The 68,649-nt window shown below is 43.7% G+C and overlaps 2 protein-coding genes across 13 annotated transcripts; both read left to right on the top strand.

Moving 5' to 3' along the window:
* The first annotated feature begins 13,595 nt into the window (after window positions 1–13,595).
* On the top strand, window positions 13,596–33,834 carry ZNF229 (zinc finger protein 229). 9 transcript variants are annotated; one of them, XM_064580430.1, is made up of 6 exons: window positions 13,596–13,742; window positions 21,105–21,349; window positions 21,528–21,586; window positions 22,249–22,304; window positions 27,818–27,944; window positions 29,530–33,824. In XM_064580430.1, exons 5-6 carry the CDS (start codon window positions 27,911–27,913, stop codon window positions 31,761–31,763), a joined length of 2,268 nt encoding a protein of 755 aa, XP_064436500.1. In that variant the 5' UTR covers window positions 13,596–13,742; window positions 21,105–21,349; window positions 21,528–21,586; window positions 22,249–22,304; window positions 27,818–27,910; the 3' UTR covers window positions 31,764–33,824. The 9 variants fall into 9 exon arrangements, with proteins under 9 accessions (XP_064436500.1, XP_045747663.2, XP_045747662.2 ...); XM_045891706.3 differs by lacking the exon at window positions 22,249–22,304 and having other exon boundaries at window positions 13,597–13,742; window positions 29,530–33,823; XM_054511453.2 differs by lacking the exons at window positions 13,596–13,742; window positions 22,249–22,304 and adding an exon at window positions 13,929–15,994 and having other exon boundaries at window positions 29,530–33,823.
* A 154-nt stretch (window positions 33,835–33,988) lies between these two features.
* ZNF285 (zinc finger protein 285) lies at window positions 33,989–57,492 on the top strand. 4 transcript variants are annotated; one of them, XM_064580452.1, is made up of 5 exons: window positions 33,989–35,234; window positions 43,145–43,202; window positions 49,540–49,666; window positions 52,200–53,348; window positions 53,902–57,492. In XM_064580452.1, exons 1-5 carry the CDS (start codon window positions 35,230–35,232, stop codon window positions 54,093–54,095), a joined length of 1,533 nt encoding a protein of 510 aa, XP_064436522.1. In that variant the 5' UTR covers window positions 33,989–35,229; the 3' UTR covers window positions 54,096–57,492. The 4 variants fall into 4 exon arrangements, with proteins under 4 accessions (XP_064436522.1, XP_064436518.1, XP_064436519.1 ...); XM_064580448.1 differs by having other exon boundaries at window positions 33,993–35,234; window positions 52,200–54,045; XM_064580449.1 differs by lacking the exon at window positions 33,989–35,234 and adding an exon at window positions 37,317–37,353 and having other exon boundaries at window positions 52,200–54,045.
* The last annotated feature ends 11,157 nt before the right edge of the window (window positions 57,493–68,649 follow it).

Raw genomic sequence — 68,649 nt, 5'->3', positions numbered from 1 at the left:
GACCCTGAATGAGCCCACAAGCAAATGAGGGTGGAAAATAAGATTTACATTCTGATGTGAACCTTTACATAAAATCACTTAGCTGTCACAGGGTACCTGGGTGGCTTAGCTGGTTATGCAGCAGACTCTTGATTTTGGCTCAGGTCATGATTTCACGGTCCTGGAATCAGCCCCCCTGCGCTCTCTCTCTCTCAAATAAATAAATAAATAAATAAATAAATAAATCTTTTTTAAAAAAATCACTTATCTGGCACACTTGAGCATTGCAATTCTCAGTAATTAGCATAACTTAAACAATTTAAACAATTTCATATAATTTAAACAATGAATTAGAGGATCTGATTATCTGGAACCACTGATTCAAATTCCTAACCTAATCACCAAATGCAATCAATCCCTACCCACCTAGCTCCTATTTCCCCAGATAAGAATTTTATTTTTACAAATGTATCTTAACTTTAAAAAACAAAATTTATTTTCCCTCACACAGGTGGTTCTCAAACTTTGCCATGCATCAATATCAGGAGGGTGGGTTTCTTATAACACAGATTTCTGAGTTCCCAGAAACCCGACCCCAGGGTTTCTGATTCAGCAGATCTTGGCTGGGGTTTGAGGGTTTGCAACAATGCCTTTGGTCCAGGCTCACAATCAGAATCACAGCGCTAGAATGGTTTTAAATGTTTAAATGGAGTTAATTTATATTTGGCTCACAAAAGTTCTAAGTTCTTACCTTAAATTTTTCCAAACTGGGCGCCTGGGTGGCTCAGTCGGTTAAGCGACTGCCTTCGGCTCAGGTCATGATCCCGGGTCCTGGGATCGAGCCCCGCATCGGGCTCCCTAATTGGCGGGAAGCCTGTTTCTTCCTCTCCCACTCCCCCTCTTGTGTTCCCTCTCTCGCTGTGTCTCTCTCTGTCAAATAAATAAATAAAAAAAAATCTTAAAAAAAAAATTGTTTCAAACTGTAAACATGAAATCAAATCAAATCAAAGTTTGTCTCAAACTTTAAACATGCCTGGGCGCCTGGGTGGCTCAGTCGGTTAAGCGACCGCCTTCGGCTCAGGTCATGATCCCGGAGTCCTGGGGATCGAGTCCCACGTCGGGCTCCCTGCTCGGCAGAGAGTCTGCTTCTCCCTCTGACCCTCCTCCCTCTCATGCTCTCTGTCTCTCATTGTCTCTCTCGCAAATAAATAAATAAATAAAATCTTTTAAAAAAAAACAACAAAACTTTAAACATGACATCAAGTTTCTGCTGGGCAGAGCCTGGTCGCTGGAAGTGATGTGCGGGCGCAGGTGTAAAGCCCCGCCCAGGCCCCGCCCAGGCCCCGCCCACTGGTATTAAAGCTCGCCCCGGTCTTTCTCCGCTCAGATCTTCCCCAGGAGAGCGGTGTTCAGAGCGGTCTGCCCGAGCTCCCTGCGCTCGTTTCTTCCAGAGTTCTACCTGCGTGGAATCCAATTCAGAGGACAGGACCGAACACTTCATAAGTAAGTCTGTCTGTGTGTTTCCTTCGTTTATTCTCGCGTTTGTTCAGAGGGCACCCCCACCACCCCCCGCAACACGCACACACACCGCTACTCTCCATTTCTGGGGTCAGAGAAGGAGCAGGATGGGAGCTGCAGTCGTGATTGCATCTGAGGAGAGTGGATCTGGCTCCTCTGAAGGGTCCCTCAGCCCAGACACTGCAAACTACATGCCAACCTCAGGCAGCTTCTCATTCCCCTCTACCAGGAACACATCCATAATGTGAAACTCCTCCCTGGGGTCGCTGGTCTATGTACCATCCTCCCCCAGAAGTTCACCAAATTCACCCCCATCATTACCCACATTCCACTTCACATTGCCCTCTCCAAAGATGCCAGACAATTACCAAAGCCACTGGGGTCTGCTCTGTCTTCTGGGGCTTCTTCGGAGTCATCATATCTACCAACAATATACTGTATCTTCTTACTTTCATCACCAAGCACTTCACCCACGTCACTTAGAGAATCTCCCAAGTCACTAGCTACTCTCCAACCATCTCCAGATTTCTGTGAGAGTCAGCCTGTTACCCACAGGAAACACTTTACTAACTCATGGACCTCACTGGGTTCCTCCCCCATGTCCCTTATCACTTCACCTCCAGTGCTCAGAGAATCTCCTGTGTTATCTACTCTCCCAAGTCACCTAGCTACTCTCCCATCATCCCCAGATTTATGGGACAGTCAGCCCATCACCCACAGGAACCACTTCCTAACTCACAGACCTCACTAGGTCTCTCCAAATGTCTCCCCTCTTCACAGCAATGACTCTCAGATATCCCCCTGGGTTCCCACACTGAAATCATGTCTCACTTGGACATAGGCATGGCCTTCCAGCCACTCTGCATTATTGTCCTTTTATTCAAAGATGTGGCCAAATCACTGACCAGCATGATGTACTTACTGGCCATATCTACCAAGTCAGAGGGGAAGAGAGGAAAAAATAAAACAAGATGAAACCAGTGAGGGAGACAAACCTTAAGAGACTCTTAACTATAGGAAACAAACTGAGGGTTGCTGGAGGGGAGGGGGTTGGGGGGTTGGGGTAAGTGGGTGACGGGCATTAAGGAGGGCATGTGATGTAATGAGCACTGGTGATGAATCACTGAACTCTACCTCTGAAACTAATGATACACTATATGTTAATTAATTAAATTTAAATAAAATAAGATAAAAAGTGCACAATTTGGTTGTTTTGTGTGTATTCACATAGTTGTGCACCATCACAACAATCAAGTTTAGAACATTTTTATCACTCCCAAAAGAAACCCTGTAAACATTAGCAGTCACTTCTCACCTTGTGTCCAACATTTACCCCCACCCTCAGCCCTAGGTAACCAATAATCTCTCTGTCTCTAAGGCTCTGCCTATTCTGGACATTTCATATAAATGTAATCATATAATATGTGATTTTTTCATTTAGCATAATGTTTTCAAGGCTTATCCATATTATAGAGTGTACCACAACTCCATTCCTTTTTATTATTGAATAATAATCCACTGTATGAATATATCACATTTTCTCTATCCATTCATCAGTTAATGGACATTGGCTTATTTGTACTTTTTGGCTATTATAAATAATGTTTCTGTGAACATTCATGTACAAGATTTTGTGTGAACATGTTTTCTCTCTGGTACCTACCTATAAAGTAGGATTTCCAAGTGTATGGAAACTTTATGTTTAAAAATCTGAGGAGCAACCAGCCTGTTTTCCAGAGTGACTGAAGCATTTTACACCTCCAGCAGTGTGCAAGGGTTACAATTTTTCTACATCCTTGACGACATTTGTTATTATCTGTGTTTTTTGTTCTAGCCATCCTAGTGAATGTGAGGTGGTGTCTCTTTGTGGCTTTGATTTGCATTTCCCTGCAGGCTAAAGACACTGAGCATCCTTTAATGAGTTCATTGTCCATTTGTATTTCTTCTTTGAAGAAATGTGTATTCATTTGCCTGTCTTAAAATTCGGTTGTCTTTATTATTGAGTTGTAAGCACTATTTTTGTATTCAAGATATAAGCTCCTTATCAGATGCATGATTTACACATGACATTTTTATTCGCTAGTCTTTTGTTGAGAATGTTCGCATCGATATTCATGAAAGACATTGGCATATAGTTTTCTTGAGATGTATCATTCCCTGATTTTGGTGTCATGGCAATAGGGGCCTTATAAATGCATTGGGATGTGTTTCCTTGTCTTATATTTTTTGGAAGAGTTTGTGAAGAATTGCCACTAATTCTGGAGTTTTCTTTGTGCTTTTAAATAAATTATTAATTCTCTTCTCATAAGTCTATTCTGATTTTCTATTTATTCTTGAGTCAATTCTGATTATTTGTGTCTTTCTAGGGATTTGTTAATTATCTAATTTGTTGGCATATAGTTGTTCATAGTATTCCCGTATAATCCTTTTTGCATCAGAAAGGTCAGTAGTAATATTCCCTCTTTAACTTTTGATTTCAGTAATTTGAGTCTTTTTTTTCTTAGTCACTCTAGCTAAATATTTGTACATTTTGTTGATCTTTTCAAAGAACCTACTTTTGGTGTCATTGATTTTTCTCTGATGGTATTCTATTCTATATTTCATTATTTGCTCTAATCTCATTTCCTCCTGATTGCTTTAATTTGTTCTTATTCCAGTGTCTTAAAGGAAAAGGTTAGATTATTAATTTGAGATTCTTTTTGTTTTAATATAGGTATTTACAGCTGTAAATTTCCCTATAAGTACAGCTTTAGCTACATCCCATAAGTTTGGTATGTTGTGTTTTCATTTTCTTTTCTTTTTTTTTTTTTTTTGTTTCAAGGTTTTTTGTTTTTTTTTTAATTCTAGTTAACATATAGTATAATATTAGTTTCAGGAGAATTTAATGATTCTTCACTTACATGTAACACTCAGTGCTCATCACAAGTGCCCACCTTAATATCCATCACCCATTTAACCCATCCCACTGCCCACCTTCCCTCCAGCAACCCTCAGTATGTCCTCAAGAGTCTGTTTTATGGTTTGCCTCTCTCTTCCCACCGCCCCCCTCATGATCCTGTTTCATTTCTCAAAGTCCACACATGAGTGAAATCATATGGTATTGGTCTTTCTCTGATTTATTTTTCTTAGCATAATACACTTCTAGTTCCATCCACATCATTGCAAATGGCAAGATTTCATTCTTTTTTATGACTGAGCAATATTCCATTGTGTGTGTGTGTGTATATATATACACATCTTCTTTATCCATCCATCAATCAATGGACACTTGGACTTCTTCCATAATTTGGCTATTGTTGATAATGCTGCTATAAATATTAGGATGCATGTGTCTCTTGGAATCAGCATTTTTTATCCTTTGGGTAAATTAGTATATGGTAGTTCTATTTTTAACTTTTTGGGGAACCTCCATACTGTTTTCCAGAGTGGCTGCACCAGTTTGCATTCCCACCAACAGTGTAAGAAGGTTCCCTTTTCTCTACATCCTTGCCAACATCTGTTGTTTCCTATGTTGTTGATTTTAGCCATTCTGACAGGTGGTATCTCATTGCAGTTTGATTTGTATTTCCCTGATGATGAGTGATGTTGAGCATCTTTTGTGTCTGTTAGTCAGCTATATGTCTTCTTTGGAAAAATGTCTATTCGTGTCTTCTGCCCATTTTTTAGCTGGATTATTTGTTTTTGGGGTGTTGGGTTTAAGAGTCCAGAATTCAGTAAGGACTGCAAACTGAGACTGTCAGAGAGAAAAACAGCTAGACAGGCCCCCCCCGTTCTCTTCAGAGATGCAGGCAGGGACATTACATCAGACTCTGTGGGCCAAGCCTGGGATATGGGGACAAATGTGAAACTGACATTGATGGAAACCCAGGTTAGAGATGTAAGTTCTCAGTGGGATGGAGCTGTGCACGTGCCCACATGTGAAGGAATTTGGGAGGGAATGGTATGGAAAAGCACCATTCTTGACAGGCGGGTGGGTCCAGGGGCTAACTGAGGTTGTCCAGGGGAAATGGCCTCAATGCAATGTACCTTGTGTAGTGGGAGAGTCCACAGAATGTTCAGATGGGTGGAAGGAAGGGGTGGAGGGAGTGGTGGTTTGTGGGCACAAAAATATGTTCCTGGCATGAATCTGTGATGGCTTTTTCTAGTAAGTGGTCTGCAGACCCAGACTGGTGGAGGCACCAGCTATTGGGTGTAGCTTTCGTATGTTGGGGATGGAATCCTGTACACAGGTGGAGTCTGGTGGTGATGAGGTGGGGTGGGGGAGGCAGGGGTGACCTATGAGGTGTGGCTGTAGGTTAGAACAAGATTGAAGATAGTCAAGGCGTCCTCCTGAGTCTAATCCTGGTATACTTATGTGTTTATTAGGCGTGATGATTTGGGCTTGCTGGGTTCAGGAACCTGGTAGGGGTGGAGGGGTGCTACTTGGGTGTTTAGACAAGGAGGAGTCCCCAAATCCACTGTGAGGCTGCGTGGTGCTTGAGCTGAAGACCCCAGGTCGGTGAAGGTAGCGATTTGTTGCTGCAGATTCTGCTACTCAATGGGAGTGTGCTCTGAGTTCAGGCCTGGATGCCTTTCATGTGTATTGTCATTGGGATGAAATCAGGAGCGCGGAAAGGTGTTTCCATGGTGGCTTTGTGAACACGGATAGTTGCAAACGTCCCTGGGAGACGCGACTGTAGCAGGAAGGTGGAGGGATGCACAGGAATGGTGACACTGGGAGCACGGATTTGCGGATGGGCAGGGGCGTCTGGCCTGTGTTAGGAGATAAAGCAGGTTACAGTTACCATTTAGTGTATGACCACAACTTTTCCTTTGAGCATGTCTATATGTTGTATGCATAGGAAAACGTTGGCAAGAACCTACAATGTATATGTGTCTTTACATCATGCTATTACGGATTTTATGTTTCCATTTTTTAAACATTGTGGTAAGATATACACATATCACAAAATTTACCATTTTAACATTTTTTAAAAGTGTGCAGGTCAGTGGCATGAAGTACATTCATATTGTGCAACCATCACCATGTTTCAGCTCTTTATCTGTATTTCTTTTTTTATAGTGCATTTCCTAAGATAAAGACTGAAAAAAAACTTAGTTTCCTACATCAATTATGCTTTTCCTTTAATCCATCAAATGAAATAGACTATGCTTTTCATAACAATTTTAGTGAATAGTTCGGGTGTGTATCTGTCATGTGATTATTCTTAGTGCATAAAGTTTTTGCCCAGCTGACTTTTGGAAAGATTTGGTCCAAAAGATTTCTTCTTAAGTCTTGGCTGATGCTTTTTTAAAAAACAGAACAAAACTTTATCTTGAGATACCTGTAGCTTCACATGTAGCTGTTAAGAAATAATTGAGAAATCTCCTGTACCCTTTACCCAGATTTTCTCAGTAAACATCTCGCAGAACTATAATACAGAATCACAACCAGGGTAGAGACATTGATAGGATCCAGTGATCATGGGCAGAATCCCCAGTTTCCCTTGTATTCATTTTTGCTTGGCTGTGTGTATTCAGTTCTGTACAATTTTACCACCTGTGTAGGCTCATGTTTCTACCACCACATTCAAGATACAGAACAGTGTTGTCACTGCAAGAATGCTTCTTTGTAGGCACACCCTCTCCCCCAACTTAGCACCTTGGCAACCACTGAACTGTTCTCTATTTCTATAATTTTGTCATTTCAAGAATGTTTATAAATGGAATAATGCAAAAGATAGGTAACCTTTTGGGACTGGCTTTTTTTCAACCTCAGAATAATTCTCTGGAGATTCATCCAACTTGTCTCATGTATCAGTAGTTCATTTATTTTTTATTGCTGAGAGGTATCCTATGATTTGGATGCACCACAGTTTGTTGAACTATTCACCCATTGAAGGACATCTGGATTGTTTTAAGATTTGGACTATTTCAGAATAAACCTGCTGTGAACAGTTGTATACAGGTGTTTGTGTGAACATAAATTTCCATTTTTCTGGGATAAGTCCCAGGAGTGCAGTTGTGTAAAGTGATTTCATATTTAGTTTTTTTAAAAGATGTATTTATTTTAGAGAGAGAGAGTGTTCACAAGCTGTGGGGGGGGGGGCAGAGGAAGAGGGAGAAAGAGAATCTCAAGCAGACTCCCTGCCGACCTTTGAGCCAGAGGTGGGGCTCAATCTCACAACCCATAAGATCACGACCTGAACTGAGACCAAGACTTGGAGGCACAACTGACTGAGCCACCCAGTCACCCCAATTTCATATTTAATTTTAAAGTAACTTCCAGTACCATCGTGAGTGATGTGAATGATCAACGTTGAGTGATCCCTTTTCTCTGCATCCTTGTCAGCAACTGGTGGTGTCACTATTTTTTACTTTGTCAATTCTAATAGATGTTGAGGGATGATATCTCATTGTGCTTTTAATGTGCATTCCCCTAATGATTAATGAAGTTGAATGTGCTTATATGTGCTTATTTGCCATCTGTGTATATTCTTTGGAGAAATGTCTGTTCATCTCTTGCCATTTCTAATTTCTAATTATATTGTTTAGTTTTGTGCTATTGAGTTTCTTTACATATTCTATATACTAGCCCTTTGTTGGATATGTGGTTTTGGGGGCATGTCATCAAAAAGACATGACTGCTGATTGACCAGCATGTCCATAGCCTGGACACAGGCACTTGGAGGCTCCTCACCCCTCCCCTGTCCTTGGGATGTGGGCTCTGCTTGCCTTTCCCCCCTTCCAGAGCCTGCTTCTAGGACATCATCTTGAAATGATGATGTGGTGTTGAAAACACCTGCACCGTATACGTGACTGAGCACAGTTGGGTCTTTACAAAATTTGAAGATTTGGAGGGCGAGTGTGGGGATCCACTTGTCTTTCAGCCACCCAAGACAAGCCTCATTTATAAGTTCCCTTTGCTTATTAAAATTTCCACCGACTAAACTGGTGTGCCTGCTGGAGTAATTGTGCATTGTGCTCTGTGGCTAGGAAAGGAAGCATGTGGTGGTCACGGTGGGCGGGCCTCTATTAGTGGGCAGTTCAACTGGCCACTGATGCCCGACTGGAGGCTGAAGCTCATGTCGGAAAGTTAGAAGAGAAGCTAAAATTAGAAAAGCACATGAGAATGTCCATGAGTCTGGTGGCTTTGAGCTGATAGATATGATGGGAGCCCAGGGTAATAAGTTAGAGACCTTCACATGCCCTTTTGCAAAGCTAAGAGGGTGCAAGCTGCCTTGGACTAAGGCCTGGGTGCTTGTGACTAAGCCTGATTGGGGTGCTCTGACATGGAATCCCTGGGAGAATAATGAGAACGAACAGGACATTGTGGTGATTGACAGTGAAGTGGATGGAATGCCCCATGCCATCCAACCCCTAATACAACAGAAAACAAAAGCAAAGCAATAGCAATCCCAAGGCACAGAATAGCCTTCAGTTCAGGAAACACTTATGTTGGGAGAATACACTCCCACTGAGCTTACTGATAGCTGCCAAGTTTCAGCAAAAGGCCAGGGAAAATATCCTGGCATCGTTGGTCTGGTTATAGGATACCAGGGGTGCTGGTGTTTCTCTGACCCAGCAGGAGGCAGAGAAAATGAGTATGATCACGACACCCCCTGCTCTCTGGCAGCACCTGTGTGGTGTCCAGGGGATTCAGGGTACTCACTTCCTTATAGGTTGGATTATTTTATCCTGCTGGGAGGCTTGACCCAATGAAGGAATATCTCCCTGGGCATGTGGGACCTTGGAAATCTATAGAGGAGGTATAACAAATTCTCAGAGATCTGGGAATGAGACAGGTGATCTGTGCTCCTGTCTTTGAAGGTCCTGATCAGAACACATTCACTGCAGAGATAAAAGCCAAGATTCTCCAGTTTGCCCCCCAACACTGGTATTCATGCTGAGCCCGGTTATGAGATAAGATATTTACCATGTTGGGCAATCCATTGCTGAACTGCGGGAAACTGACAGGTCCTGGGAATGGACACGGGTGACTGGGAAGGCTAGAGATAGAGAGGAAGCCCAGAAATCCAAAAGGCTATCCCAACTCCCTACACAGGGTCCAGTCAGAATAACCTGGAAGCAAATATGGTATGATCTCATTGCTGCAGGGACCCTGCCTAAACAGATAGATTGGGTTGGCCCATAGAAAGCCTTAAAACCTGAGTAACACTTTAGACCTGTCTCATCTGCTCCTATCATCGCTGATGCCCCACCTGCTCCAGCAGAAGCCTCAGGGATACAGACCTATTTAGGATGGGTGCCCCCCTCATCCTGGGCATAAGATGCAGGCCAAGACTGCCTCTAGGGAAGGGCCATTGGAGGTGATCAGAGGTCCCTTGTTGAGCTCACTATTCATTGGTCCTCCAGACATACATAAAATGCTGACAGCTCTGGTGGGTACTGAGGCTAAATGTACTTTAATATATGGTAACCCTCAGAGGTTTCCTGCCCCCTTCAGTGCCATTGATAGTTATGCAGGACAGACAGTTATAGTCAGAAAGGTCCTCTTGGGCATTCCCCACCCACCCTGAGGTTATGAGGTTTTTATCTTTCCAATACCAGAGAACATATTGGACATTGATAGCCTACACGATGAAACTGCAAATCTCTGATACCTCCAGGTTAGAGTAATCAAACCCACGCTGAAGGGAAGTGCCAGTTGGGAGCCAATAAGCCTGCCATTCCCATGTAGAATGGTAAATATCAAACAATATAAACTGCTTGGGTGCATTGGGAAACCATCCAAGAACTACACTGGGTAGGTAGTTGACACCCTGCCCATAGTAGTTTCAACAGCCCAGGATGGCCAGTAAAAAAGCCAGATAGCTCATGGCAGATAACGATGGACTACTGGACACTAAATAAGGTAGTGTTCCCCATCCCCATCCATGTGTTTGTGCCCAACACTGATGCCATCTTAGACACCTTAGCCACAGTCCTAGGAATGTATCATGCTCTGCTGGACTTAGCAAATGCCTTTTTCAGTGTATCTCTGGCCACTGAGTCACAAGATCAGTGCCTTCACCTGGAAGGGGCAACAACGGACTTTTCAAGTGTTCCCCCAAGGTTACCTGCATAGCCCCACTGTATGTCATGGGATGGTAGCCCAAGACCTGTCCCTGTTCTCTTTCCCCACATCAATGAGATGGCAAGAACATACAGTATGTATGTGTGTGTGGGTGTGTATTTACACACATCAGTAGTTTTTATGTCATGGTATTACAGGGGATTTTATGTTTCCATTTTTAAAACATTGTGGTAAAATATACATAACACAACATTTACCACTGTTGTTGTAATGTTAACATATGAAGATTTGCCTTTGTTGCAGGACATCTTGCAGGCTCTGCTGGATCATCTGCGAGGGAGAGGTAAGGCAATGAACCCACAGAAAATTCAAGGCCCAGGCACCACTGTAAAGTTTCTGGGAGTTGTCTTGTTGGGTCAGACCAGTGTTGGCCCTGAAGCTGTGATTGATAAGATGCAAGCCTAGTATGAAAGAGGTGCACACCTTTGTAAGGATATTGGGGTTTATGGAGGACTTTTAGTCCCCACCTGGTGCAGTGCCTCCATGTCTTATATCACCTGATAAAGAGATGGAGACACTGCATCCCCACGTGTAGGCCTGGGGATCAGAGCAGTAAGCTACCTTTGAGAAGGCGGAAATACTAGTGAAGCAGACTAAAGTTCTGGGCATCTGACAAGTAGGGCTCCCATTTGAGTTAAATGTGTCCATGGCTCCAGAAGGTATGGATTGGGCACTATGGCAGAAACAAGAGATGGAGACAATACCCCCAAGATTTTGGTCTAAGCTCTGGAAATGGGCAGAAAGCTGATACAGCCCCATAGAGCAACAGCTCCCAGCAGAGCACACAGCACTCCTCCAGGTGGAGCCTCTCACCGAGGAGCAACCCATTGCGATGAGAACTTCCCTAGCAAGAGGTGGGTTAAATATATGTTCCTTCAACCCACCTTCACCATGGCTCAAACCCCCACTTGACTAAGTGGTGTGTCTATTTGCATCAGAGGAGTGCTCTGTCCACAAGACCACTGTCTCTAGAAATGGGGTGCTCCTAGGCCCTATGGAGGATATTTATCCTCTAGATGCCCCACCACTATTTCTATGGCAGACCCACAGCCTGTAAGGAAGAGGCAGGGGAGATTCCTGCTGATGCTTGGTATACAGATGGGCCTAGTCAAGGGAACCCACCCACACAGACTGCAGTCCTTTTCAGCCCAACACCAACACCATCTGGATGGAAACAGAAACAAACCATAGCAGTCAGTGGCCTGAGCTCAGAGCAGTCTGGCTAGTGATTGATTACTCATGAGCCCTGGCCGTTAACCCTCCTACACTGACAACTGGGCTGCTCTACAGGGATTAATCCTATGACTTGGACAATGGGAAGCTGAGGGGTGGATGGTTATGAATAATAATCTCTTGCTGGGTCAAGATACATGGAAAGACTTCGGGTCCATCCACAAGAGCCTAAGACAGCCCTCACTGTTTTCCATGTCCTGGCTCACAAGGTGCTGATACACCCTTACAATCAGGAAGCTGATGCCCTCACTCAGGTACAAGCTTTAGCTACTGAGGCTTCAATAGATACAGCATATTGAGCACATAGAAAGAGTGGCCATTGCAATGCCCAGGTGGAATGGCATATTGCCAGGGATGTTAGATTGCCCTTGGTTAATGCATCAAGAGCCTGTCCTGTATGTTCTAAACAACACCCAAGGCAACTGCCAAAAGTATATCTGGGACCATTCACTGGAGTTCCCAACTGGTGAGGGATTGGCAAATTGATTATATCCCTCCTTCCCCCACGAGTGAGGGTTCTAAATATGACTGGTTTATATGGACACTGCATCTGGCTTAACCCAAGCTTTTTCCTGCCACCATATAAACCAGGCTGCCACCATTAGAGGATTAGAGAAACTGAGTACTGTGTATAGATACCCTCATTAAATAGATAGTAATTGGGCGTTACATCTCAAAGGTCATAATATGCCAGACTAGGCAAAAAACATACCATTAAGTGGAAGTTTCATCTCTCCTATAACACACAAGTAGCAGGGTTAATAGAAAAAAATGGATTGGGGCCCCTGGGTGGCTCAGTCGTTAAGCGTCTGTCTGCCTTTGGCTCAGGTCATGATCCCAGGGTCCTGCTCAGAAGGAAGCCTTCTTCCCCTTCTCCCACTCCGTCTGCTTGTGTTCCCTTTCTCGCTGTGTCTCTCTCTGTCAAATACATAAGTAAAATCTTTAAAAAGAAAAGAAAAAAATGGATTATTAAAGCAACAGATTGAACTGTTAACAGGTAAAACCACCTTGGCCAGATGTACCACTGTTTTATTCAGGCATGGTAAGACACACAGATACAGAAATGATAGTCATAAAGAAAGAAGTTTATACTCACAGATCCCTAGAAACAGAAGGTATGGCACACCACTCAGGGCCTTACGGAGAAGGACCAGGATTGATCAGGAGACAGAAGAGGAGGAGAGAACATGGTCCAGAGCCTTTATTGGGTCTTCATGGGAAGGAATGGGTGAATCGGGGTAAATATAATGAATAAGTTTAGGATTGGATAATTTAAATAATTTTGGTGGGCTACGGGCTATAGGCGTGGTTCCTGGGTGTCCAGTACCTGGTCCTGGATTGATTTAGGGCAAAGGAATATTGCCTTGGTGTGTGAGTTTGATAAACGACATGGTTGGGGGTGTGGGCTCTGGATTGGTTTGTTTGTATATCAAAGACACTCTCATAAAGTAGATTGCAATCTTTTTTCTTAGCGTTGATCATGCAGTGCTTTTGGAATTAAAATATATATAATTAAAAGGTATATTGCATACATATAAAATTAACACCAAAACATCAATGCTTTATATCCCCTGGTGATGGGATTATGGATTTGTTTGTTGGAGAGTAGGGTCAGATTTTCTACAACGTGAACATGTTAGCAGCGACTAATAACTTTTTTTTTAAGGAAAGAGAAAAAAGGTGTAGTGGGGTGCTCCAAAGCTGAGAGCCAGAACCTCGTGTGTCCTTCCGCAGACCAGGGTACACCTGCTGGGCACTCCGCCTTGCACCTGGCCTTGGGCGGGGCTCCAGGTGTACGCTTTTTACGTCGCCGGCTGGACTTCTAAATCAGAGACCGCGCGCCGCAGAGGATTCTGGGAAGTGTAGTCCGGGCCCTCCCGAGTCGCCCATTTCCGCTTCCGGCCACCGCAGCGCTGCCATAATTTCTTCTGCGATGGTGAGTAGGTTATGGGACGTGGGGCTTCTTGGAAGTCTTCGTTCCGGCCGCAGGGACAGGGGCCGGGTGTTTAGGATCTGGGGGAAGGGGACGTGTGGCGGAGGTCAGAGCCAGGGGACTTCGTCAGCTCCGCCTGGCGAAGGAGAGGTTTGAGGAGGCGGATGCCCTGGGCATCCCGGGTTGGGATGGGGGGCGGGGCTCGGGCAGCAGCGCTGGGCACCCCCTCCCCCAGACTTGGAAGGAGCAGTTCCAGGTCAGCAGTTGTGGCTTTGAGACCGGCATCGCTCGGTTTGGGAGACTCCAGTGCAGGCAGTCTCCGATTGACGATATCTGGACTTCTTTCATGGTAGCCGCACACCCACTTCTGTATGAATTTCAGACTTTTCTGTGAAGTCATTTCCATAAGGAGCTGCAGAAGTTGAATTTTCATGTTCTGTATGTGTTCCCTTGAGAGTTATTAAGCGCCGTACAAGTTCTAAGCGGTTATTTTGCTGATGTGGTGGTGCTAGGTCTGTTTTTTTTTACAGCGTCCGAGGCACACGGGTTGAATTCCACTGTGTCACACAGCCTAGGAGAGTCACAGCTCTTAATTCAGATTTTTTTTTTAAATAGTAGATTTTTAACCCATATTGCATGAATCTTTGTGTATGACTTAAAGGAGGGGTGCATAAGACTTTTTCCAATTGTTCCAACTCCATAGGCTGAAAAGACTCTTCGCATTGATCTATTTCTCCACTGTTGTCAATATCACTATTTCTTGGAATGCCTGGGTGGCCCAGTTAAGCGTCTGCCTTCAACTCCGGTCATGATCTCAGGGTCCTGGGATCGAGCCCCTGCATCCGGCTCCTTGCTCAGTGGGGAGCCTGCTTTTCCCTTTGTCGCTCCCCCTGCTTGTGCGCTCTCTCTGTCTGACAAATAAATAAAATCTTTTTAAAAATACCACTATTTCTTGATTACTGTAGCTTTAGAATAAATCTTGAAGTCAGAAAGAATGAGTCCAAATTTTGTCCAGAGTTTTCCTTCTTTGAGTAGGATTGACTATTCTAGTTTTTTTTTTTTATTTCAATATATATTTTAGTATCAGCATGTCAAATTTTGCAAAAAGATGGAGATTTTGTTGAGATTTTGCTTGAGATTGCATCGGAGAGAACAGATAACAACCTGGAGTCTTTAACTGCATGAACATGGTATATCTTTAGGTATATATTTAGGCGTTTAAAAATAGTTCTAAACATACACAGCTATGTTAGTTTCAGGCGTATAATGATTCAACAGTTCTGTACATTGTTCAGTGCTCATCAAGATAGGTGTCCTCTCATTCCACCCACCTCTCCATGGCAACCACCAGCTTGTTTTTTTCTTTGTTCTTTTGTGTTTTTTCTTAAATTCCATATTTAAGGGAAATAATATGGTATTTGTCTTTCTCTAGCTGATTCATTTCTCTTAGCATTATACCCTCGAGGTCCATCCATGTTGTTGGGAATGGCAAGATTTCACCCTTTTGTATGGCTGAGTAATATTTCATTGTATATACAAATACCACATCTTTAGCCATCTGTGGCTGGACACTTGGGTTGCTGCCATAATTTGGCTATTGTAAATAATGCTGCAGTAAACACAGGGGTGCATATATCTGCTCAAATTAGTGTTTTTGTTTCTTAGGTAAAAACCACTAATAGAATTAGTGGATCATATGGTAGTTCTATTTTTAATTCTTTGAGGAACCTCCATACTGCTTTCTTTCCACAGTGGCTGCACCAATCTGTATTACCAGGATTCCTTTTTCTCCACATCTTCACTGACACTTGTTACTTTGTCTTTTTGCTTCTAGCCATTCTGACAGATGTAAGGTGATAGCTCATTGTGGTTTTGATTTTTATTTTCCTGATGAGTGATGTTGAGCATCTTTTCATGTGTCTGTGGGCCCATCTGACTGTCTCCTGAGAGCTACAGTGAATGCAGGCTTGTAGACAAGGCCCACGGCAGGAATGGCGTGGGTCCTCTGTTTGAGCCCTGGAGGGAGGGAGGGAGGGAGGTCCCCTTCCTGGTGGTAGGAGTAGATTACAGGAAGACTAGATTACATTCAGCTTGCACTCGGAGATTTCTCCCTCTTGTGTGTTGGGAAGGGTGATAAAATCATGTTACCTCCTGGCTCATTTTTATTTCATGGCCTTGCCTTCTTGGGACTGTTCCTTTCTCAGAGAGAATTGCATGGAAGAGAAAGGAATAACCCCCGGTCTCTTCAGCTCCAAGTGAGTAGAATTTTGGTTTCTTGTTATTTTATGGCAATGCCAGCTCTCTTCCCAAACAAGGGCCTGCTCTCCTGACCTTACTCTTCATACCGTGGTCTTGACAAATGCCCATTCAGGCCCCTCAGCCATGGCTGCCTTCCCCCCAGAAATGTTTTTTTTTTCCCTAAAGTTGGGGGAACTTCCTGGTGTCTTGATTTAGCCTGGCTTCTGTTATTGTCATTTAGTCAGTAAATCACTCAGGCTTACACTGCTTCAGGGCTGTGCTAGGTACAGGGAAGAAATAATTATAGTAACTGTAATGGTATGCATTAACTAAGTGCTTGTTATATACCAGTTATGCTGAGGTGTTATAACCGGAAGTCAGGGCCTTTGCACCTGCCCCTGCCTCTGTTCTCTTCCCATCCCAAACCTTTGCACGGCTGATTTATTTTCATGCAGGCCTTGGAGACTGTCCTCGACAACCCGATTAAGGCTGCCCCTCCCACACCTGCCACCTGTGTTCGGTCCCAGAGAACTTATGTTCTGGTTCGTAAATAGTTGGTCTTATTTTCTTCATGGCCCTTTTTGTACTCAGAAAGCACCTTATTTGTAGATTTGTTTACCCACCAGAAGGCAAGCCCTGTAAGAACAAGTACCTTGTCCATCTTATTTGCTTCAGTGTCCGCAGTGTTTATTATAACATCTGAAATAAAAACAAATGGGTGCCTGTCTTCCTAGGTTAGTGCTAGGATGAATGAATACCAGCAATGATAGCAGTTGGCTGAGGATTTTCAGTGTGCCCCGTACTAGGCATGAGCTTTATTCAAATAGGTATCCATGTGTATGTTTGTGAGAGAGAAAGACTGAATTCTTCCAACTCTGCGAGTAAGAAGTACTGTCTTCACAGCAGAAAGAACAGACTTCTTCAGAGATTTGTCTCTCTTCTAGTGTTCGCACAGCTACAAAGTGGCTGAGCCAGAACGTACCCCCAGGCCGTTTGACCACTCCAGTATTAAGAGTCAAGACCTGAACCTCCCCACCCTGCCTCTCGTCTGGCTGTCTGGATTGAAACACCATAATTTACCTGTTTTCCTTAAACTTCAACTCCAGACTCCTGTTTGATTTCTCCTTTTCATCCGCACATGTAATCATTCATCTAGTCCTGTTATTTCTACCTTGCCAGTGTCTCTTACTCCCATTACCGGTGATATTAGTCATCTTCTTTCCCTCCACATTGTGAGCTCCATATGGTAAAAGAGTATCTTTCTTTAAACCTAAGCGCCTGACACATAGTAGAATATCAGTGAATGTGTGCTGTCTTCCCAGCTAGGATGTCAGCTCCTCGAGCGCAGTCCTTGCCTGCCCTGATCACCACTATGTCCCAACAGGCCCAGCGTGGTCCTTAGCCTGTAACTGACTAAGCTAACACATGGCAAAACAAAACCCTTCTGCTCTGGAGCTGGTATCAAAGAACCCAGGATCCCAGGATCAGCAGGCTGAGTTCACTTTATTCCCAGTTTCCGTTTAAGTATGTATTGGGTACCTACATTGTGCCCAGAGCAGACTAAAATCCCAGCCCTCATAGAGCTCCTATTCTCGTGGGTACAGAACGGTAGTAAACAAGACACACAGATGGTAGGTTAGGTGATAAGTGGAAAAATGAAGCAGGGAAGATGCTTTGGGAGGACTGGCAGAGAGACTTGCAATCATAAGTAGGATAATCAGGGATGATTTCAGTAAAAAGGTGGTGATTTCACTGGAAAGGTGGTGAGCAGGGACCCAAAGGAAGTGAGAGGCCCGTGGCACTGGGGAAAGGGAACGGCAGTGAAGGCCCCAAGGTGGGGGCATGACTGACTGGTCTATGTGAAGAACAGAAAGGAGGCCAGAGAGGCTGAGCAGAATGAGAAAGAGGAAGGATAAATGGGAAACTGGGTATTGGGAGGTCAGATAGTGTAGGGTCTTTTGGACATTGAAAGGACTTTAGTGAAGGTTTTGAGTGAGGTGAAGTTCTTGGCCAGAGGAGTGACATACCTTTACTTGTATATTTAAAAGATCATTCTGGCTGGGGCGCCTGGGTGGTGTAGTCAATTAAGCATCCGACTCTTGATTTTAGCTCAGGTCATGATCTCAGGGTCATGTGGGCCCTGCATCAGGTTCTGCACTCAGCGGGGAGCCTGCTTGAGATTCTCTCTCCCCCTCTGCCCCTCCTCCTGTGCGCCTGCACTCCGTTGCGCGCGTGCTCTCTTTCTCTCTCAAATAAATAAATAAATCTTCAAAAAAAAAAAAAAAGATCATCTCGGCTGCCGTGTAGGAAGTAGATTGTAGGGGGACAGGAATAGAAGCAGAGGGACCAGTTAGGAGTCAATCACAGTAGTTAAGGCAAGAGATGACGGTGGTTTGGACTGTAATAGAGAATTGGTCAGATGCTGGCGATCATTTGAAGGTTTTTGCTGATGGTTGGATGTGGTGTATGAAAAAGAGAAGAAAAAAATCAAAGATCATTTCAAAATATGTGGCCGGCTTATTTGAAAAGACAAATCTGGTGTTTGGTTTTGGGCGAGGTAAGTCTGAGACATCTTTTAGACAGCCAAGTGGACATGTCAAGTTGGCCTTGAGTCATCGGCATATGGACACTTTCTGATGTCCCGAGGCTGGATGTGTTCACTGAGGAAGTGAATGAGTAGAGATAGAGAAGAACTTCATGCACTAAAGCTTGAGGCAGTTCTGATTTTTGGAGGTCGGGGATATGAGGAGGAACCACAGGAAATTCTGTATAAACTAGAAACCCCTGGAAGCTCCGAAAGCCAGCCAGTCAGAGGAAGCTCGAGGGTGTTAGTACCTGTAAACCGTGGGCCTGGAGAAGCCGTATCAGCATCACCTGGGAATTTGTTAGAAACAGAATCTTGCGCTCCACTGCGGAGCTTCTAAATCAGAATCTTTGGAGGTGGGCTCCAGCAGTCTGTTTCAACAATCTCTCGTGGTGATTTTTGAGCAGGCTAAGGTTTCTGGAGCACAATCCTGGAAGGTCCTGAGGAGTTGAATTTCAATGGCATTGGTCTGGAGGACCCTGTTACAGACTTTTGTCCTCCCCGTAGGAGGTTAGTAGGTGGCCCAGTCTTGCACACTTGCTTCAGAGGGCAGTCCCTCATGCAGGGCAGTGCACAAATCGTGGGAGACAGGGAGGCACTTGCCGGAGCGGGCTAGGCAAGTGGTCTGGGACCGACGGTTATGGGGCAAAGTGGAGACCTGAGCTCCTGAAGCCGTCCACTGTGGGAGTATCTTGGAGTGGGCCCCCCAAGGGTGCGTATCTGCTTGTCTGAAACTGCCCTGTGGCTTGGGTCTCAGGAGAAAGCAGATCAGGCAAAGAGGGGAAAGGAGGGAACTCACGGTCCGTGTGTTTGCGTTACCTACTGACTGGTTCCGAGAGTTCCGGTCGTCTCTGGGCTTCGCATCCCATTGATGGAATTTGTTAAACGTGTCCAATGTGCCAGGCCTGTGAAAAATGGAGAACACGAATAAAGGAAGAAGGCCCCATTCCATTGATGATTTGGAGATCTCTCTCTCTCTTTTTTAAAGATTTATTTCAGAAGGGGGGGAGAGAGAGAGAGCACAAGAGAGGGGAGGGGCAGAGGGAGAGACTCCTGAAGCAGACTCCCCACTTAGTGCAACACAGGGCTTGATCCCAGGACCCTGAGATCATGACCTGAGCCAAAATCAAGAGTCAGCTGCTTAACCAACTGAGCCCCCTTGGCGCCCTGATGATGTAGAGATCTTTTTTTTTTTTTTTAAAGATTTTTATTTATTTATTTGACAGAGACAGAGACAGCGAGAGCAGGAACACAGCAGGGGGAGTGGGAGGGGGAGAAGCAGGCTTCCCGCCGAGCAGGGAGCCCGATGCGGGGCTCGATCCCAGGACCCTGGGATCATGACCTGAGCCGAAGGCAGTCACTTAACCAACTGAGCCACCCAGGCGCCCTTTGATGATGTAGAGATCTTAACAGGGCCCTGTGTTAAAGGTGGCAAGCCAGCAACTTAAAGTGGTTCTGGGTCCCAGAGTGACTAATTCAATCTGGTGGCAGCAGGAGAAGGTCTCACTTAGAAAAGGAGCTCTTGAACTCCAGACGATGGGCATAATGCAGGGGGTTCATGAGCTTGAGTGGGGAAAAAATATGTACTAGTTGAACTGAAAATTAGCATTTCCTGTAATTATGAATGCAGGCGACAAACCACAATAGTATCAGAACCCATGAATCTGTTATCCATGTAAATCATAGATATTTTTATATTATAGTTGGTGCAGGTGTTTCAAAATATTACTTATGCTCATTACTATTTTGAAAATACAGTAGTTAATTAATTCTTGATATTTAATGTGTAAAAAGAAGCACATCCCTGGCGTTTTATTATTTTTGAATGTTGTATTCTAGTATAATTAGGCTTTAAAGTCATCCTGTGTGTTTTATTTTATTCATTTACAACATTATTCTAAGTAAGAGTCCGTAAGTATCAACAGACTGCCAAATCAGGCCATAGAACAGAAAAGATCACAAACTCTGGTTTAGAAGACCTTTGCTAGCCTGAATCTTGATTTATAGAATCCTTGAGGACAGGGATTTTTTTTTTAAGTTTATTATTTTTATTTTTATTATTATTTTTTGGTTATCTCTACACCCAACGTGGGGCTCAAAGTCATGACCCTGAGGTCGAGAGTAGCACGCTCTTCCCACTGAGCCAGCCAGGCGCCCCGAAGACAGGTATTTTTCATCGTTTTTATTTCTGCAGTGCTCACAGTATCGCATGAGTAAAGCGTTCACACTCCAGATTCTCCTTCACAAAACACATGTCTTGCGTCTGTGGCGTCTGCACCCTTCTGTAGGGCCCTGTGTCTCACTGGAACACTTCTGCTGATAGGCCCTCCCGCGAAACTTCTCGGACTGTCTTCAGCCATCTGCAGTGTCCTTGACCCTGTGGACCATGAGTCTCTCCAGAGCAGGGACTATGCATATGGTGACTCAGTAAGCGTCCACCAAACGAATGGTATTCAGAGGGTGTGCACCATACTGGAGACCCAGAGCTGTGGGGGCCAGAAGAAAGGACTGGATAAATTCGAGTTCCCCTCTTGAGCCCACAGGTCCCTGGAACATGGGAACCAACCAGGCTGTGGAGCGTGAAGGTGGAGGCAGGTCCTTCCTTCTGAGCCCAGGAAGCCATGTGATGCTCCTTGTCAGAACTTGGGGAGCCTCAAGAATGAAGAAGGCCCGGATCTTCTGCTTCTCCGGATTAGGAAGATCAGAGGAGAAATAAAAGTGCTTCCACTCTGGGAAAACTTAGGAGAGGCGATCATGGAGACTTGGACCTCAAGGCCTGGGGAGAGAGGTGAGAGTTCAGGAAGGGTGTGTGGCGGGGGAGGATCGGAGCCGAGTGTGGAGAGAGGACAAGTGAGGTGGAGGAGAAGAATCCAGTGTGTGAAGCAGCAGACCTTGCTGGGGTCTCAGGTGATGGTCCGTGAGCCCAGGCGGGAGCCCCCTCGTCTCATGGCTTCCTTCTCCTGCAGCTGTCCGCTCTCAAGCCTCAGCCCTTTCTCAGGATGGGGAGGACAAGACCGAGTTTCAGGTGGGTTGAAATCTCTTTTCTCTCCAGAAATAACACGCCAGGCATCAGAGTGTAAAAATATCCCCCTCCCTTGGTAAAAGGGAACAGAGAAAACAATGTATTGGGCGAGTAATGACATTGCTCATTGCATTTATCCACAAAGTAGCCATGTGAGAGAGATGATAGGATCCGGGGTTAGAAAGGAAGAAATGAGCAGGGAATCCTGGATTTGAACCTGGGTCGGTATGGCTGTAATTTGCCATTCTTCTCTACATGCTCCTCCCAATAAATAATCATTTCATCTCAGGGCCTGAGCCTAAATTATGCAGAGAGGTGACTCTCCAGATAATGAATTCTTCTTCTCTTAGTTTTTCTCCTCTGTGGACCTTTCTGTGATTCATTTACAGATGTTATAGTCTCCAGATTATACACCCTACCAAAAAGTACCCCATGAACAAGGTTAAAAGAGAGCATAATCGGGGAAAAGACATTTCATCTATGACAAAATTATAAATTATAGTATCTTTATTTTTGAAAGAGAGTTTCAAATGCCCAAGCCTTCTTGTTCAGAAAGGAAGAAAAGAAGAAACACAAATGGCCAATAATTATATGAAAAGATGATCAACCTCTATTAGTCAAAGCAGTACAGATTCAAACAAGGTAGGATTCTTTTTTTTTTTTAGCAGATGACCAAAGATTTGAAAGATCAGCATTCACTGTGAACCCAGTGGAGAAACAGGTACTTGCACACATTTGCAACTTTCTGGAAGTTCCGCATGCGTCTCCTCCAGTATTCCCCACTCTACAAGTTCATTCTAAATCAGAGCAAGTGTCTGCAGAATGATCATTGCAGTGTTGTTCATAACAGCAAAGAAAGAAAAAAAATGTCATGGAGTGGAGTCCATGTCCATCCATTGGATTGGTGGATTATTATGGTTTCACTTGTTCTCTTGTCTAGATTTTGTGCTGCTCTCCGATGAGATAAAGTGGATGAAACTATTAGGATGTAGAAAGATGTGCACATGCTCATGCTTTCTCTCTCTCTCTCTCACACACACACACACAAATACACACACACACGGTAGATACATGCCTACGTGTTAACTTTTCCTTTAAGTCGAAAGAAAAAGAAATCAAAGCAATTGTAAAATTTTAAGTACATATTTTTTCAGCACATATGAGATTATTTTATAAAGCTTTCTTTTTTTTATGGAAAGACATAGAAAAAATTGGAAACTTTGAGTCATTTTTATATTATGCTTTAATTTTAAATGTTACTGATGAACTTCCTACTCTGAGGGCTGAAGAAATGAACACTTCTTTACTTCCCACTGTCTCCCGATATGATGCTGTTTTTACTGTCATTACCTTCTGATTTGTCACCACCGATTCCCACAGTGGACTTGTCTCAGTTCTGTGTCTAGAGGTCATTGTCCACCACGTGTCCTTTTTACTCGTTTCTTCATTCCTGCCTTCATTTTGATTTATCTGTTGGTTGCCTTAATGTGACTCCACAATTTGCTTTTCCCAGAGAAGACTTGTGGAGGCTGTACGCACTGAGCATTCCCATGCTGAAGAATGTCTGTTCGCTTTATGGCCAAATGGCAAATTGCCTAAGCTGAAAATTCTTCATTCATACCTTGAGAACTGGCATTCAGTCTTGGGCTGGTCTTTTTCTCATGGCTTCTCCATTCATCTTCTGGTGAACAGAGTTTATTCTGACTTACTAGTTACTTTAGCATTTTTTTCCCCCCGGAAAGGTCTGTTGTGTTTATATTGACAGCAGCTTGGCTGAGTGTCATTTGCAAGGGTCACCCCTTTCTGCCCTTGCTCTGCGATCTTCTGACATTAATTCTTTTCCTGCCTGGATGTCTACTGTTACTATTATTTTATTCATTTGGACCTCCTGGAACTCCTGTTATTAAAGGTGTAACTTCTGGATCTATCTTCCCTATCCTTTACCTTTTATTCTCTTTGGAATTTTCCATCATATTCCAGGAGGCTGCTCTGCTTCATTCACTGACTTCTGCTTCAGTGATGTTCCTTCTTCTGGTTAGCGCATCTCTTGAGGTTGTATTTTCCCGTAATCATAGCAGTGATTTTTTTTTTTTTACACACTTCTGAGAATTCCTTTTTTTTTTTTAAGATTTTTATTTCTTTATTTGACACAGAGAGAGAGCACAAGTAGGCAGAGCAGCAGGCAGAAGGAGAGGGAGAAACAGGCTCTCTGCTGAGCAGAGAGCCCGATGCGGGGCTTGATCCCAGGACCCTGAGATCATGACCTGAGCCGAAGGCAGATCCTTAACCGACTGCGCCACCCAGGTGCCCATACACTTCTGAGAATTCTGATTAAATTTTTTTTGGCAAGATTTTCCCCCAAGGCTTTCTCAGTACTAAACATTTTTGCTAATCTGATGGAGCTGGGTGCGTGGCTAAGACCTCTCATGTATTTCGCAGTTCGTCCCACAGTGGGTGCATGATGACCATCTTCCATATGTTTGCTGCAGTTGTGTTTTCTCATCTGAGGATTGCTTATGAAAGGCTTTCGCCCATTTGCTTTAATTAATGAAAGGAGCTCTTTCAAGAGTTGGGTTGTTAACTCACCCATCAAAAGTGTTAACAGTTAACTTTCAATCTTGACTTTGTGAATGGTGAGTTGACCATAAAGAAGTGTAACATTTTCGCCTAGTTAAATGATTTGTTAGTTCCCTTTTGAAAATCTGGTTCCATATCTAGCCTTACCCGTTCTAAGCTTAATCACAAAAAGGCACGTAAATGGGTTTTTATTTAGATTTTAAAAACGTTTTAATCTCTAATATGGCTGTAACTTGTTTTTGTAAGAGGTGTAAGGTTGACAATTTCATTTTCTTCAAGATGGATAGCCAATCATGACGGTGCCATTTATTATATTTATCATTCATTTGCAGGTCAACTAAAGTACTACTCTTATCATTTATGTATTTTGTATATATTTATACATGTACATGTATATGTATTTAATAGGTATATATATATATATATATATATACCTATAGGTATATACACATATATACATATATATATACACATACACATATATATATACCTATATATTGACTTAGCTTTCCTCTAATGGGACTGTTCCTGCATTCTGTACTCTGGTCCACTGAGTTACTTGTATGTCTCTGTATTGTTTTACTATTTATATTGAATATGTACTTTTTTTTTTTAATATTTTATTTATTTCACAGAGAGAGACACAGCGAGAGAGGGAACACAAGCAGGGGGAGTGGGAGAGGGAGAAGCAGGCTTCCCGCTGAGCAGGGAGCCCGATGCGGGGCTCGATCCCAGGACCCCGGGATCATGACCTGAGCCGAAGGCAGACGCTTAACAACTGAGCCACCCAAGGTGCCCCTTGAATATGTACTTTTGAAGTTCAGAAGTTATTATTCCTCCTTTCCCTATTCATCCAGCAAATATTTGTTGGACACCTACTATGGGCCAAACATTATTCTAAGCCCTGGTGATATATCAGAGAGCAAAACAGATAAAATGCCCCTGCTTTCATGGGGCTGGCATTCTAGAAGGGAGAGAGGTAGCAGAAAGGTTAAAAACAAGATCACTGCTCTCAAGTGTCTTGAGGGGCTTAGGCCGGGTGAATTGAGAGAAGGTTCCTGCAGTCATCCAAGCAAAGGCTGATGACGAGTCGGATTAGAGAGGTGGAAGTTATGACGGGGAGAAACGGAGAGATTTAAAGTCTACTTTGGAATAATAATTGGCAGAATTTTTTTTTTTTTAATGAATTAGATGTAGGAAATAAGAAAAAGGAAAGAATCAAGGCTGCCTTGAAGGTCGATGGTACTTGTGTTTACCCACGTTGGGGAGGTCAGAACTATTTGGGAGGAAGGACTCACTTCTGATTGGGCTGTTTCTGCTTCACGATACCTTTAGACACCCAGGTGGTGGTTGGAGTCACCAGGGCTCAGTGTAGACGGCAGGGCTGGATTTAAAGATTCGGGAGATAGTGGCAGGTCTACATCGGTTTAATTAATTGTCAGAGCGCCTCTGGCCCAAGCTTTCTCCCGACCGTTACACTGCCTCTAGTCTTGGGATTGATCTAGGATTGTGCTTGGAAGTGTGCTCTCTTGGTGGCACTCCTTTTCCAAAATGGGGAGGTGGGTTCCTCTGGCCTGGCCCCTCTGATCTCACTGGGGCAGCAGAATAGTAGGGTGGTTTCCGCATGGTTAGCCAGGCTGCCGGAGTTCAGTCCTGACTCACCTCTTGTTAGATGTATGATCTTCGACAAATAATATTCCCTTTCTGAGACCCCAGGTTTCTCATCAGTGAAGCGGAGATAGCACTTGTCACTACCTTGTGAGTAGTTACTGATAGTAGAGCCGATGAGAAAACATTCCCGACACTCCAGAAAGTTCTCATTTTCCATGAGTTCTGTGAGGATTAAGTGAGATCAATCATATAAAAATACTTAGGCTAGAGGGATGCCTGGGTGGCCCAGTTGGTTAAGCATCTGCCTTCGGCTCAGGTCATGATGCCAGGGTCCTAGGATGGAGCCCTACGTCGGGCTCCCTGCTCGGGGGGGGAGTCTGCTTCTCCCTCTGCCGCTGCTCCCCCTGTTCATGCTCTGACAAGTAAATAAATCTTTAAAAAATACTAAGGCTAGAGCCTGCCTTACAGTAGTTTTTCTGTAAATATAAGGTATTAATATCATCTGCTTTATAGACTCATTTCTGGTGCTCTGGTGACTCACACCTTGGCCTTTATAGTTGTTAAGGTTTAGTGGCTCTGGAACTAGACTCTGCGTTCAGCCTGAACTAGACCTCTGTCTCTAACTGGCTGTGAGACCATGGCCAGGTTACTTTACCTCCTGGTTTAGGGGTTCCTGAGACCACCCCCATGTTCAGAGATTTGCCAGACCCAAGGGGCTCAGTGTGTAGTTGTATTCAGGGCTACGATTTGTTAGAGCAGCATACCTGTTTGCACCTGGCTTCCTCCAGACTTCACCCCACAGGGCTTTTCCCTTTGCTGATTTTGCTTTGTTTTTTCAACCCCACTAAGTCTTAGCTTGTGTAGATGTTGCAGAATTTTACTTACACTCATTACTAATTTGAAATTACAGTAGTTAATTCATTCTTGATATTGAATGCGTACAAAGAAGCACATCCTTTGTGTTTTATTATTTTTGAACATTGTATTCCCGTGTAATTAGCCTTTGAAACAATCCTGTGTGTTTTATTTTATGCATTTACAACATTATTCTGAGTAAGAGTCCGTAAGTATCACCAGACTGCCAAAGGAGGCCATGGAACAGAAAAGATCACAAACTGTGATTTAGAAGACCGTTGCTAACCTGTGTCTTGATTTATGGAATCCTTGAGGACAGGGATTTTTTTTTCAAGTTTATTATTATTATTATTATTATTATTATTATTATTATTATTTGGTAATCTCTACACCCAACATGGGGCTTGAACTCATGACCCTGAGATCAAGAGTAGCATGCTCTCCTGACTGAGCCAGCCAGGCTCCCCGAGGACAGGGGTTTATAATCATTTTGATTTCTGCAGTGCTCACAGTATTGCATTAGTAAAGCGTTCACACTCCAGTTCTCCTTCACAAAAAACCTTGGGCCTTGGCTCATAACTGAGGATGACACAGCACGATTTGAAGGGCCTCATCTGGTTGTGGATACGGTTGCATAAACACCCACTGGTTGCTTCTGTTCAGCGAGGACATGGAGGCCCGTAAAAGGCATGTGTGTGGAGGGGGTGGGGGGTGAGGGCAGCAAAGAGCAGGATTTGCCCAACTGCTGATGGAGGGGCGAGGGGCTGGTTGGTGAAGAACAGTCATTCTGGCCGAGAAGGTGGTTTTGGGGTGTGTGCAGACATGCGCACTCTAACATTATGCACTGTTGGTACAGTCGCTGTGGAGGAAAAGCTTAGGTATTCTGCAAGTTAGAGTCAAATTGTAAAATGAACAGACCGTATGACTGAAGCACATTGTAATTCTATGGAATTGCCTTCAGAAGCGCTTACTTACACTGAGCCAAGAGTAGTTAGCGTTCCTTGCTTTGCTCTTTGTTAATCATGGAAGATCCGTTGGTTAGAATCGACATTATTGGCATCAGACATTAACAAAACTTGGTTTGACCTGCCAGATGGAGCAACTTCCTGCTTGCTTGCCTACTCTTCCTAGTGACTCCAATTTTACCTTTCATCTGGCGGGTGTTTGTGTTAATGGTGTTTCACGTTTTAGGAGCCATTGACCTTCAGGGACGTGGCGGTGGTCTTCACCGAGGAGGAGCTGAGGCTGTTGGACCGCGCCCAGAGGAAGTTGTACCGAGACGTGATGCTGGAGAACTTTAGGAACCTGCTCTCTGTGGGTAAGGGAATGTCTGGGTGATCGACACTTAACCTTGATTGGAGTGTTCTTGTTCCCTGGGGAGAGGGTATTTCTGGTCTTTGTATACAGGTTAAATCCCATTTTTTAAATAGAACTGTTATAAAGTAGTTTCATGTGGCCAATCTCGAATCTTTTCTCTGCCTGTCCTTCAAAGGCTTGAAAGTCATGGAGTTAGGGCTACATTTTCTGATTACTTTTTGCACCTCAAAAATGCGCCTAAGCCTTGTATTTTCAGGGCAACAACCTTTCAAACCTGATAAGATACCGTGCCCTTTGGAAAAAAGGTAGAAAGACTTGGGTAACAGAGAAAATCCAGGAGATGCACACCCAGGCGAGAACCGTGGAGCCTGGAGTCCTGAGCAGGCAGGGAGGGGGTAAGCTTGTCACGTAAGGCCCCTTCCAACCCTCGATCTTCCCTGGGGATACCACATACCGTTGTAGGTGATTGTTCTGTGACCTCATTTCTGCTACTCAGTTCCCACCTTCTCATGATTCCTTCATGCTTTCCTTCATCCTCCACATACCCAGAGTGACAGAGGGGGTCCCTGCACTTGCCTCCCTCTGATAGAAACAGCCGGGCAGTGTAAGATAAGCCAGTTAACTCCTATGTCCTATTTATATCCATTGAGCCCATTTAACTCCTATATCCTAGGCATCCTCAGTTATAAACAGTTTTGTGTTATTTCGGCCCTTGAAGGTAAAAATCACCAATAAAGAATATCAAAAAGCATGGATAGATTTTTTTTTTTTTAACTTAACCTGGACGTACACAGTAAACGTGACAATTTGATGACTCGCAGTCCTGTGACAGGGATATGTTGAATATTTCTATGCCTCCGTGCCTTGTGTCATGTGGATTCCTAACTGACATGCTCCCAGAAGACCAGGACACAGCTGCTGCACTTTGGAGGATTCGGTGCTTCCTTCCTCCCCCGGGTTCATCTCACACATGCCCAGAATTAGAGTCACTCTGGGAGACAGCGCTAAGTGCGGCCCTAAAACCAGACTTCTGTGTTTGACTCCCCACCCTCCCCTTCCACACAGCATGGTGGGGTGACTGCACCAGGTTACTCACCCTCTTTGTGCTGTGGGTCCCTCATCCATAAAGCGAAAATGGTAAGGGTCCCCACCTCAATGTTATTCTGGAGGTAAAAGGAGTTAGTGGGTGTATATCGTCAGCATATAGGGAGCATTTCAATAATGTATATCGTCAGCATATAGGGAGCATTTCAATAATGTTGCATATTATTGTTAACAACAACAGCAGTAAGTGGAGAAGTGAATTTTCTCTGCAGAAATCTGTTGGGAATTTCTTGCTTGGCAAGTAGATGATGAGACGTAGTTTGTTACTAGTAGGATCATATTCACATTTAGCTTCAACGCTTGTTAACGGGAACCTCTTCCTTTTTTTAGACATAAAAGAAGTGCTCTGGTAGTTACGATACACACAGGTGAATTTTGCTCTAGGCTTATTACTGGCCTGAGTCCGAAAGCATGACCTGGCTTGAGATCCCTGAGCCAATCTTGTATTTGTTCTCATCTCTGAATTGTCTCTCACCTCATAGGAGACAAGAATGAAAAGGAAATGGAGTATATTCAAGAAAGAGAATTGAAGTGCCTTTCCTCCAGAGAGCTCTCCTACTGGAAAATCTGGGAACAGGTGACTGGTGAATTAACTGGGAGTCAGGATCATAGAGTAAATCTTCAAGGGAAAAGTTTCCAATTCTCAGAAGACGCTTCTCCCTGCCAAGGGTGGGAAGGAGCACCTGCTCAGGGTTCACACATTGACCATCTGGTGGGCAGTCTACAGAGACCCATCGGCTCAGAAAATCAAGAGTTTCCACCCTGGAAAGCTGTAAGATGGGTATCCGCTCAAGATTCTTGGATGAAAGCCCTTGTGAATGAGCCGTGGAACATTCGCGAAAGGTGTAAAAAACTTGACAGGCCTGATACAATATATAAGCATGAGGGGGACAGTTACGGCTTCAGCTGGATAGCACGTTGTCACAATGACCGCAGATTACCCGAAAGAGAGAGACCCTGTAATTGCGATCAGTGTGGAAAGGACGGCGTTAAAAAGCTGATACCTCATCGCCCTAGCCCCCAGGAGTATGACCGGAGAAGAAATGACTGCGGACACGGCTTCAGGGAAGAGTCACACCTTCCCACTCATCCAAGAGGGCCCTCGAGAGAGAAACCCCATAAAAACGAGGTCGGTCCGGCCTTGAGGCCGACCGCCCACCTCGAGAGACCTCAAAGGCCTCCCTCGGGCGAGAAAGCCTCTGAAAGTCAGGAGTGCGGCCGGGGCCCGAGGCCGAACCCGCGGCGGCCCCGCCGGCCCCGGGCCCCTGCAGGGGACATGCCCTACAGCTGCGACGTGTGCGGGAAGGGCTTCCGGTACCAGTCGATCCTCCTCGTTCACCAGGGCGTGCACACGGGCAAGAAGCCCTACGCGTGCGAGGAGTGTGGGAAGGCGTTCGGCCGCAGCTCAAACCTGCTGGTGCATCAGAGGGTGCACACGGGCGAGAAGCCCTACAAGTGCGCCGAGTGCGGCAAGGGCTTCAGCTACAGCTCGGTGCTGCAGGTGCACCGGCGGCTGCACACGGGCGAGAAGCCGTACGCGTGCGGCGAGTGCGGCAAGGGCTTCTACGCCACGTCGGCGCTGCGCAAGCACCAGCACGCGCACCCCGGGGAGCGGCCCTGCGGCCGGGCGCGCGGCGGCCAGGCCCTCACGTGCGCCTCGCCGCTCGGCCGGCACCCGAAGGCGCACGCGGGCCAGAAGCCCTACCGGTGCGACAAGTGCGACAAGGGCTTCAGCTACAACTCGTACCTGCAGGCGCACCAGCGCGTCCACACGGGGCAGCGGCTCTTCGAGTGCGACGTGTGCGGCAAGAGTTTCAGCTACAGCTCGGGGCTCCTCCGGCACCAGAGGCTGCACACGGGCGAGAAGCCGTACAAGTGCGAGTGCGGGAAGGCCTTCGGCCGCAGCTCGGACCTGCACGTCCACCAGCGGGTGCACACGGGCGAGAAGCCCTACAAGTGCGCCGAGTGCGGCAAGGGCTTCCGGCGCAACTCGGACCTGCACAGTCACCAGCGGGTGCACACGGGCGAGCGGCCCTTCGTGTGCGACGCGTGCGGGAAGGGCTTCATTTACAGCTCCGACCTCCTCATCCACCAGCGGACCCACACGGGCGAGAAGCCCTACAAATGCGCCGAGTGTGGCAAGGGCTTCAGTTACGGCTCGGGGCTCCTCATCCACCAGAGGGTCCACACGGGCGAGAAGCCGTACAAATGCGGAGAGTGCGGCAAGGGCTTCCGGTGCACCTCGAGCCTCTACAAGCACCAGCGGATCCACACGGGCAAGAAGCCCTACACGTGTGAGCAGTGCGGCAAGGGCTTCAGTTACGGCTCCAATCTCCGCACCCACCAGAGGCTGCACACGGGCGAGAAACCCTACACGTGCTTTGAATGCGGCAAGGGCTTCAGATACGGCTCGGGGCTCCTCAGTCACAAGAGGGTGCACACCGGGGAGAAGCCGTACAGATGCGACGTGTGCGGCAAGGGCTACAGTCAGAGCTCACACCTTCAGGGTCATCAGAGGGTGCACACGGGCGAGAAGCCCTACAAATGCGAGGAGTGTGGGAAGGGCTTTGGCCGAAGCTCCTGTCTTCACGTCCACCAGAGGGTGCACACGGGCGAGAAGCCCTACACGTGTGCGGAGTGCGGCAGGGGCTTCAGCTACAGCTCGGGCCTGCGGAACCATCAGCGAGTGCACGGCAGTGAGAAACCTGGCAAGTAGGCGAGCGTTCAGGTGGCACCGCGAACTGTCCACTCCACGCGAGCGCCGGTGCGGGAGGAAGCCTTTGGGAACGCGGTGTGTAGGGTCGGCTGCGGGGGGAGGCTGACCTGGTCACGCGGCCCTTGCTGCAGAGGAAGGAAAGACCCAGAAGTTCGAGAGACGGGAAGAGCACTTGAGTCGCAGGCCTCCTCGTCTCCGAGAGTCTGTCGCGCGGCGGACTGTCCTTCAGGAAGTAGGACGGGGCCTCAGCAAAGATCGTCACTCTCATCAGAGTCGGCCCGGGAGGGAGCTTTTATAAATGATAGGAGCAGGTTGTGGACGTGGATTCCTGGGTGGGGGTGGGGGTGGGTGGAAAATACCTACAGGTGGGACAAATGTAGGAAAGAATGGTCACCTTACTAAAACCAGTATTGTGTGTACCTTTTAGAAGATCAGTTTTACAGAAATCGAAAGATGGTGTGGGGCGCCTGGGTGGCTCAGTTGGTTAAGCGACTGCCTTCAGCTCAGGTCATGATCCCAGGGTCCTGGGATCGAGTCCCACATCGGGCTCCTGGCTCAGCAGGAAGCCTGCTTCTCCCTCTCCCTGCTCTCTCTGTCTCTGTCAAATAAATAAATAAATAAAATCTTAAAAAAAAAAAAAAAAAGAAAGATGGTGTGACTGTGCGTTGAGGCCAGGCGCTTTTAGAAGAGCGGGAACAGTTAGAGGGAGGGCCCCCCCTCTTGGCGGGTGTGGGTGATGCGTCTCCATCATGTTTTTTATGCCACGTGGTGGTGAATGTGTTTTATCTCCTAGAGATAAACTGCTCTCCTAGAGAGGTTGTGCTGAACTGCGGAGCCATTTCATTTTATCAGGTTTGTTCTGTTTTGTTTTGAAGTAGGCTCCATGCCCAGCACGGAGCCCACCGTGGGGCTTAAACTCACGACCCCGAGATCAAGACCTGAGCCGAGATCAAGAGTCGGACGCTCAACCAACTGAGCCACCCAGGCACCCCTCATTTTACCAGGTTTTAAACACAAAAGGCAATTGGCATTGCATTGAATTTATAGGTTAATTTGTTTTATTGCTATCATGAATATAATGCTTCTGCCCCGTTTCATTTCGTAGTGTTTTTGAACAGACAAGGCAACTATTAGAGCATTTTAAAGAATCAGAAATACCATTTTAAGTTGTCAGAATAGCCATGGAAAAAGAGAGTCACCAAAGCCACCATCAGTGGGGATCTGTGGAAACCTGCACCTGTGAATTTATTGGTGGGGGGTGAAGAAAAGTAGCCTTTTGGAAAAGAATTTGTCAGTGTATCAAGTTCAAATTTGTGTAACCTTTGAAGTGGCAATAAGTGTGTAGTAATTGATACTTGGGAGATAGTTGCACATATGGAAAAAGATGTATGCATATGGCTGAGTTTCTTAGCATTTTCTTACCATAGCAAAAAAAAAAAAAATGTTAATACTCCAAGTGTAATAAATTAAGGCACATGTAAATGAGTGAAAACCACTAAAAATATTCAGGTACACCCACATAGACATTGAAGGTTGCCCACAAACCATTTTGTGAACCAGGAAAGTTGGAGAGCCATTTTAGCATGGTCCCGTTGTGTTAATACGTTTTTTGCGTGCATATGTTTATATAGAGAGAAAGACACAAAAATGTGTGAAAGGTTAGTATGATAACTGCTTACCTCTAGTAAGTGGGATGCGGGGTGTGTAATACATCTGTGTACTTGTACGTATTTTACTTTTTAACACAGAGTATATATATCAATTTTGTAACAATAGTAAAGCTATTTTTTAAAAAAAATTAGTCTGGTGGAACAGTGCCTTATGGTCAAAGATCCATGTCACAACCTCTATAATTTTGTTGTTGTTGTTGCTTTTTCTACTGTTTACTTAGCACCTAGTACCAAATATAAGGTATACAAATGAACTGAGAAATTTGTGAATTAGATGCTGCATAATTTTTGTTGGCTTGGTCGGAAATGAGGGTGGTCTGGGTAATTGGGAGGAGCCGGGGTGCTCCACTCTGCACTCTGGCCCTCTGGGACCAGTGAGCCCCCAAACCTGGCTTCCTAGAAGGCAGCGCACCAGGATATGTCCCCTCTAGTCTGATTTCCTTTCCTGGGGCCATGTCTGGGGGGTCAGAAGCAAAGTGTCCATAGCTGAAAAGGTTAGCTTTCTGAAGGGGCTTGGAAAAAGTCTCAAGTGTTTTGTGGAATAGCAACTGCATCATTTTAGTCATGGGGTGGGCTTAACCAAAGAACACATGTAGACACCGTCCCTGCCCCTCAGACCCTCAAGGTTTGTGGTTGATATGTTAAGCTCTCTAAATGGATTTCCAAAGGAGGACCACAAATTTTTTTTTCTGTAGTTTTATTGTATGCATTTTTTAAAAGCTCCAAAATTTTAATTTTTAATTTTTTTTTTTTTTTAGTTTCAGGGGTAGAATTTAATGATTCATCAGTGGCATGTAAAACCCAGTACCCTCCTTAATGCCCATCACCCAGTTACCCCATCCCCCCCCACCTCCCCTCCAGCAACCCTGTTTGTTTCCTATAGTTAAGAATCTCTTAGGGTTTCCCTCCCTCTCTGTTTTTATGAAATCTTGCCATTTGCAATGACGTGGATGGAACTAGAGGGTACTACGCCAAGAGAAATAAGTCCGAGAGAGACAAATACTGTATGATTTCACGAATATGGGGAATTTAAGAAACAAAAGAGATGAACATAGGGGAAGGGAAGGAAAAATAAGATAAAAGCAGGGAGGACCACAGGTTCTTAAATTGGTCTGGGCAGTATCTCCCCAGTGTCCTGGAAGTAGCTGTCACGTGTTGGCTGCAGCTAGTCATCTGAATGTTTGACCAGGGCTTAAAGGATCTGCTTCCAAGATGGCTTTGAGCATCATAGAGCTTTGAACAGGAGGCCTCAGTTCCTCGGTGGATGTTGGAAAAGGTCTGAGTTCCTCACCACGTGGGTTCCTCTACAGGACTACCTGAGGGCCTTCATGCCACGGCGGCTGCCTTCCCTCAGAGCAAGTGGCCAGAGAGGAGAGCGCAAGCAGGAAGCCACAGGGCCTTCTGTGACCCAGTCTCTGAAATGACCATCCCTTCTGCTTTCTTCTCTTCCTTAGGAGTCACTAAGTTTCTGGGGAGGGGCATTAGGTTCCACCTCTTGCAAGGAGTACCAGAGAACTTGTGGATGGATCTTCAAAAAACCACCATACCTACTAACAGCTTGGGAGAATGATTCGGTTCAGTCGACCTTTGTAGATGTGTACTGACCATTCTACCTGCTAGAGGCTGTCCTCGAGATCCCACTGGGTTGCCTAAAGTTTACCCAGGTGCCGATCAGCTGCTGCCATGTCAGTGGCGACAAGGGATACAACAGCATCAAGGGAGTGCTGTAACCACTATGGATTGGTTGGAGCCAGACGTAGAAGTGCAGTGCTTTCTCTGCAAAATCAGCAGGAACAATGAAGTAAGATGTCACCCTCTGTTGTCATTCTCTTGCAGTCTCTGAATGTTACATGGTAGGAAGGTTAATACAAGTTTCAGGGCCTCTGGGGAGTTGTAAAAACACCATCTGCAGGGCAGAGTCAGAAACTGGTAGTCTCTAAAGAATGATGGTGAACAAGTTGGCTCTAGCTGAAGTGGGTTGGTAGGGGCAGTAAGTCTGGTATAGAATATAGAGTTGATTGTGACAGTAATGTTGTATCCTACCAACAGGGTGACGTGATCATTTTAGAAGGTAGAGTCAGAGACTTTAGATACGTTTCCTTTAAAAAAAATTTTTTTTAGAGATTTTATTTATCTGAGAGAGAGAGATAGAGATAGCGAGAGAGCATGAGTGGGGAGGAGAGGGAGAAGCAGGCTCCCTGCTGAGCAGGAAGCCCAACGTGGGGCTCGATCCCAGGACCCTGAGATCATGACCAGAGCCGAAAGCAGACGCTTAACCGACTGAGCCACCCAAGATACCCATTTACAAGTAGATTTTATGGGTCCAGACAAATTGTAACTTCCTCAGAACAGTCCTCAGCCTGAATATAAATATCTCAGGTATAAAACCCAACCTAGTGTTATTCCATCAGGAGATGGAGAATGAAGTACGCCAACTAAGTGAGATAGTCTACTAGCCCACTAGGATGAGGTGGTATGATGGTAGGTCAGAAATTAAATTTGGTTTATTCTCACTTGGGAGATCTCCTGCATCCAGATGTGTCCCTCGGAGCATTGGAAACACCTAAGCCTGTCATTGCCTTGGACCCCAGGGTCACAGTGTAACATTGTATTGTGTAATTTGGCCATCAGGAGCACATGCAGATCATATTCAACCCCTTGAATTTTTACTTCTGACTGACATTTGGTTAATCAGTAGATACTATGTGTCTAAGCACTGGGGATACAACTGTTAAGGTGTTTGGGCCAGAACGCGCAAGCGAGAAAGTAGTAGAAAATGAGGTCAAAAAGGAGAAGCTAAAAGGGAGTAAATGAACTAGGTTGTGGAGAATTGACATATTTATCACAGATATTACTGAGGCATGTTAAAGGAAACCTCTTCATCCAGTAGTTTTAGGATCTCCCCAAATTAAGGGTCACTCCCGCCTCTGTGGCAGATCTTACTAGATTTTTTAAAATCACGATGAAATTAATGTCAAGATATCAAGACAGAGCGAGGCCAAGAGAATTTCGCTGTCCCTGTATGTGCCATGAGTTGCAACGCCAAGCTATGTAACTGGATATCCTGCCCACTGCTTGGAGGTGGGGGTCTGCAATTACCTGTCTAGTCCAGGACTAGAGCTGGCAAAAAGAGAATATGTTCTCACCCGTTTTTGGGTGCTTTTCTTCCAGGCCAGAACTGTGGGTTTCTGGTGAAATCCTTACACAGTTTTCTTACCCAGTGAGGGCACAAAACAGATACTTCCTTTAACAGTAATCTTAAAATGCAAAAAGTAAATGCCACGAGGGGAGACTTCTCAAAGGGAATCTGAAACCTTTCCATGTCTCCGTGATTTGTGGAAATAGGTCTCTTATAAGAGACTCCCTCCCCACCCCCACCCCCATCCCCGACTCGTGCTATTCCCTAATTCAAAACAGAAGGCGCTGGGTGTTAATCCTCTCTGCTTCACCAGAGAAGCGGAAACATGAGAGGACTCTGAACTCTCAAGTGTGGAAGATTTTCCAGAGTCCCCTTCAATAGAAACAAACCGTGAAAAGGGTATTTAAATGAGTTTTTTGTGGGGTGTGTCCGCAGAATAAGAACCTGTAAGGGTTTTCACTAAAATGGGAACAAGTGCTCATTTCCAGGTGGTGGAATATTGGATCTTGCCCCTCCTTTACATCACGGGTGGAGAGTGATTTGTCTTAATTATTGTTAACATTTCACTGTTACTTTATCACCATTATTATTATTAATTTTATTGTTTTAAATAAATGGCAAGAGTGCGGGTGGCCCCACTGGGGCCACGGGTCCCCAGGGAGCCGCCCGGCGCGGCCGCGCTGCGGCGCAGGGCCTTCTGGGGGTTGTAGTCCACAGGCTTCTTGCGCATGCGCTTTGGGCACAGGCGCTCACTGTGGGCGACATTGTCTGCGGCGCTGAGGTGAGTCCGGCCCGGACCGCACCCGCTTCGGCGGCGTCGGGGGAGATGGGGGTGGAGGGTGTGTGTAGCTGTGACCCGGCCCTGTCGACGGTGGGAGGAGTTGGAAGCGGGGACTGGTGGCCAATGGAAGAGCCTCCTCGGCGGGGCGGGCTGTTGAGGGGCTCGCCCAGCATTCCCTGGGAAGAGGTGGGAGAGCTTGAGCTCGGTTTTGGGGGGACTGACTCCGGTAGCGCCGCTGCAGGTTTCGGGATAGGGGCTGTGCATCCCCGCGTTGGGGTTGGTGTCAGTCTTGGAATGTGCATCTCTGGCCCGGGGCGGGTTGGCTCGGGTTTGGGGGAATAAGTGTTTGGGCCAAGCGTCCCTGACTGCGGAGAGGGATTGGCTCAAGCAGTTCATCTCCGAGTATGGGGGACTGCTTGGGCTGTACATTCCTGGCCTTGGCAGGACGGGCAATTCGGGCTCAGCAGCCCTAGACTCTTGGAGTCTTGGATTCTGAACCCTGTGTTTGGGATTTGGCAGCCCTGACTCTGGGGTGGGGGTGGGGGGCGGGGCATCTTTGTTCCCCAAAACTGGGCTCACTTTTGGTGGGTATTGAGCCAAAAGATACAACCAAGCCCAAAAAATAGGAAAAGGAAGATTTTTACTTGCAACAAATAGAGGGGAGCACGGGGGGATATTTTCCAAAGCAGTGTCTCCTGGAATAACAAAACTGGGGACATTTTAAGGTAACGGTGCATACATATTCATGAAGGGGTCTGTGCAATGGGGAATTCAGCCTGGAATTGGGGGGCAAAAGTCATCTTAAGGTGACAGAGCCCAGGTCTGATGGAAGTCATGAGGGCTGGCAAGGGTCAGCTTCATCAATTCTGTGGCTCCGGTTGGTCTGGTATCTGGGTGCTCAAAGGGGTTTAGATCCTGAAAAGAGAACTCAAGAATGTGCTTGCGGTCACTCTTCACGTTTGAATCAGCACTGCGAGTTTTACCATTGATTGATTGTCCCTGATACGATCAGGCTATCTCCTGGCCTGATAGTGGCTGTTTATTCTTACATTCTTTTGTTCCCTTAAAATTATTAACTACTGAGTTCTATTCTGCAATTTCAACGTATCCCAGGAAGTTCTTTGAGGAAGAAAGTGTTTTGGACAAATAGTGCCTGTCAGGCTTAGATCTCAAGATGACTGGGACCTAGAATGACTAAAATAACTTTTCTTATGTCAAGAGGCTATGTCTCATCTTTCTTGGGGGACCCCTAACTCTTTCTGCTTACATCTTGACTTTTCTCCTCTCTCTAGTTAGAAATCTGAATACAGTTTAGAGAGAACTGCCCCAAATTATTAATCCCATCCTCGCCTTGCATGCTAGGAGGCAGGGAATGCAAACTTTGAGGCTTATAACACGCAGAGCAAATGTCAGATTGTTCGATTGCAGTCAACAAATTAGAAATTCGAGCACTGACTCTATATTTGATAAAATTAGAGAATTTATGTTGTTTTAGGTGTAATATTAGCACTTTTAAAACTATTTCATACCTTTTAGAGTGACATAATGAAGTATTTCTGGATTAAGCCATATGATGAATATGGTGTCAGGGATATACTTCCAAATAATATGCAAGGATGTGGGGAGGGGTAGAGGTATAGTTTTTTTTTTTTAATTTTATTTATTCATTTGAGAGAGAGCACGAGAGGGGGGAGGGTCAGAGGGAGAAGCAGACTCCCTGCTGAGCAGGGAGCCCGATGCGGGACTCGATCCCGGAACTCCAGGATCACGACCTGAACTGAAGGCAGTCGCTTAACCAACTGAGCCACCCAGGCGCCCGAGGTATAGTTTAAACAAGAGTGACCATGTGTTGATAATTGGCACCTGGGGGTTCATTGGACCATTCTGTCTACCTCTGCATGGCTTTGAAATTTTTATGATAAAGTATTTTTGAAACAGTTTTCCAGTTAACGAGCTAGGAAGTGTCCTGAGGAAGCATAGAAAGGTTGAATTTACTCTTAGTTGCATATCATATGTGGGGGCCAGATGTTGCAAATTCCCCTTAAGATTTATTTATGTGGGGGGGAAGGGGCAGAAGGAGAGAATCTTCAAGCAGACTCCCCAGTCAGTGAGGAGCCTGACATGGGGCTCGATCCCATGACCCATGAGATCATAACCTGAGCTGAAACCAAGAGTTGGATGCTCAACTGACTGAGCCACCCAGGCACCCCTAGTTTTAGGTTTTTGGACAGGCTTTCTGAGGGTATGACTGCTATGCACATTTGTGTAAGTTGGGTTCTGCACAAGGAGACCACACTGAAACTGGGCCATTCACATAGAATACACACACAGTTTTTCAGTAAGTAGCTGTAAAAGTGCTTTGTTCCTTTGTTCTAACAGAAGCAGTATATTATAATAATTCTCCAACAGGTGGGAGAAAAGCATCTCGAGGAAGGGATGCATTTTTCTAATCAGTCCAAAGGCAAATTGGCATGGACTAGAGACATCCCTGCCTGCAGTCCTGCCACGGCCCTTAGGGCTGAAGTTAGATCTCATAGAGTCCTTTGGCTCAGATACTCACAGATCACAGATACACACCTTGTCATCATCACATGACATTTACTCTCACACACATGGAGGAAATGGTCTTTATCCTTTTCCCCAGATAATTACACATGATTGCTAGGTACATCCAGAAGAGTTCAGATTAGTCTCTCTCGTCAGTCCTGAATCCTCTAGAAATTCTGAGAAAAAGAGCTAGGAATCTGGAAGCAGGATTTTGGGGAGAACTTGGGGCTTATATTTCCGATTGTGTTTGTGGGCAGTTGCAGTTCCAGATTCAACTGCTGCTTTCCCCTTGGGTCCTCTTCCCCGCAAGAGGTTGCTGTGGGCACCTGGTCTCTGACCTGCTGCAGTGACTCAGATCAGAGTGATGATCAGTTCAAGTGAGCGAGAGGAGCATTGTGGGAGAGAGCTCTGTGCGCTTGGGCAGGTGGGGGAAAAACAAGGGTCTTGGAGCATCATGTGCCACATTCTCTCAGTTCCCCACCTCCAGATCCACTTCACCTTTCCGCCCTGCCATCTGCCCTGAGAGCCCGCCACTGCCCTCTGGCCTGGTTGTCCTCGGCCAGTGGGAAGTCACAACAGGAGAGTTTGGAGAGAGAGGGAGAGAAAAGAGTGAGTTGGAGTATCTGGTCCCCCCAATTCTCTCTCTGTAGGCTGGCTGCACTTCTCAACAAAAAGTTACAGTTCCCATCAGGGACCTTTTGCACACTCTGTTCCAGGCCCAGGAATCGCCCTCCTATTACCCCTTCAGGCTCAGATATAGTAATGGCAACTGCCTGTCACTCCCCAGCATAGTGCCTTCTCCCCCATGGCTTCCTTACGCCCAGCCTACACCCCTCTAAGTAGTCTGTTTATTAACTGCCTGCCTCAAATTTGAATGTGCCGTCTGGTTCCTGCCAGGGCCCCAACTTTAAAAAGGCAGGGAGGGCTTGAAACCAGAAATCTGGGAAACCAAACTGCCTCCCACATGTGTGTGGGTGCATGTGTGCACGTGTGTGCGTGTAAATCAAGCTGACCCATTGTTGGCTCTCAGGAGAGAACAGATTTCTGGAAGCAGAGAGCCTGGTGTGCTTGTGTCTTTGCAAGAGCATCTAGTGTATCAGAGCTGATTCTATTTATGTGTTTGTTAATCTCAAACACTGAGTGCTTGATAAACGGCAGGATCTTTACCGGGTACAGCAGATAAAGGATGAAGGCTTGGTTGTGTCTTCGGGATTTATTGGTTTTTTTTGACAAGGTTAGGGAGAAATGTTCCTTGGTAGGTTTTAACGATTATGAAACTATGTGATTGGCCCTGTGCTAAGAGGTTTAGCAAATCTTTGTTGGAGCCCAGAATAAGGGTGATTAAGGCTTTCTACTAAAGGCAGGGAAGGGGAGGGGAAAGAGTGAGGGTTTGCCAGGAGTCATTTCATATTCTATTAACCCAATTCTGTCACCCTGTAAGCTGCTAGAACATGCCATTCACGGGTGGCCAGCAAATGGGTGCCAGTTGGAGAGCTACTTGCTCTATGACCAGATAATTTCAAGAAATTGAGTGGAAACATTTAAAAATTGGTATAGCAGTTTCAGTAATCGTGTGATGATTGATTAATAATTTTTTAATGGGCCTGTAATTTGTATGCCTCTCTATTTCCTTTCTCTAGAAATTTCTTCTAAACTGTATTTTACCAAAATATCAGTCAGTGATAGATCGAAAATAACCGTGAAAAGAATATTTTTTTTTAGTTTTAAGAGAGCATTGTTGGAGAGAACAGAGACCTGGTTTTTGCTTTTTATCTTTTAATTTTTGAGGTTCCCACAGTGCCTAAAGCAGAAATTTTATACACTAAGTTTCTTCTGGAAGGTCAAAGGCAGAGTTTATCAGACAGGAAATAAACACCAGAGTCAAAATAACTTGAGAAGAGCTTAAAATAAAGGGACAATTTCCAAAAATGCAGGCAGGGTGTGGTCATCAAGAAAGGATATTACAGTTTCCCAGATCTGGTCATAGCAGGGTAACTTACTCTGCCTAGGATGGAAGGGCTAAGGGAGGAAGCAGTTTGCAGACCAGGGGAAAGATTTGAGACAAGGGCCACCAACAGGCTCTGTGACCTTCGGTCAGGGACATGAAACAGAGCCAGTCCAAAGCAACCCCCAGGGAAAGAGCTAGGGGAATAAATACTCCGACTTCACTTCTGTCCCTTCCCTGGATCTCCTGCTGACTTTCTCTCTTGGCTGAACTCAACCGGAAGCTGGAGGGCAAGGGGATTCCCTGATAACAGGCAGGATGGAGAAGAGAGTTGAGTGGATGTGGAGTCCTAAGTTCCCATGGCTTTGGTCCACCTGAGGTCCTAGAGAGTTTCTAGTTCAGGAGTCTGTGAGCTTTTCCAGAGCAGAGAGCATGTGCCTTTCATGTCATAGGTATATCATCAATTATTTGCAAGACTCATGGGGCCCCAGAGGATAGAACAAGGGCTGGGGAGAGATCATTTTGGAAGCCAAGAGTTAAGATCTGAGCTAACTGAAAGTTCTTCAGAGCAAGTCTCACATGCGAAAGTGGACTCAGAGGGAGGGCCCCCTGTCATCCTGAGATCCCTGTCCAAGTCGGATTAAGGGGTGCACTTGTCCTGATGAGCACAGGGTGATGTATGGAAGTGTTGAATCACTATATTGTGTACATGAAACCAATATAACACAGTATATTAACTAATTGGAATTAAAATAAAAATTAGGGGCGCCTGGGTGGCTCAGTCGTTAAGCGTCTGCCTTCGGCTCAGCTCATGATCCCAGGGTCCTGGGATCGAGCCCCGCATCGGGCTCCCTGCTCGGTGGGAAGCCTGCTTCTCCCTCTCCCACTCCCCCTGCTTGTGTTCCTGCTCTCGCTATGTCTCTCTCTGTCAAATAAATAAAAATAAAATCTTTAAAAAAATAAAATTAAATTAAAATTAAAAAAAAAAAAAGAAATTCTGAAGCCTCTTTTCCAGAGTAACTAGGATATAGGCGATGCCAATACATTCACAAGTCTGAGAAAAAGAAAAAGTGTGGCAGTTTGGACCCAAAAGCTTAGGGAGTGATACAGGAGTTATATGGGAATCCGGGTGGAGTGGGGGCAGGGGACAAGGCTTGAGGAGGTGGGATGGAGTCTGTTGGGAATAAGAAGAGATATCTCGGGAGAGAAGAATGTGTGAGAAAATTGTACAGATCAGGATAAACCAGGATTCGCTCACGGTTTGTCAAACCCATGCTCTCATGGATTCTTTCTTTGCAGTTCTACTTTCTCAGGATCCTGCTCCTTCCACGAGGAAGACAGTATGACTAAATTCCAGGTAAGTTCAGGTTTCCTTTCTCTCTCTTAAAGGCCATGTCCTTTCAGAGGAGCTACACACCTCTGTTCTCTGAAGGGAGGTCACCCATTTTTGAGGGATGGCTCCGTGTTAGGCACTATGCCTTGCTCGTAACAGCTGTGTGAGATTGGTGGTGTCAGTCCCTTTGCAGAAATGAAGAAACAGGCTCCGAGATGTCCAGATGTCTAGTTCGGTGCTACTCCACATGAGGTTTGCGCACAGGTGCCAGTCCTCGAGCTGCTTGTCACTGAGAGATCAATATAGCAATCAAGAGTAAGAGTTCAGAAACTCTTTTTCAAAAAGATTATTTTAGAGAGAGAGTGGGTGTGGGTGGGGGGAGGGGCAAAAGGAGAGGGAGAGAGAGAAGCAGACTCCCCGCTGAGCATGGAGCCTGACGTGGGGCTGGATCCCACAACCCTGAGATCATGACCTGAGCCGAAATCAAGAGTTGGTCGCTTAACCGACTGAGCCACCCAAGCGCCCTGCATTCAGAAACTCTTATAGAATGTAGTATTGCCACAGCATCTGAGGGCATGGTCGGTATATACATGACCACACTTGGAGTAGCGCTGGGTCCAGTACATGTAAGCGGCAAGATTTGAGTGTGGATGTATCCATCAGGATTCAACCAGTGAAGCAGAAACAGTATGAGTTATATATTGAGATTTGTAAGAGGTTTATTTTATGAGACAGTGGGGGCTGGGCAAATCGGAAGTCCCAGGGCAGGCTGGAACTCTTAGACACAGACTGATGCTGCTGTCTACAGGTATAATTTCTTCTCTTAGGGAAGCCTCAGTTCTGGTCTTGAGGCCCTTCAACTGATTGGATCAGGCCCACCCACATTATTTAAAATAGTCTTCCTCCAAGTCATCTGATTATGGACTTAATCACATCTATAAAATATCTTCACAGCAACACCTAGATTAATGTTTGCTTCCATAATGGGACTGTAGTCTAGCCCAAGTTGATGCATCAAAAAGGCCATCAGAGGGTAGAACAAGGATTTTTTTAAATCATGAAAAATGTTTTAATTATGCAAATACACAAAAAGAGAAAATAGTACTATGAATCTCTGTGTGTAGTACCCATAGTTCAGGTTCAACATTTTGCCACATCTGCTTAATCTATCTCTTTTTCACTTTCCTTTTTTCTTTCCCAAAGAATTTTATTTTATTTTATTTTAAGATTTATTTATTTGAGAGAGAGAGAGGGAAAGAGACAGAGAGAGGCTTAAGCAGATCCCACGCTGAGCCTGGAGTTCGACGCGGGGCTTGACCTCATGACCCCCAGATCACGACCTGAGCTGAAACCAAGAGTCAGATGTCCCAAAGCATTTTAAAAGAAGACCCCGGATAGAATGTTACTTCATTTTATATCGGTTTGGTTCTGAGCTCATTACTTTCTTAGAGTAGCTTGTGTGCAAGCTAAAATAAATGAGCTCCCACTCATTTCCTCTGCCTGGAAACCATCTTGCCTGAGTCCACACTGAGTCCCATTAGGTACATTTTCCATCTTCTACCTTACTGCCAGCAATTGTTTCACCAAATGTTTCACACTTTATCACCCAGGCTACCATTTTTCCAGCCTCTGATAACAGTTTCCCCAAGTGTTGCCTCTTGGTCCCAAAGTCAGTGCCAGAGATATTTATTTGGTAGCAGTTTTGTATTGGTTAGCATGGACGTGTTGGGTGCTGGCAGAGCAAGGAAACAAATGGAAACATGCAGGTTAAGGCCCAGGCTTAGAACTGGAACAAGTCATGTGGCCAAATCCAAAGTCCAGTGGCAAAGAAATACACGCAGGTCCTTGAGTGGAATTGGGGAGCATGAGGGAATTTTGCTAATTGGCAATCTAATTTACCATACACCTCTATATATTTTAGTATGTATTTCTATGGAAAATAAAAAAAAAATGGCTGAGATTATCAGTAATTCTTTGGTATCATCTAATACCCTGGCAATAATCAGTTTTCCCTGGTTATCTCAAAAATGCCTCTTTTTGGTGTCATTCAGTGGGTTCCTCTAGCTACAGTGTTTCCTATAAGTGGGAGCACTGAGTGCTTGAATAAATTTAGGTTCCAGATTTTACAAGAGGACTTCATAGATGGTGCTATGTGCCGAGAAAAAGATTTTAAAATCTTTGATTGTATCTATATTAGTTTATAAATTTGGTTTATTAATATTTTTGGACTGTCCCCATACCTGCATCATATGGCAGTTTCTGCATAGGATCCCAGCAAGGGATCCGCCCAGCTGCACAGGGTGGTGGGAAATGGGTGTTTTGTTTTCCCAGACAGTTGAGGCCAAGAAGGGAGAAGGGGCTTAGGCTGGGTGAGCCTGCATTCCGAACCCCTTCTCCCTAGTGTCTGCCCCACATCGGCTGTCGGGTATCTGTACTTCCTGGCTCACTCGCTCCAACTCCATTTTGTTACCTCCCACCGAGGAAAGCAGTGCTGCTAAGATATACTGGGTGGTTTAGGAACAGCTGAAACTTATTTTCACAGCTCCGGAGATTAGGAAGTCCAAGATCAAGGATCCGGCAGATTTGGTGTTTGGTGAGAGCCTGCTTTCTGATTTATAGGTGGTCATCTTCTTGCTGTGTCCTCACATGGCAGAAGGGGTGAGCTCTCTGGGAAATCTTTTATGAGGGCCCTAATCCCATTCCTGAGGCTCCACTCTTATGACCTAATTACCTCCTAAAGGCCCCATCTTTTAATACTATCACCTTGAGGGTTAAGATTTCAACATATGAACTTTGAGGGGGACACAAACATGCAGTTCATAATGCCCCCGCTAGCTTTTGTTTTCAATAATTGTCAGGTTTGGGTGATTGAATAATAGCTAGTAATAAATTCTTTGTGAAATATGTTGTAACTACTCACAACTTTGGTTGGCAGCATTTTCGAGGTACAGAGGCTAGTGAGAGGACATATGTATGACTATGTAACTGGGCAGGGTGATAAGTGCAGTGATAGCATTTTATTTAAAAATTTACTTTTTGGTTGGGGCTGGCTATTAATACTAGATTATTTTTCCCCTCAATTTTTCTTTAAAGATTCTATTTATTTATTTGTCAGAGAGACAGAACACACGCAGGAGGAGCAGCAGGCAGAGCGAGAAGAAGACTCCCCACTGAGCAAGGAGCCTGATATGGGACTCGATCCTGGGATCCTGGGATCACGACCTGAGCCGAAGGCAGTCACTTAACCAATGGAGCCACCCAGGCACCCTCCCCTCAGTTTTTTATTTTGAAAATTTTTAATTTATGGAAAAATGGAAAGAGCAGTATAATGTTTAGTCTTCAACTAGATTCACAAGTTGTTAACAATTACACACATATACATAATACACATACACACACAATATCTATATTTCATTTTGCTAACCCAGTTGAGAATAAATTACAGTCATCATTATTCATCCCTAAATACTTCAGTATGTATCTGCTAAGAATAAGGGTGTTTTCCTACATTTCCACATTACTGTCATCACTCAAGAAATTTATATTTTTATTCAAGTAAAATTAACATACAGTGTTATATTAGTTTCAGGTGTTCAATGTAATGATTCAACAATTCCATACTTTTCTCGGTGCTCATCATGATAAGTGTACTCTTAATCCCCTCCATCTGTTTTCCTCACATCCCCACCCACCTCCCCTCTGGCAACCACCAGTTTGTTCTCTGTATTTAAGAATTTCATTTGTCTCGGGCACCTGGGTGGCTCAGTTGGTTGGGCGACTGCCTTCGGCTCAGGTCGTGATCCTGGAGTCCTGGGATCGAGTCCCGCATCGGGCTCCCTGCTCGGCAGGGAGCCTGCTTCTCCCTCTGACCCTCCCCCCTCTCATGTGCTCTCTGTCTCTCTCATTCTCTCTGTCTCAAATAAATAAATAAAATCTAAAAAAAAAAAAAAAAGAATCTCATTTGTCTCTTTTTTTTCCCTTTAATCATTTGGTTTTATTCTTAAATTCCACATGTGAGTGAAAACAATATGGTATTTGTCTTTCTCTGAGTGACTTATTTCAGTTAACATTATACCCTCTAGGTCCATCCATGTGGTTGCAGATGGCAGGGTTTCATTCCTTTTTATGACTGAGTAATATTCCATTGTATATGTATACCACATCTTCTTTATCCATTCGTCTATATCGATGGGCACTTGTGTTGCTTCCATATCTTGGCTATTGTAAACAATGTTGCAGTGAACATAGGGGTGCATATATCTTTCTGAATTAGTGTTTTCATTTCCTTTGGGTAAATACCATGCATAAAAATAAACTCAAAATGGATTAAGGAGCTAAATGTGAGACCTGAAACCCATAAATTCCTAGAAGAAAACATAGGCAGTTATTTCTTTGACATTAGTGGTAGAAACATTTTTCTGGAAATGTCTCTTCTGGGAAGGAAAACAAAAGCAACATTAAACTCTTGGGACTACACCAAAATAAAAAGCTTTTGCACAGAGAAGGAAACCAGCAACAAAACAAAGACAGTTTACTAGATGGGAGAAGATATTTGCAAATGCTATCACTGATAAGGGGTTAATATCCAAAATATATAAAGAACTTACACAACTCAACACCAAAAAATCCCAAATAATCCAATTTAAAAATGAGCAGAGTACACCAATAGACATTTTTCCAAAGAAGACATACAGATGGCCAACAAACACATGAAAAGATGCTCAACATCACTCATCATCAGGAAAATGCAAATCAAAACCACAACGATGGAGTGCATAGGTGGCTCAGTTGGTTAAGCAACTGCCTTCGACTCAGGTCATGATCCTAGGGTCGTGGAATGGAGCCCTGGGTCAGGCTCCCTGCTCAGCAGGGAGTCTGCTTTTTCTCCTTCCCCTCTGCCCTTCTGTCCTTTCCCTCACTTGTGCTCTCTCTCTCATTCTCTCTCTCTCTCCCCCAAGTAAATAAAATCTTAAAAAAAAAAAAAACCCACAAGGAGATATCATCTTATACCTGTCAGAATGGCTAAAATAAAAAAACACAAGAAATAACAAGTGTTGGCCAGGATGCGGAGAAAAAAAGAACCCTTGTGCACTGGTGGTGGGAGTGAAAATTGGTGCAGCTACTATGGAAAACAGTATGGAGGTTCCTCAGAAAATTAAAAATAGAACTACCATATGAGCCAGTAATTCCACTACTGACTCTACTGTTTTTTTTAAAAAAATACTTAATTGATACCCAAATGCTCTCACATGTTCCAATAATTTCCTTTTTCCTTTTTTTTTTTTAAATCTGGCAACCAATGCTTTTAGTTGCCTTGTCTGCTTAGTCCAATAGAAATAGATTAATATGCCATGACAGAGAAAATATCAAGTCTTGATGTATGAAAAGGAATGAACACCCAGACACTACTAGGCCAGTGTATCAGCACAACCTTTTTGGAGGATAATTTGGACAATATCAGTCAAAATGTAAAGTTGCAACCCCAAGTAATTCAGTAGTCTCTGGTCTAGGAATTTATTTTATGGAAATGGTCTTATAAGCACTCAAAGACAGATGTTCATGGATGTTTACTGCAACATTGTGCGACTCTGGACAGTTAATGGGGACACAGGCAATGCGGACAAAAGAAGAGAAACTTGGCCTACCCAAAACTTTGAATTTCTTCTATGTTTCTCATTTCTTTTGTGCTAGTAAGGGTCTGTTCAGGACACAAAAAGGACGCTGGCTGTTTGAACAGGAAGAATTTAATAGAATTGTTGACTAGGTTTGGAGTTGTGAGCCAGGTAACTGAGGGGTAAAGAGAGAACTCTGCAGTATCATGGAAGTACCAACTATGGGAAGTAACTAACAACCTGGCTGAGGGAACCAAAGGGTGAGATTAAATTATGGGAACTTGGAAACTTAGAAGAGGGGCCTTGTGGAGCTGAAATGCAGAACTGTGAAGAGGGGGGAGTGCTGGCCGGCTGGTGTCTCTGAGCTCAGTGAAGAAGCCTAGGGGTCAGGGACCCAGACTTCAGATATCGCTAGGGAATGGGACTGCTGCTACCAGCGGAACATAGCCTGGCAGAGGTGATACCAGAACAGGAGGCAGACAGGCCAGGAACAAGTTAAGTCCCTTCTTTCTCCCCCAACCTTGTAGAATCCTTCCTGTGCCCCCTAGTGGCAGAGCCTCACACAGAGCCAGTTCTCGGATTCAAAGTGCGATCTGCAGAGCCATGGTTCCAGCATTACAAAGTGTGGTTTAAAGTGGAAGGCTTGGAGCAGAAAGACAGCAACCTAATGACCAGCAAAGCTTCCAGCTGTGCTCTTCTGCCAGTGGTCATCCGTGGATGATCCATGAGGCATGTGCTTGATGTTTCAGGAAGCTGTGACCTTCAAGGACGTGGCGGTGGTCTTCACGGAGGAAGAGCTAGCTCTACTGGACAAGGCCCAGATAAACCTGTACCAGGATGTGATGCTGGAGAACTTCAGGAACCTTGTCTCAGTGGGTGAGGACAACAAGCCTCTGTCCTGTTTCCTCAAATAATCAGTTTCAAGCCAAATAGAATATTCCAGTTGGAGCACAAAGAGAAACTTTGGCCACTGGTGAGAATACCTGAGAGACACACATGCCAAGGAGACCCCTGAAGTTAGTGAGTTTTAACAGATTGACGTGAGTGAATGGCCTCCTGTGAAGTGTTGGTGAGGAAACCCCTCACATCTTACACCCACTGGCCCATGGGCCTCCAATACAGTTAGTGAGACCACCCTGGCCTCCTCTCATTCTAGGCCTTCACCTGCTCTCATGTTTCCCAAAGCGAGGTTGATAAAGTTCACACACTACCATGGGCCTTGGTCCCTTGGTTGCTTCTGGAGAAAAACCAGTGTTTTGGGCAAACTATTGTTAAAGGAACTAAACCAGGATCTGGTGTACAGTGAGTGTGGTATAAATGTCAGCTTATTTGCTTTCTTACTGATAAATATCTAGTTTTAATTTCTCAGAGGCTCACATACAGATATGCGTTACCTTGGTTTAGTCTATGAGATAGTTGCTATTCCTTCTTTTACAAAGGAAACAACTGAGGCACAGAGTAGTTAAGTAACTTGCCCATGGTCACACAGCTTATAAGAAATATGATGTGAACTCTCCTTATCTGGCTGTACACCCTGTGTTCTGTTTTGTTTTTTGTTTTTTTAGGGAGAGAGAACGCGTGCATGCGTGCACATGTGAGCGGAGGGGGCGGGGGAGCAGAGAGAGAGGGAGAGAACCTTAAGCAGTCTCCATGGCTCAGCATGGAGCCCAATGCGGAGCTCGATCTCACAACCCTGAGATCATGACCTGAACCAAAATCAAGAGTCAGACACTTAGCCAACTGAGCCACCCAGGCACCCCAAGACCCTTTAATAACCATGTGAAACCAAGTACCACTATGTCTATAGATTATAGACATATAGCTAGTCTGCAGGATTCAACACTGTCAGTGAGTCAGTTTCAGAATTTCCATTCCGAAATCAAGTTACTCTATCATAATCAGCAGTTTTTAAAAAGCAAGATAGATGAATGGACCAGAACACAAAAGAATTTATCAGAGTACATTGCACCTAGTAAGGTAAGTATCAGCTTGTAAAACCTCTATTTAACAGTCAGTGTCTATTTGTGCATACTGGGTCACAGTGCAAATGCTTTTCTTACTATGGATACAGTTGAAACAACTGGAAAACTGCTCCTTTAGGCCTCTTGTGGGTAGCTCTAAGTCCCCCTTCCTCTGACACCACCTCACACACTGACGTCCCTCTCAATAAAATGACTCAGAAACTACCTTGAACCAGAAGCCGTGTCCAGATGGTCTTGACCATAGTGTTCATGGCATTTGAAGCCCATTTTAGGGTGCCAAGGGTGTGACCATCCTCTTCTACCTCATCTCCTTATGTTTTATGACTCTTTGGTACAATCTTGCTTCTGTGGGGCCAGGCCATTGACAGTTCCACATTGCTCATTCTCATTGTCATGGCTATTTGAAATTCTGCAATTAATTAAATAGGAATGTTAGGGAAATGGATTACAGGATCTTAGGGCATGCGACTCTTGATCTCAGGGTCGTGAGCTCAAGCCCCACATTGGGAGTAGAGATTACTTATTAAAAAGAAAAAAGAAAAAAAATCACTGCATGGATTATAGGATCTTGGTGGACTTTATCTCTTCGTGGAATCCAGAGAACCTCAGAGAAAAGGATGTCTCTTTAAGCCTGCCTCAAAGGTGTACATGTACCTCCCCCACCAACCCCAGGACCATATTTCACAATATTATCCCTATATCAGTCCCCACTGCTGTTTTAAGTTGATCACATACAGTTGGGCAGGCTGTAGAGAAACATACATGATAATCCTACCTCAAGTGACAGTAATGTGAAGGAAGGGACATTAGCAAGAGACAAGATTTGTTGCTTGTTTCTGCAACTTTATATGGTATCTTGGAAGGTCTTTGTGATCCTTTGTGTCTGTCACCATGTCCAGCACTCCCATTATTGTGTTGTACACACCATAAATCTTATGGGAATCTTCTCCATACTTTTTTTTATGCTTTGAGAGAGAGTGTGTGAGTGGGAGGAGGGGCAGAGGGAGAACAAGAGGGAGAATCCCAACCAGGTTTCATACTCAGCATGGAGCCCCATGTGAGGTCGATCTCACGCCCCTGAGATCATGACCTGAGCCAAAATCAAGAGTTGGATGCTTAACCGACTGAGCCAGCCAAGCACCCCTTCTCCATTCCTTTTGTAGCAAAATGATTAAAGGGTTTTATCAGCTGCTCTTATAGGAGGGAGGTGAATCTTTCTTTATAAATTGTTCCCAGGATTTCTTTTGATTTCTCTGCAACATCTGATTTTTAATTGGCAGCTCATAGATTAGAAGTACTGTGATTCTGACTGTTTCCATATCAATAGGAACCAGTGACAGCTTTCCACCCCATCCTACTTCATTTCTCAAAACCTCTGGAGGGATGACTTACTTGTTCTCTTAGCCAAATTCTCTTTCTCCTCATAGGAGACAGGATTAAAAACAACATTTCACATCTTCAGGGAAAAGGGTTGAGTTATCTCTCTCAAGAAGTGCTCTACTGCTGGCAGATTTGGAAACAAAGGATCAGTGAATTAACTGTGAGTCAGGAGTATGTCATGAATCTTCAAGGAAATTATCCCCAGCATTTAGAAGGAGATGTTTCTCTCTGTGAAGAGTGGGCAGGAGTGTCTCTTCAGATTTCTGAAAATGAAAACTATGTAATAAATGCCATTAATTTAGAAAATCAAGATGGCACAGAAGGGAAAGGCCTGACACGAGTCTTTACCCCAGAATCTTGGAAGGGAGCCAACATGATGACTGAGCCCCAGAATTCTCAAGGACAATATGAGAGAATTCATGTGGAAGAGAAACTGTATGGATGTGCTCAGTGTGATGACATCAGTCAGACATCATGTGATCATGGTGATTCCCAAGAATGTAAAGAAGAGGAACCTTGTAGATACACTGACTGTGGGAAACACTTGGCTATGAAATCAACAGCCAAACAACATAACGTGGCTCCTGTGGTACCACAACCTGTCAAATGTAATAACTATGGTGTGGGCTTCATAGATGGTGCAGACCCTCCTGTTCATCACAGTGCTCACATAGAAAAGTCTTGTAGATGTGACCAGTGTGGAAAGGACTTTAGTCAGAGCTCAGATCTTATTGTTCACTATAAAGCTCATTCAGATGACAAAGCTTATGAATATCAAGAGTGGGCAGAGGGCTGCAAGCAGAGCCCAGACCTTCCCAGATATCAAAAGGTCCCCTTGGGAGACAAACCCTATAAATGTCTCGAATGTGGCAAGGTCTTCAGGCGCAACTCCTCTCTTCACAACCATCACCGGGTCCACACAGGGGAGATGCCCTATAGATGTGATGTGTGTGGGAAAGGGTTCGGATTTAGGTCACTTCTTTGTATTCATCAGGGAGTCCACACAGGGAAAAAGCCCTATAAATGTGAGGAGTGTGGGAAGGGCTTTGATCAGAGCTCCAATCTTCTTGTCCACCAGAGAGTCCACACTGGAGAGAAGCCCTACAAATGCAGTGAGTGTGGCAAATGCTTCAGTTCAAGCTCTGTTCTTCAAGTCCACCGGAGGCTGCACACAGGGGAGAAGCCTTACAGGTGCGGTGAGTGTGGAAAGGGCTTCAGCCAGAGCACACACCTCCACATTCACCAGAGAGTCCACACAGGGGAGAAGCCCTATAAATGCAACGTGTGTGGAAAGGCTTTTGCATACAGTTCAGTTCTTCACACTCATCAGAGGGTTCACACGGGAGAAAAGCCTTACAAATGTGAAGTGTGCGGTAAAGGCTTCAGTTATAGTTCATATTTTCACTTACATCAAAGAGACCACACCAGACAGAAACCATATAAATGTGATGAGTGTGGTAAGGGCTTCAGTCGGAATTCAGATCTTCATGTGCACCTCAGAGTCCACACAGGAGAGAAGCCCTATAAGTGTAAAGAATGTGGGAAGGGCTTCAGTCGTAACTCATATCTTCTCGCTCACCAGAGAACACATGCAGACGAGGTGCAATATACATGTAGTGAGCCTGGCAATGGCTTTAGTTATAGCTCAGACCTTCTTACTCATCAAGGACTACAGAAGAGGACAGAAACGTACTCAATGTAATTCTGAAAGGGGCCAATCAGGAAAGCAAGCAAGTCTATGTATTCCAGGTGATAGAGGCTTACTCAGTCATTGGGAGGGCTGGGGCAGCAAAGGACAAGGACGCTGCCACCCATCATGTCATCCTGCAGCTCTGAAGCAAGGGTTCTTAAGAGCATTCCAGGGACCTACTGTGGATCTCAAGAACTTCTTCAAAACTCCCATCAACTGTCATATGCTGCTGTGGCAAAGTAGTGATAATTGACAGATGGACGGTTTGTGGCAATGACAATAATTGGAGATCAAATTTCCGTGAATGGATCTGCCCAGGAAGGAAATTATAATTGAGATGGGTACAAGTGAGGACTTAAGGCCAGTCAAAATCTGTAGATTTTTTAAAGAGAGTACCCACTAGAAAGATATTCAAAAGAGTGCTCAGAAATGAAACCCATGTTATTAGTGTGGTAAGAATGTTAGTCCATTCTCAGGTTTTCAAATCCATTAGATTTTCTACACAGGGAGAAGCTCTATAAAAGTGATATTTTACGGGCATGGCTGTGTGTTTATCTCGGTGGTTCTATTTCTCGGATCCCATAGAGACTCCCATTTCCCAGAAACCCTTGCAGTTAAGAGCTGGTCCATGTGATAGAGTGCCAAGCAACAGAGTATGAGCAAAAGTAATATAAGCTACTTCCAGACCTGGCCCTTAGAAACATCTTGTGATGTCCTCTGGCCATCTTTCCTGTCATGGTGACCTTGGAGGCTGGATTGATAAAAGGTGGCTATCTGACCTGTGCTGGACGTTGTTTTTCTTGAGTAAGAAATAAACATTTATTGTGTTATACTACTGATATTTTGGCAGTTTATTTGTTGCTAGTATTGCCCAGGCTATGCCAACTATGACAGAGGGATTTAACAGCAACATATTTCACGGTCATTGGAGTTCACAGAAGAAAGCAACTTTATAATTGAGTTCAAAACTTGTAAGTCGTTAAGGCTATATGTGGCAGTGCAGCTGTCTAAAATGGTGTGGCTAGGACTTCTTCAGTGAGAATCTTCATTCATTGGTCTGTGCATAAAAAAGAAATGTTCCAGATAATGCACAGGTGGTAGAACTGTAGCAAAAGTGCAATCTGTAGACATAAATCCCGTGCAATAGAAAACTCTGTAAGGTGTAATAATGGGAAAAGTTTGTCAATAAGAAATTAACTAGACTAGATGTCCTGCAGGTAGTCTTAATAAAGTGAATTAAGTAAAACTAATATTTAATGAAGTGGCTAACAACTTACAGAAGATCAAGAGTGTTCATCGTCAGAAGCTGGCAGCACCACTTCTCAACAATCTTTAATAAAAATGGGGTTTTATTTTTTTTATTTTTTAAAAGATTTTATTTATTTGAGAGAGAGAGAGAGAGAACACATGAGAGGGGGAAGGGTCAGATGGAGAAGGAGACTCCACACTAAGCAGGGAGCCCAGTGCGGGACTCGATCCTGGGACTCCAGGATCATGGCCTGAGCCGAAGGCAGTCGCCCACCCAACTGAACCACCCAGGCACCCCTATAAAAATGGGGTTTGAGAAGGTGCTCATTTTGTCAAGTTCCTTCCATAATTGTGATTTAATTTGGGATTATAGATGGTTTTGGGAGGAGGAGATATATCCACAGTATCTTTTTTCATCTTCACAAATAATGTCTTTTGTTGGTATCTTAGTTGACCTATAGGTTTCTTCATTTGGATCATCTTTTCTTCCTAGTTTTTCTTACATTATGATTTCCTATGAGTTATGGTTTATATATGGAACAGCCATTCAAAATCAAATAAAACCATCCCTAAAATGTTGCTTTCTTACTGATCCAGGTGAGCAACAGTGAAACATTAATAAAACCCAGTGTCAGTAAGGGAATGGAAAAACCAGCGGTTGGTGGGAAAAAAATACAGGTGCAACATTTCTGGAGAGGAATTTGTCTATATGTATCAAAGCGTATAAAGTGCATTATCTTTGAATTAATAATTCCACTCCTCAGAATTTATCTTTACAGTATAATTGCACAAGTGGGGAAAGATGGGTTTCAGAAGGGAATATATTCCAAGAATATTTACAATAATAAAAGTTGTAAACAACCTGAAGATACGTAAAAGATTGAATAAATTATGGTACTTACAAAAAATGAAACAAAATATCACCATTAAAAATGATGTAAAAATTTCCACATACAGTTTGGAGAAAAAAATCACGTTGTAAAAGATCATTACGGATGACCCCTGACTTGATACCCAAGTTTTACAGCACAGAGTAGTACTGGGAGTGGTCCCCTCCACCACTCTACGCTTCACTTTTCAGTGTTGTTTCAAGGGTTGTTTGGACTGTTTAATCCAAGTGAGGATATGCATAATGCAGGAAATGCTTTCCCAAAATTATTTTCCTTTCTCTATATTCAGATGCTTGTGATAACAATTTTGTCACTAGACATTCACCAATCCTTAATATGATGTTTTTCCCTAATGGGTTGTGAGTAGAGCTCATGGTGGAGAGGGTAGGTTGTTTGGAGAAAGCAAGTCCTGGTGGAAGATTGTGAGGTTTTGCTTTAGAAAGTTGCTGCCAGAGATGGAAGGCAATGGGCTTGACCTATCACCAGGTGGCTGCTGTAATATAGTTCCTTGCATGGGCAATTACTGTAAATGGACTGTGGGAAAGCCAGCTGTCCTCTTACTACGTGGCCTTCCTTTGTGTTTCTGTGCTGATTATTCCATGTTTTACAATCCTTGGCTTACTGACCCTCATCTTGTATGTCTTCCTATGTAACCCAACTTTTACAGACCAGTAGCTAGGACTTTGGAAGTGGCAATGATTGCAGTTCAGTCTAGGGGCAAGTTACTGCCTTTAAGTTCCAAATTCACCCTTTGGTACATACTCTATAATAATGAAAGACATTTCTTTGAGCATTTCTCCTTTGCAGTAAACACAATGTTAAGCTTTCTCAGCAGAGGGTGTTTGAGGGAGATTGCAGGAGGGAGGGATCTCCTGATGTCTGTAGCAGCTGCATGACTGGTCAGCAGTGTGGAAGTGAGGACATCTGGTCCTACTCTGCACTAGCCAAACATCCAGAATGCACAGTCCCTTGATGATCCTGCAGCTCTAGCCTGTTGATCACATTCCCATGGACCTCTGGATGTGGACCCTGCACATTCTAGGACTTCTACCCACAGGCACACCCATTCCCTTTGCACATCCGTACCTGGCCACTGACTGTGGCTCAACTGTTCCCCAAATGGATGACATCTGCACCCTTCCTCATTCTGCATGCCCATGCATCCCAACACCCATTACAACTTGCCTACAAACCACCCACACCCTAGAATGTTGCTTCCCACTTGACCAGCAACCAGGGACCACCTCTGACTCAGGCAAAACAGAAAACTTCTTTGCCATCCAGTAGGCTACGGCTGTATTTTCTTCATAAAGTCTGATGTTTGTCCAAGTTTGTCTTTCCTTGGATACTCTCAGTATTGTACCACATAGGGTTTTAAAATGTTGTACAATTACTTTTTTTAAAGTTTAATAATTTGTATATTAAATTTCCATTTTAATCACTGTGTGGTTTCTGTCTCCTTATTGGACCCAGACTGATCAGGTGGCAACTGTAATTGCTGTTTCAATGGGAGTCTTAAGGTCAAAGAGTACAGTGAGATTCAGGTAATTCAACAGTGGTGAAGGAGAAAATACAAGAAATATACTCTGTCAGTCTTGATAGTTGCAGACATAAAAAGGGCTTGGAAGACTGGCCTCAACATCTATAGGCAAACTGGAAGGCATGATAAGAAGCCTGGTGTGGGACATCTTGGTGAACAGGTTTCTTACACCTGATTTGGACAGAGCTATTCTAGGGAATAAAGTTGTATCTTTTTTTTTTTTAAAAGATTTTATTTATTTATTTGACAGAGAGAGACACAGCAAGAGAGGGAATACAAGCAGTGGGAGTGGGAGAGGGAGAAGCAGGCTTCCTGCCGAGCAGGGAGCCCGATGCAGGGCTCGATCCCAGGACCTGGAATCATGACCTGAGCCGAAGGCAGACGCTTAACGACTGAGCCACCCAGTCACCCCAATAAAGTTGTATCTTAATAAGATTATCTACTATCAATAAGATAATATCAATAAGATAATATGAATGTGGTAAAAGGGTAAGTCAGGGGTGAAATCCACAGTAATCATGGTTTGGTATTTACCAAAGAAAGAGACTTCTGGGGTCCAGAGTTGGTGCAACTTTTCCTCAGGACAGAGATCAACCTTCGGCCTTGGCGTAGGTGCCACAAACAATATTCCTGTTTGGCCAGGAGAAGCCCTTGCATGTCACATTTAGCTCTTGCTCTCAGCTTTCTTGAGGTATAATTGATACACAAAAACTGCAGATATTTAATGTATACAATTTTTTTTTAAAGATTTTATTTATTTATTTGACAGAGAGAGCGAGAGAGGGAACACAAGCAGGGGGAATGGGAGAGGGAGAAGCAGGCTTCCCGCTGAGCAGGGAGCCCGATGTGGGGCTCGATCCCAGGAGCCTGGGATCATGACCTGAGCCGAAGGCAGACGCTTAACGACTGAGCCACCCAGGCGCCCTAATGTATACAATTTAATGAGTTTAGACATGTGCATACACCTGTAAAACCATCACAACAATCAAGGTAATAGACATATCTATCACCTCCAAAAGTTTTCTTCTGTCTCTTTTTTTTATTATGATTTTTTTTTTTTTTTTGGTGCTAACATGAGATCTACCCTCTCAGCAAACTTTTGACTATATAATATTGTATTGTTGATTTTAGGCACTATGCTGTACAGCAGACCTCTAGAACTAATTTACCTTGCATAACTGAAACTTTACACCAGTTGAACAACTCCCCATTTCCCCCTCCCCCTGGCTCCTGGTAATCACCATTCTATTCTCTGCTCCTATGAATTTGACTAATTAGGTACCTCATTTAAGTAGAATCATGCCATTTCTGTCCTGTGACTGGCTTATTTCACTTAGCATAAAGTCCTCAACATGCTAAAGAATGAAATTGGACCCCTATCTTACAACACTCACAAAAATAAATTCAAATAGATTAAAGACTTAAATATAAAACCTGAAACCATAAAACTCCTAGAAGAAAACATAGGGGAAAACTTCTTTACATTGGCCTTGGCAGTGATTTCTTGGATATGACAACAAAAGTACAATTGACAAAAGTGAAAGTAGAAAAGTGCGATGACAACAAACTAAAAGCTTCCACACAGCAAAGGAAACAATCAAAAGAATGAGAAGGCAATCTGTGGAATGGGAGAAAATCTATGGAAAGCATATATCTGATAAGGGGGTAATGTATAAAATATAAAAACTCATGAAATCCAAAGGCAAAAACCAACACAACAACCTGATTTTAAAATGGGCACAGGTCTTGAATAGACACTTCCCAAAGAAGATGTACAAATGTCCAACAGGTTTATGAGAAGATGCTCAACATCCCTGATCACTGAAATGCAAATCAAAACCACAATAAGATATCAATTCACACCAGTAGGATGGCTATTATTAAAAACAACAACAACAACCCAAGAGATAACAAGTGTTGAGGATGTGGAGAATTGGAACTCTTCTACACTGTTTGTGGGAATTAAAATGGTACAGCCTATATTGAAAACAGCAGTGGAGATTCCTCCCCAAATTAAAAATGTAACTATAATATAATCCCATTTATGGAAATGTACCCCAAAGAACTGAAAGGCTGAGATATCTGCATTCTCATGTTCGTTGCAGCACTATTCCCAAGAGCCGTGTTAAGAAACAACCCAAATGTCCATCGACAGATACGTGGATAAAGAAAATATGGTATATACACACAATGGAATATTATTCAGCCTTAAAAAGAAGGAGATCCTGCCATTTTTTACATTTAGCTTTGTAAATAAAATTCTCGAAGAGAGTGACATCAGCAACATGGTAGAATAGGAGTTTTCTACAATCATCTCCTCACCCCATAGAACATTGATTTTGACACCACGCATGAACAAGTCTTTTCTGGAAGTCCAGGAGTCTAACAGTTCCAGCACACCTTTGAAGCAAAAATAGACCCATTGAAGAGGGTAATAACAGTTTCACTTTACCCCACAACACTCCTTCCCCAAGGTGGCACAGCCTAGTGGCAAGAGAAACTCTCTTGATTTCTTCCATGGGGGAAAGTGGGAGTGTGTGAGTGAGTACCTCTCTCACCCAGCTGTGTGGGATGCTGCCCAAAAAGCCCACTTCTTTCTCTCCTCACCCACAACATTTAGGTTATTTGGACTATTGAGAGAGCCTGGGAGCACAGAAAGCAGTGTTAAGAACTCATCAAAGGGATGCTACCAACCACTCTGCTGTTCATCCCACTAGCCCCTTTGCAGACCACATCTGGAAGCCTGCCTATAAGCTGCTGGGAACACCCCATCTGTGGACCCCCTTTCCAACTGGCTCACAGACATTCCCCCCCACACACAATGCTCTGCACACCTCACTCTGCCCCGAACATGGCTGGCTGCCAGTACGTGCTCCCCTGGATGGTGAGTGTGAGCCTTTGCAGATGGCCAGTGAGCAGCTGCAGAAAGCCATCCCAACCCTGTGAGATTGGGAGAAAACTCACAAATTTGAGAACTTCAGAGCACTGCCCTAGGGAAAACAAATGGGAAGCTCTCAGCATTCGACCTGGCTTTGAGGGATCAAGAGAAGGCATACATCTTAAGAACTTTCCCCAAGAGGGAAGAAAAGGTATGGAATGGGCACATCCATAGAACAGGTCTAAGAAAGCCTCAAAATCCTTGGCCAAACTGACTGGTGAAGGTATTTCTCTCCTGAAGCCAGCCAGTAAAGACTGGAGGAGGTGTCTTCATTAAATGCAAAACCAGCAATGCAAGACTCCAAAGAACACAAAAAATCAAGGAAATAGGATACCACCAAAGAAACAATAACTTTCCAGTAACAAATCCCATAGAAAGGTGGTCTCAGAATTGCCTGACAATTCAAAATAATTTTTTAAAGAAAGCTCAACAAGCTACCAGAGAAAACAGACAACTCAATTAAATCAGGAAACCAATGCATGAACTGGGATTTCAGCAGAGAAATAGATTTTTTTTTTTTTAAAAAAGAGTTGAACACATTCTAGAGTTGAAGAATAACAATGAATGAAATGGAAAAAAAACACAATAGAGAGTGGCAAAATGAACTTGATCAAGCAGAGCAGAGAATCTGTGAACTTGAAGACAAGTTATTTGAAATTATCCAGAGGAGAAAAATAACATATGCTCTCACTTATATGTGGAACCTAAAACAAAAAAACCAAACTCATAGAAACAAAAGATTTGTTTCCAGAGACAGGGGATGAGGAATGGTTGAAAAGGGTGAGTAGTCAAAAAGTAAAACTTCAAGTTATATATTAAGTTCTGCAGTTGTAATGTACAGCATGGTGACCATAGTTAATAATAAGGATCATATATTTGAAAGTTGCTGGGGCGCCTGGGTGGCTCAGTCGTTAACCGTCTGCCTTCGGCTCAGGTCATGATCCCAGGGTCCTGGGATCGAGTCCCACATTGGGCTCCCTGCTCAGCCAGGAGCCTGCTTCTCCCTCTCCCACTCCCCCTGCTTGTGTTCCCTCTCTCGCTATGTCTCTCTGTGTCAAATAAATAGATAAAATCTTAAAAAAAAAAAAAAAAGAAAAGTTGCTAAGAGAGTAGATCTTAAAAGTTCTAATCACCAGAAAAAAATTATAACTATGTGTGGTAATGGATGTTAACTAGACTTATTGTGGTGATCCTTTAACTATATATATATATATATATAATGGTAATGGTTTCCTTGCTTTAAGCCCTGTCTGTTTTTACATATTTGCTGTTATTTCTTTTTGTTTTTCTTTCCAAAGGGAAACTTGGATTTTTGCATTGGTTTAATTTAAGGGAATATGGTTTCTTGTTCAAATATTTCCAGTCCCTTCTATGAAGTATTCTTACCTCCCCTAATGACCCTGTATCCAACCTAGCCTTCAAATAAAAATTCTACTTTACAGGAAATTTAGAAGATTGGGGGAGAAAGTGTGAGGAGGCCATTAGACAAATGCAAACTTGGATACCTAAGTGGACATCTTGTTTTCTACAACAGTCCAAGAACATGAAAAATGATGATGATATGTGTTGGGGAGCATAGATACAGTTTTAGGATAAATGAGTTTCAGGTGAGATGATCAAATACAATAATCTGTTTGGATATTGACTGGAATGAACTAGCTGTAAAAAACATTTTTTTCCAATAAACAGGAACTCAAACTGGCATACAGATTAGATAATACTAAGAATTGTCATTTTGTTTCATAAGGTAATGATTTTGTGTGTACATAAGAAAATACTGTTATTTTTAAGTGATGTAGTATTTGGAAGGAAATAACAATGTCAAAGAATAGCTTTAAAATACTTCAGAAACAAAATTTAAAAAATGATAAGTGAAGCCAGTGTGGGAAAATTTTTTTAAGTGTAGAAGTTAAGTGTTTCATTTTACTATCCTCAATACTTTTGTATAATTGTTTCATTTAAAAACTGTTTTCTGCCCAGAAGGAAAGTGGTAAGTACATACTTCCTATAGTTTCACCTGTCACAGTTACCTGAACTCCATCTCCCACCTCAACCTACCTCCCCCCTCCTGAATAAAAGAAAAATACTCATAGCAAATATATAATATCAAAGAGCAACACAGGAGTAGTCAAGGGGAAGCCTGTGTTTGAACTAAAAAAATTTAAAGGAAAGAGCCTTTTCCCCATTACAATATTTTCTCCAACTCCTTGCCAGTGCAGTTCCTTTCACTTGTCATATATAACATTGCTGTTTCTGTTTCATAGCCTGATCTGTGCTTGGAATTCCTTGTGGATTCTTGGCCTCTTGAAATAAACAGTTCATGCCAGATAGCACAGTCAGAGGTAGATGAATACAGGCACATATAAAGAGGCAATCAAGTCAACCCAAGTCAGATACCATATTCCTTATACAGCACAGACCAACTCCCTTTAAAATCTTGTTTTTTGTCATACACATCCCTTTTCTGCAAAAGTGTTAGTTTCTTTTCACATGAAAAGCTTCGCTTTTCCCCCCATGTACTAGTTCTTGAGAAAAAAAATTTTTTTAAAAGAAAAAAGTCAAACGCTAATAACGCTGGAGAAGTGACTCAGGTAGAATTTAATTAATCAAAAGAAATAGAGGCGGGAGGGCGGAATCACGATCCCGCAGAGGATTCTGGGAGGTGTAGTCGGAAGCACTTGCACTCCAGGCAGGCGGGGCTGTAGCTCTAAACTTCTGTGGGATTCTGGGAAGTGTAGTCCAGAAGTTCCGTGCAGTGGATGACATTTCCTCTAAGGGAGTGTGGGGTGTGTCCCTCGTGTGTGGCTCGGGGTTCTGGGAAGGGAGTCGCAGGAACTTCCGCTCCAGGGGAGGTTGCGGCCATTATTCCCCGTGTGGTGGGGAGACGAGTCCTAGCAGCGTTTCTAGGCCTCCTCAGCCTAGGCCAGGGACCAGTGGTGTCCCAGCCCAATGTCTTAAGGGCGAAAAATGATGTCGGATGGAGGAAGGGGTAGAGGCATTTGCGTTTCCCTGTGGCTAGGCAGAGCTTCCTAGCGTTTGGGGCGGATCGCGGGTCCCAGCTTGGCGGCGGGCTAGGGTTGTGCATCGCTGTTTGGTGGTCTCCTGGGTGCTGAGCTCCCCCAGTCCTCTCCCGGACTCGCCAATCAGCATTGCCTTTTCCTAGCGCTGTAAGGTTGGGCGAGTTGCTCTCTCTAAGTTTCCGGGGTGTAATTATAGCACTAAACTAGTGGGCTTGTGAGAGTTAAATGAAATGAAGTTACTTCTAAAACGCTGGAGAACAGTGCTGATACACAGAAAAGATTGCTTCTGGTTATGGGTGCACAGGGCTCCAACCAAAGTAAATGTAACCATGAGCAAGTCTGTATGAAAATTTTAGATTTCCCTATGTTAAAAAGACACCATGCCTACAGGTATAGAGGACGTACAGTAAACCAGGCTGAAAATATGAACAAAATATATACTAGAAAGTGGTTTAATAATCTTGGAGATTCATAAAGTAATGAAACTCCAATAGAAATATGGATATGAATACAAAAGATGTGACTAGTCAACTTGTAGCTCAACACCCCCTGACTGCACAACCTGTGGTCTCCACGCTGATACTAGAGTGGAATCTACAATGCTGGCCTTTCCAGTATTCTGTAAGATCCCTGCGTCTGAATAAGAGAGAGACTAGGAAAATCAGTGCATCCCATTAGGGTTCACTGAACACACTGCTGTTCTTTTTTCAAGTTCATAAGAAGCAGTATAGTATATTTGCATATGAATAAAAGAATGCAAGGACAACTTAAATATAAGTTATTAGATGGACTGCCTGACAGCAGTCAGTAGTCTATATATTGTACAATTGGAGTAAGCATAGTGGGCTGATAAGGTAAATTCAAGTCCAGAGAGATCTACAAATGATTCAAATTGTACTGGGAGTGCACACACTTTGCGAATTTTTTCTACTGTCTTTTAGAGGTCTGAACACAATATATCCATATCATAGGATCTGAGTTCTTCTGCCAGTTATTCCATGAAGTGCTTTCTCTGTTTCATTTTTACCATTTAGAAATTGATCTTTAACTAGCTAATTGTCCTATTTAGAAACAAAACCTTTGCCTAACAAAAACAGATCCTTGGTGCCACTACATCGTTGATCCACTCAACCTGCTCCCAGCCTTTGGCAACCATGGATCTTATTTCTTTTCCTATAGTTTTTTTCTTTTGCAGTATGCCATACCAGTAGAATCATAAAATGTACACTTTTTTGTCTCAATTCTTACACTTAGCATAATACTTGTGAAATTCATCCTAATTGTTGCATAAATCTAGTAATTACTTCTAGTTTATTTCTTTTTAATGTTACTGGTACTTCCATTGTATGGATATACCACCTTTTTTTTAGTTATTAATGGGATTTTGATTAGGAAAAGAGAAAGTAATCTTTTGCTTTATATTTCCCTGGTGACATACGATGTAGAGTATCTTTTCATATGCTTATGTGTTTATCTTTGGTGAGGAGACAAAGTCTTTGACCCACTTTTAAATTGGATTGTTTGTCTTCCTGTTGAGTGTTGAGAGTTCTTTGCATATTTTGGATAAAAGTCCTTTATCAGATGGGTCTTTTGCAAATATTTTCTCCCAGTCTGTGGCTTATCTTCCCATTTGTCTTGAGGTTGTCTTTTGCAGAGCAGAAGTTTTAATGAAGTCCAGTTTGTCAACTCCTTCTTTCATGGATCATGCCCTTGGTGTTGTATCTACAAAGGCACAGCCATCTTCAAGATCATCTAGATTTTCCCCTGTATTATCTTCTAGGAGTTTTACATTTGGATTTTATAATTAAGTCTTTGATCCATTTTGAGTTAATTTATGTGAAGGATGCAAGGTCTGTGTCTAGATTCTCCTTTTTTTTTTTTTTTTTTTTTTTTTTTTTTTGCATTAGGACATCCAATTGTTCCAGAAACATTTGTTGAAAAGACTATTTCTGAATCATTGTTTTGCCTTTGCTCCTTTGTCAAAGGTCAGTTGACTGTTCTTATATGAGTCTATTTCTGGGCTCTCTATCCTGTTGTATTGATCTATTTGTCTATTCTTTTTTTAAAGATTTATCTATTTATTTGAGAGAGAGAGAGAGAATGAGCAAGAGGGGCAGAGGGAGAGAGAATCTCAAGCAGACTCTGCACTCAGAGCGTGGAGCCTGACACAGGGCTTGATCTTATGACCCTGAGATCACAACCTGAGCAGAAACCAAGAGTCAGATTTTCAACCGACTGCACCACCCAGGTGCCCCTATTTGTCTATTCTTTCATCAATACCTCCACTGTCTTCATCACTATAGCTACACTGTAGCATAGTAAGTCTTGAAGTCAAGCAGTGTCAGTACTCCAACTTTTTTTAAAAAAGATTTTACTTATTTGATACAGAGAGAGAAAGTACAAGCAGGGGGAGCACCAGGCAGAGATGGAGGGAGAAGCAGGCTCCCTGCTCAGAAGGGAGCCCGAAGTGGGGCTCGATCCCAGGACCTTGGGATCATGACCTGAGCCGAAGGCAAACGCTTAACTCTCTGAGCCACCCAAGTGCCCCATACTCCAACTTTTTTATTCTTCAACATTGTCTTGGCTATTCTGGGTCTTTTTCTCTCCATATAAAGTGTAGAATACGTTTTTCAATATCCACAAAATAACTTGCTAGGATTGTGACTGAGATTGCATTAAATCTATAGATGAAACTGGGAAGAACTGACATCTTGACTATATTGAGTCTTCCTATCCATGAACATGGAATGCCTTTCCATTTATTTAGTTATTCTTTGATTACTTTCATTAGAGTTTTGTAGTTTTCCTCATATAGATTGTATACACATTTTGTTAGATCTGTAATTAAGTATTTCATTTAGGGGGTTGCTAATGGTATTATGTTTTAATTTAAAATTCTACTTCCTCATTGTTGGTACATAGGAAAACGATTGACTTTTGTATTAACTTTGTATCCTGCAACCTTGCTATAATGGATTATTAGTTCTGGGAATTCTTTGTCAGTTCTTTAGGACTTTCTACATAGATGATTGTATCATCTGTGAACAATGACAGTTTTATTTCTTCCTTCCAACCCGTATATTTTTAATTTCCTTTTTCTGTCTTAATGCATTAGCTACAACTTCCAGTGTGTTGTTGAAAAAAGTGTTGAATGGGAACATCCTTGTCCTGTTCTTGATCTTAGTGGGAAACCTTTTAGATTCTCCACACTAAGTATGATATTAGCTATGGGGGGTTTTCTTGTCAGTAAGTGCCTACATCAAGAGACAAGCAAAATCTCAAATAAACAACCCAACTTTACACCTCAAGGAACTAGAAAAAGAAGAACAAAGCCCAAAGTTAGTAGAAGGAAGGAAATAACAAAGATCAGAGCAGAAATAAATGAAATAGAGACTAAAGAGGCAAATAGAAAAGATCAATGAAACTAAGAGCTGGTTCTTTGAAAAAGGATAAACAAAATTGACAAACCTTTAGCTAGACTCACCAAAAAAGGAGGGAGGACTCAAATAAAATTAGAAATGAAAGAGGAGAAGTTATAACTGATACCACAGAAATATGAAGAATCATAAGAGACTACTATGAATAATTATATGCCAACAAATTTGACAAAATAGAAGAAATGGATAAATCGATAAAAACATATAACCTACCAAGACCAAATCATGAGGAAATAGAAAATCTGAAAGACAAATTACTAGTAAGGAGATTGAATTAGTAATTAAAAACCTCCCAATAAACAAAAGTTCAGGAGCCGGTGGCTTCATTGGTGAATTCTACCAAACATTGAAAGCATTAATACTTATCCTTCTCAGACTTTTACCAAAAAAAAGATAAGGGAACACTTCTAAACTCATTTTTTCAAGGCCAACATTACCCTGATCCCAAAACCAGGCAAGGAGGCCACAAAAAAATAAAATTACAGGCCAATATCCTGATTAACATAAATACAAAAATCCTCAACAAAATATTAACAAACCAAATTCAATAATACATCAAAAGGATCACACACTGTGATCAGGTGAGATTTATTCCAGGGATGCAAGGATGGTTTAACATCTGCAAATCAATCAGTGCAATATACCACATTAATAAAATGAAACATAAAGATCATATAATTTCAATAGATGCAGAAAAGAACATTTGATAAAATTCAACATGCTTTGTGATAAAAAGTCTCAACAACATTTCTAAAAGATTTTGCCTGCTGGCTCATTGTCACATGTCTAGTACTATACCTCTCATAATTCTTGCTCATTTCAGTATCCACATTCACAACCTTGGTTTCTTGACATTCATACCACCTGTGATCTTGTCTTCCATCCTACCTGGGGAACTCACTTCCACGGTCATACTCTAGACCTTAAATCACCAATAGCTGCAATCCCTCCAGAATCTCTATTCAAAGCATCACCCTCTGACCAACATATCTTCCCAGATTTTTCTATTCTATGTTGTACCCTGACTTTGACCTCATCAATTTCTACAATTTATTGATCCTACAACTTTTTCAGTCTCCCTTATTCTCCTCATATCCTTGATGTCAGCCAAGTTGTTTCCCTTCTGTCTGGAATAGACAGCAAACTTACAGTTTGGTCTCATTGCTCAAACTGTGTCCCATAGACCTGTAGACTCAAGGGATACCAAAAAAGTGAGTATTCTGTTTTTTTCTGTTTTGTAGAAGAGACATGCAGGGAAAAGGGGATTATGAATGGATGCTGTGTGAACCAGTCAATGGCATGTGCTCCCAAAGACTGCAGGTTAAGTTTATTTGCTGACCTAGGAGCTCTAAATCCATCATTTAGTATCCTGCTTTAGAAAGCAAGGTGCAATGCAAATGAGAGTGGTGATGATATTGCATGAGGAATAGTGATTTGCCTCTGTTTTTATTTTTAAATAACCATCATATTTGGTATTGGACAGTTGTGATTTACAAATTATTTGTGAGAGACTCTGTCAGCGTTCATGACCTTGTCTAGGAAGTGCTGCTTTAGAGGCACAGAGATAACTCAGAGAAGTAGATATGTGCAATGGCTGAACTCTTTTAAACATGAAAGAGGTATGATTAAATTCATGATATGTATTTTGGGGAAAAAAACTTTTCCAAATACTGTTGGCTCAGTCGGCCAGTTGTTTTGTAGAACAGTGCTAGCAATATTGCTCTTACTGTGCAA

Source organism: Mirounga angustirostris, unplaced genomic scaffold (genome assembly GCF_029215605.1).
Source record: "Mirounga angustirostris isolate CCGP_5_RB_7025 unplaced genomic scaffold, mMirAng1.0.hap1 SCAF_16, whole genome shotgun sequence".
Taxonomy (NCBI): domain Eukaryota; kingdom Metazoa; phylum Chordata; class Mammalia; order Carnivora; family Phocidae; genus Mirounga; species Mirounga angustirostris.
The sequence above is the reverse complement of the archived record's forward strand: the minus strand, read 5'-3'. Positions and strand labels throughout refer to the sequence as shown.

Coding starts and splice junctions, on each gene's coding strand:
- ZNF229 (XM_064580427.1), top strand. CDS start 21,472: ATGGTCCGTGAGCCCAGGCGGGAGCCCCCTCGTCTCATGGCTTCCTTC. Junction 21,587..22,248: donor AGGACAAGACCGAGTTTCAG/GTGGGTTGAAAT, acceptor TTTTTTTTTTAG/CAGATGACCAAAGATTTGAA. Junction 22,305..27,817: donor TGAACCCAGTGGAGAAACAG/GTACTTGCACAC, acceptor TTCACGTTTTAG/GAGCCATTGACCTTCAGGGA.
- ZNF285 (XM_064580448.1), top strand. Junction 43,203..49,539: donor ACAGTATGACTAAATTCCAG/GTAAGTTCAGGT, acceptor TTGATGTTTCAG/GAAGCTGTGACCTTCAAGGA. Junction 49,667..52,199: donor CAGGAACCTTGTCTCAGTGG/GTGAGGACAACA, acceptor TTCTCCTCATAG/GAGACAGGATTAAAAACAAC.